This window comes from Camellia sinensis, chromosome 10 (assembly GCF_055761805.1).
Source record: "Camellia sinensis isolate YWXY chromosome 10, ASM5576180v1, whole genome shotgun sequence".
In the NCBI taxonomy this organism is placed as follows: Eukaryota; Viridiplantae; Streptophyta; class Magnoliopsida; order Ericales; family Theaceae; genus Camellia; species Camellia sinensis.
The window spans coordinates 99,342,698-99,414,786 of NC_138970.1; positions in this window are offsets into that span (position 1 = coordinate 99,342,698).

The window sequence follows — 72,089 nt, forward strand, 5'->3', positions numbered from 1 at the left end:
GATTCAAGGTTGGCACCGTTGGAAAGGTTACTTCTGAGGCTTCATTTTTCACTCAAGAATCTCCTAAACCCAAGTCCGGACGGGGGAGATATGGTTGATTGAAGTAGGGCATCACTCTGGTTGGACCGAATCTGCGCGGCTTCACCAAAACAGGCATAACTTTTTGCACAGGAGGAATTTTGATGCAAGGTTTACGCCATTGGAAAGATAACTTCTGGGGATTCAATTTGGATACCTGACCGACCACTTTTGGACTTCCCAATCACTGGCCGACCACCTTTCTTTCTGAAAAACCAATTTTTTGTCCTAAAAAACTAGAAAAAGTAACAGGCCGACCAGAAAAGGTGGTCGGCCGACCACCTAAACCTTTTGACCTGGTCGGCTGACCAGGGAAAGTGGTCAGCCGACCACCTGAACTGGTCGGCCAGATTTCTCCTTTTTTGTCTCAATGAGTTGAAGCCAGTTGTGCCAGCTGGAAGCCTTAGAATGTATCCTCCATACATGTATGGGGGATGTTTAAGCTAGCTTTTAAGCTTCTTGAAGAAGCTTTAGGCCCTCTCTTCTATAAAGAAAAAGCGCCTCTTCCATTACAAGGGTTCCAAGATTGGTGAAGGCTCATACATACACCTCTCCCTGTATCTCTCTATTCTAAGCTTCAAAACACCCTTGTTCTTACACCATTGCCCTACACCTCCTAGCACAACACCTCCACCATCACTCTAAGCAACTTGGGGCTGGTTTTCAGAGATTGAAGGTGTGTTATTTTGGTCCAGAAGCTGCTGGTCCCTTTGGCTACAAGGAAAAACCAGAGTCCAGGGGCAGAAAGTGGTCGGCCGACTAGGTTTTCTGGTAGGCCGACCACCTTTTTTGGTTTTCACGATGAGAGGTGGTTGGCAGGGGGTTTCTAAGCCAATACCTGGTCAGTGGCTTTCCCAAGGTGGAGTTTCAGCCTCCTGGAGCTTTGTGTAAGTTTCTGAAATCAGCTGCAAACAATGGCGAGACAAGGCATCGCGATGGAATTTACCAACAAAGCGCATCGAGCATGCATGCATCCATTATCATCCAAAACAGAGCCAGGGCAGTCCATTTGCATGCCAGTTTATAGCTTACTTAGCTAATTTGTTAATTAATTAGAATTGTGTAATAATTAGTTAATTTAGACAGTATTATTTATTCGAACTGTATTATTTATTCGGACCCTCCGAGCGAGGGAGCAATTGTAATAAGTGTGCGTGTGTGTGATGTATGTCTTCCAACCCCACGTCTTTCTCCCTTTTATTTACCAGCTTATGATGGTTAGATTAGGGCATGTTTTAATTAGCACACAGTATGATAGCATGTTTGCATTCATTCATCTGTCTTGCATGCACCGGGCTCGGTGCATCATACTAACTGCATTGTATTTCAATTCCGAGTTGAATACTTGTTAGTTGTAGCATTTTACATGCCATCCTTAGAATAACCGAGCCTTCTATAGTTACATTTTGCATGTGTTACATTAGGCATTTCTGTATAGTTAGGATCATGCATGGATTTCTAACATAGTTTTTGTTTTGGCTTGGAGTACTCAGTAAGTGTTTATGCTTTAGCTTCCTTGCATGTATGTGAGTGACTGCCATGATAGCATGCTTACCATGAGGCCATGTGCTTATATGATATAACTGCTTGAATGCCTGAGGGTGAAGGTTGGGTTATTTGAATTGGAACAATTCATTAATTGTGAGTTTTAAGCCCACTAGATAGTGGCAAAATCATGTTTTCTAAGCCCACCCGAGGGTGGCAAAATCCACGTCTTAGCCTACTTACGAGTAGCACCATCAAACCATTTTCAAATAAACAAACATGAGATGTTTTGCTCCAATTCAAGCGATCCAGTCTGTACTTGTATGCTGTGCGCATCACATAGTAAATCTAGGCTAATAACCGAAATAAGAACGCATAATGTTTTCAAAACTAGATATCATGGTTAGTAGAGGCCGATCTTTGATCGGGCGAGCGGGGGTGCTCACGAAGTGACCTTCCCCAATCCTACCCAAGTTCCCGAGCCGAGGCAACTTTGGTGATGACAGACACGTGGCCTTAGGCAACGAGTCAGGGTTTCCTAAATTCCCCCAAAGTAAATATTTAGGTGGCGACTCTGTATCTGGCAAAGCAGTCCATGTTTGGCACTTCTTTTTAAAAATTCTGTTTTCCAAAACGATTTGTCGGATTTGGACTTTGATGAGTCATCGGTCTTGCATTGCACTCTGCGAGATTAGATACAGGACCGTGACATCAAGTCCGAACTGTAGTGAGCCTAATGAACAAAACGGGATTTTCCCGGGACGTTCGGGCGCGTCTACAATCATATCCATGTTCTGCATCCATATTTCATGCATCTAGATTCGACTTATTTGCATCTATGGGTTTAATCCATTCCTATGTGATTTTGTGCGCTACCTCATGTCTTCAGAACATGTCATATATCAGAAGCCAAATCTGTATTTACATTTCATGAGTGAATTGCATTATGATTTTGTAAATAAGATCATGCATATTTCACTAACTTTGTTTTGTTGCTATTCGTGGGACATCGGAAAATATGTAAATTGTTATGCTTTAGCATCAGCGTTTGTGTGTTTTTCTTACTATATTTAGCATCCTATCATTTGGCTATTTGCTTATTTGATATATCTCTATGAATGCCAGTGGATAGAGGTTGTGTTGTTCAATTTGGAATAATGTTGATTTTTGTGTTTGTGAACTTAATTTATGTTGAGTTGAACATTATTCAAATTCTTTTAAAATACATGAAATCAAGTTGTTCCAAAATGAATGACATAGTCTATACTTGTTTTCTTTCACGTAGTAATTTTTAGGATTATTAATAATTGGAACGTGAACCTATAAAGTTACTAAAACTCATATCATGGTTTAGTAGCGGCCGATCTTTTGATCTGGTGAACGGAAGTGCTCAATTAATGTCCTTCTCCTCTTATACCTAAGGTTCTGAGCCAAGCATCATTGGTTACGATAAACAGTGGCCTTGTCGTGACTCATAAGTTTTCGACTTTTCTTAAAATATTAGGTGGCAACTCTGAGATCTGGTGATATAGTCCATTTCTGGCAAAGGTTTTGTAATAAAATGGATTTTCTACAAACGTTTCCAGATTTGGACTCTCATATTTCACATTGTACTCGCGAGACTATATCAAGGGTCTGAACTGTTCAACGCGCACGGGTACCCCCTGGTGATGTTACAGTGGGTTCCCTCATTTACACTCTGATTGGACCATGTGGTAACTCCCATTAAACTATCTATAGCTCCGTACGATGTTGTCTGCTCTCCAAGACCACGCTATTTCCAACCAGTCCAATTCCGGGGTGTCCAACTGATCAGCTCCAGCCTGGTCAAGCTATGTGAACCTATACAAGCCAAACCCGCTCGGCTTCAAAGCATGGCCAAAGTGATCAACCCAGTCGTAGACGGAGTCATCAACCTCAGCTATTCTTTAGTTTAGTTGAATCCTATTCACCCTTTAAGGAAAATTCTGCCTAGCTTCAGAGCTTGGCCGAAGTAATTGGCCGTCGACCCTTAGTCCAGCTGAAAGTAAGATTATCATTTGACCAAGCTCTACCCTTGGTCCAGGAAAACTAGACATCCCGACCTAACACCTGGGTATCTTTCTAGCTCGGTTGAGAGATCTAGGACAATGGCTCAAATCTGGATTTTGCTCAGCCCATTTGTTCGGCATAAAATTCCTTCTCAATTGCCTCTTAATTTCGTCCATGCTCGCATGACTGGAATTTCTTCACACAGCCGAGCTAAACTTTGTGATTGATCAATGATATTGCTCGGTTTAGAAGTAGTTCATCTTCTGTGGCACTTTCCCCAACGTCTGACATGACGTCTATTTGTGGACATGTAGCAGCTCCCCAATGGCTTCGTACAGACAATCGAGCCGTCAAGCACCTGTGCCCAAAATTTCAAATCATGGCACCTTTTTACCTCCTTCATATATAACCACTGCCTACACCCCTTCATCTATACTATTCATCATCTGCAATGAAAAACTCAATGATCCGGAGACCCATCCCCGTCTTCTCAGATCCTACCTAAATCGAAGCACTTTTCTTGTGGATTATGCATCGCCGTCGATGTTGGAGCATCTTCCACCAATCAGAGCGTCGATTAGAGCTCTAATCTGTAAGTTCTTCATACCTATTAGTATTTCTCATTGCTATTCATAAAGTTCTTCATGTTCGAATGCCCTAACTACGATATTCGCATCTGAAACACAATAATAGTATGTAAGGCCCCAAAAACCTCTGAATGAATAAAGGTTTTTGCCCATTTTAAGAACTAAATTGCCTCAAATTCTTGGCTCTCTATTGTACGATTCATCTTCTGAGATGAACATGAAAAGATATAGGCCAAACCGGGTAAAAAAATAATTTTTTAAATCCCAAATCATAACTCAGTTAGTTAAACTTCATGTTTATGATATTTGAGAAGAAGACCGAGCTATAACACAACCCAGTTGCCTAGGTAACCACACGGTCGAGTAATATCCAGTTCGTTCTTGCAACCGAGCTAGAATCAAGCCACCCGTGCGACCGACGTTAAGGCTCAGGTTATTCGTGCAACAAAGCTAAAACCTAGCTCACTCATGTGACCGAGCTAAAATTTTGCTTACCTGTGCAACCAAGCTAAAATCTAGCTCATCTTCGTGACCGCGCTGCCACTTGCACTTAATTTTGATTTTCCACTATGCAGAATCCTAGAAGACTACAAGCACTCTTAAAGGCCAAGCAGTCACTGCATAACTAGGCCAACACATTTTGCCTAGCAAATTACACCGAGCTCCATGGGGTGGTATCGCTTCTCGGTACACACACCGAGTGGACTGGCCGAGTTTTACAAAGATTATGGCATCCCAGCCGACGTACATTTTAAGCTCAGCAAGGAAGGGATCCTTTCTTAGGGCCGAAAGAATGCTTGTCCCTTCATCGTGTTGTCCATAGTTTAAGGGGGATTCCGCTTCCCGGTACAACCCTTGATCTCCAAGTTCTGAAGACGACTGGGTTGTGCCCTACACAAGTATACACCAACACATTTTAAAAAATAAACGGGGTTACCGAGTTGAACTACTAGCTTGATGCACATTTAATTTTGGCCTAGATATTACACCAATAACACTCAGCCATACAACAGATGGTTTTAATTGGTACTTGAAAATAAGACTAGGCCGCGAACGCTTGGTAACCGGCACACCAGACAAAGACTTGCATGGCGACAACTTCTTTTGGGTGACCAGCAACTATGAGATCGCTGATGTGCCTGGTTGGTACATAAGTAAAAATAAAAGCTCAACAAGTAAGCTGAACTCAACCGGTCAACTTGTTTGGGCTTGTTATTCCAAGCTAACAAATTTTCTTTCGCAGGTATTGTCGAGCTATAAACTTTATATCCTAACCCAAACGAGGAGGCAGTGAGAGCCATGTTAAGATACAAGAACTGCGGCTGCCACAATCTCCCTAGTCATGTGCTGAGCTATCGGTATTCGGTGAAGCGTAAAAGCAAAGTAGCCAACTTCCTAACAGAACCTTCCCCTATGCCAAATCCAACTCTTCTAGACGTTTCACTTATCCGCTTAACCGAGGAAGAAGAAATGGTGAAGAGAAACAGAATCAAGAACCTTATTGCTGCCACTTCTTCCGAGAAGACAACCAGCTCATCGCCGCCTATGCAAATGACCAGTCCAAGCTCAAAAACTATGCTGGACTTGGCTACAACTGCCATCTAATCCACCAACTCAAAGTCATGCTGGGCTAGTAAAAGGTCCTTCACAGCTAATCCTTCGATCGAGCTAGTGGTCGAGCTGAGCCCTAAACAATTGTTGAGGAGGTTAAACCAACGCAGACCTGGCAACCCAAGCTGAAGCACCGCGGAAAGGACATCTCGGCAAATGCTTTCATCAGTGAGGACATAGAGCACCTTCTTACCTTTGATCTGACGAAAGTGTTGCTGATGCCAACTGACGTGATGAGGAGTGACCACGTTCTAGACACCTGGATGGTGAAGTCCGCGGTGAAGTCCATGGCTAGGGTAAGTATACTTATGAAAATCATTTAACTGTTTGCTCGATTTTTCCTTCTAACATTTTCGTCTTGTAGGCAATTCAGAAGACCCATCTTGTGATGCACTGAGTTGTCAAGCTGCAGCAGAAAGTGGCTGATAGGACCGCGCAAGGGAAGTATTTTGAAATCGAACTAGGTTGAGCTAATGTCTCATTGGAGATTGCCAATGCTGACAATGTTAAGGTTCTCAGCCAATTCGCTAACGCCGAGAGTAGAAGGATGCGGCACGCGCCAAGCTGGAGAAGCCAATGAAAGAGAAGTCAAACACTGAGCAAGAGGCTAAAGACAAGGGCTTTAAATAAGCCAAATAAAGCAATACCAAATAAGTTGATGCCGACAAGGACATCTTTTTCTAGTCCGGTAGGAAGGCAGCATGTGAGAAACTTGGGCATGGGCTAGACGCCGAGATGTTCACCACTCCTCCCCCCTACTTCTTGCTGGATTACATGACCTCCTATGCTGAAAATGTTTTGAAAGCATTGCAAGATGAGGAAGTCAAGAAAGGGGAGAAAGTTGCGCAAGAAGATCTCGGTGGGAGCAATGAGGCTCCTGCTACTAAACAAGAGAGAGATGCAACCAGAGAGGATTTTACTGATGATTTGTCTCCGTTAGTTGACTTGTTTGTTTTGATTTTCTTTTCTTTTCTTTTCTTTTTTGAACCGTGTAACTAAGCTATTTCCCTTACTTATGTACTTGGACTATTCAGTCAATGAAAATTTCACAACTTTTTATTTTGTGATTTCAAATTGATGCACGCTTTTACTTTGAGTCGAGCAGCGACACCTCGACATGAAACTTTAAACAAAACAACTCAACTTGTTGAGCAAAATTAGATCAGTGAGAAGCTTGGAGGGACAAAGCATCAACTCGACTTGCTAAGCGTATAAAGCTCGGCAAGAAGCTCGGGATTGAACAAAACATCAACTCCACTTGTCAAGAAAAAATCAGGTCGACAAGAAGCTTGGAGTTGAACAAAACATCAACTCAACTTGTCAAGCAAAAATCAACTTGACTTGCCGAGCAAAAATCAGGTCAACAAGAAGCTTGGAGTTGAACAAAACATCAACTCAACTTGCTGAGCAAAAATCAACTTGACAAAAAGCTTGGAGTTGAACGAAACATCAACTCAACTTGATGAGCAAAGTCAACTCAGCAAGAAGCTTGGAGTTGAACAAAATATGAATTCAACTTGCCGAGCAAAGTTAGCCTGGCAAGAAGTTTGGAGTTAAACAAAACATCAACTCGACTTGTCGAGCAAAAATAAGGTCGGCAAGAAGCTTGGAGTTGAACAAAACATCAACTTAACTTGCTGAGCAAAGTTAACTAAGCAAGAAGCTTGGAGTTGAACAAAGCATCAACTCATCTTGCCAAACAAAATCAGCTCGGCAAGAAATGGTCCGGCAACTTATTGCCCCCCTCGACCGCAGTATTATATCAGACGAAAGGATGCCAAATACAACAGCATGCATGCAAAGCGAACTACTATTTCAAACAATTATGGAAAGTTAAAATTACAACATAAAATGAGAAATTACGTTAAGATTTGAACTAGAAGTAAAATAACTTTAGATTCGCTATGTTCCATGGCTGGAGTATTGCTTGGCCGTTCAAATCTTCCAAGTAGATACCCCCTTGCTTGCCAAACCGATAACCTTGTAAGGTCCCTCCTAGTTTGCCCCTAGTTTTCCTTCGTCCGACACTAGGATATTACCCATAACTTTGTGGAAGACCCAATCCCCAATCTTGAATTGTCTACGATGAACCATTTTGTTATACTTCTTGGATAACTCATGTTGATATGTCATGACGTGGATCAGCGCCTTTTCGCTCTGCTCTTTTGTGAGGTTGAACTCTAGAGCAATAGCTTTCGCATTTAAGTCCGGTTCAAAATTTTCGCTTTAGATGGTAGACATGCACATCTCAAGTGGGATGACTGGCTCCATGCCATAAGACAAGACAAAAGGCATCTCCTTGGTTGAATGTATTGCAATTGTACGGTAAGCCCAGAGGACATTAGAAAATTCCTTGGTACATTTTCCCTTTGCTTTCTCCAAACTTTTCTTGAATCCATCAAGAATAATTTTGTTCGATGCTTCAACTTGACCATTCGATTGAGGGTACGTCAGTGTTGAATTGTAGAATTTGAAATTTAACTCTTCACAGAATCCTCCAAAACATCTTTCCATCAAATTTGGTGTTGTTGTCAGAGATCAAGGCCTTGGGGACTCCAAAGTGCGTTATCATATTCTGCTAGAAAAATTTCTTCATATATTTTTCCTTGATGGTTGCCAAAGGTTCAGCATCTACCAACTTGGTGAAGTAATCAATCGCGGCAATGAAGAACTTGCGGTTGCCTAGCGCAGTCGGGAGTGGTCCCTCTCACTATGTCTAATCCCTACATTGTGAATGACCAAGGACTCATTAGAGGAAGGAGTTCTTTGGTTGGTTAATGTGTCGGGTGTGCAAATTTTTGGCACTTCTTGCATTTTGTCACGTATTTCTATGCATCGACCAGCATGCAAGAGCACCAATACCCTTGTGAAATGGCGGGGTAAACCAGAGATCTTCGTTCAATATGGCTTCCACACATGCCTTCATGGATCTCGAAGAGAAAGGCTTCGACTTTGCTTAGGTGAATGCATTTCATGTATGGCCTAGTGAAGGATTTCTTATACAAAGCGCCAAACTAGGAGAGCCAAAACTACTCAGACTTAGCCCAAATTTTGTTTGCTTCTTTCTTGTCAGTCGGCAGAACTCTATCCTTGATAAAGATTATGATGGAGTCCATCAAGGAGGGCCCTAACTAAGCACAAAGTACTTCTGCTGCTTTCAGTTCTTAAATGCTAGGCATTGGAAGGAATTCAATCAATAGAGGGCCATGTTGATGGTCTTATAGTTGAAGTAGACTCACCATTTTCCATTCTTCTTGGGTACCACTACTGTGTTGGAGATCCATCTAGGGAAATGCACATCTTGGATTGCTCCTGTTTCCAGAAAATTTTTAACTTCTTCCGCCACCACCTCGGTGTGACGAAGTTTTGATTGCCATGTGCTTTGTATGACTAGCTGGGCATCTGGGAAGACATTGAGTTAGTGGAAAATGAAGTTTGGATCGACACCAGGCATGTTGTAAGGCGTTCATGCAAACACTTCAATGTTAGCCACCAAGAAGCTCACAATCTCCAATCGTTCTTGGGTGGACAAAGATGATCCGAGCAAAAAGAACTTGCTCGAATTGTTTTTGTCGATTCTCACTTCTACCAAGTCTTCGAATGCCTTATCTTCAGTTGCTTCTCAACATCGTCTAGGACCTTCTAATCTTCCGATCCTTCGATCATTTGTATGAAGCCTTTGTCTACTCGGTTTTCGTTTATGGCCACAAAACATTGCTTGGCCATGACCTGATTACCCCATACTTCCTCTATCATCCTAGTCATAGAGGGAAACCTCATTACTTAGTCGTAAGTTGATGTCACTGCTTGCGTGGCGTGAAGCCATCCTCTACCTAGGATTAGGTTGTAAGTTGAGCGTACCTTCAATACCCAAAACTTCACTTTCTTAACGACATGCCCTACTTTGATCGGTAGGATAATCTTCCCAACTGGCCATTCTGGTTATGAGTTGAAGCCAACTAGTGGCAAGGTTGCTAGGGCTAAGTCTTTGTTTTCTAGCTTGAGCTGCTTGAAAGTGTCATAATACATTATCCCGACCAAGCTACCTTGGTCGATTAGAATGCGTTTGATGTCAAAGTGCTTGACGCACAGTGTGATGACTAGAGCATCATTGTATGGGGTTTGGATTCACTCCAAGTCTCTACTTGAGAAAGTTAGGACATTCTTTACTTCAGTCTTCCCTTTTTTCACGGCGGGCTGAACGGATAGAACCTTCCTCATGTGTTCAGCTTTCTTGATCATCCCTCTAAGTCGTAAACCCGCGTTGGCTAGATGATCCTATAGATTACATTGATGACCCTCTGAGGAGGGTGTCTAAGGTGGCTAGACTAATAGGCTCAGCATGGCCCTAAGGTGCGGCTTTGATGCTTACGTCGATGTAGTGGTCTACATGCCCGACCGCCACCAATTCTTCTAAGTGTTGCTCTAAAGGCACACAATCCTCTGTGTGGTGCCATCGTTCGTCATGATAGGTGTAGCAGTACCTTGGATTAAAACCTCGCTGGGTATCACCCAACTTAGTCAACCCCTGTACGTATGCCTCATCACGAATCTCGCTAAAGATGCGATAAATTGGGATTTTGAAGGCCGTGATGCTGCCAGTTTGGGCGTTCAACTTTCTCTTGGCATCATCCACGGCGTCATGGGGGTAGTTTTCCCGGTCAGAGTTGCGATCCTTGTTATTGCTATTGTTTCCATGGTTTTGCTCTCTTCTGCAGTTGTTTGGACAATTTTTCTCTTGTCCAACTGTGTGAACCATTCCCGCCACTCTCTTGTCCACCACTATCGGATTTGCCTTCACGGTAGCTGTGGCTGCATCGTCTTCAACTCGGATGTGCTCATTGATATGTTGCATGAGCAACTCCATGGTTGATGGTTGGTTCATGGTAAGCAAGTCTCTAAGTCTATGTTTGACTAGAAGACCACGCTTATATTGGGTGATTGCAAGGTTGGCTGCGCAATCAAGGATCTCGTTAAAAGTCTCCCAATACTTAGCATTATACGCCTTCAAAGAGTTGTCCGGTTCCATCTTGATTCCCAAGAGATGGTAAACTTCCTTGGGTGTTTTGGTGTTTGTCTTAAATCTGGTGATTAACGCCTCCGCCAACAGCTGCCACCTCTCGATACATTTCTCTGGCAGCCTCTCGAACTATTTTAAGCCTAATTCTCCTAAACTCGTCTCGAGTCCGATTGCTGTTTCCGGTCTGCTCGTCCAAAACTATTGGCAATACTAGGCCCTTATCCATCATCTTCTCCGTCAGTGGAGTAGACGCAGATAGGGGAATATCCTCAATTTCCATTGCTGAAATCAGATGTAGTACTTAAAGATGAAGAGTCCACGTTCACCGCACCAATTGTGCATATCGAATCCCACACTAGATGAAAATGGATCGGAGCTTCGCGACTAAATGGACTATCCGGGAATTGAGGACCTACAAACACAAAACACCTTCAGAGCTGCCCGGTCGGGGTTGGCCAAAAAACCCCTCTGATGTAGAAATTAGTGGTCGATGAAGATAAGGGACTCTCTTTAGGTCCAAAGAGAGGAAAGGAAATGGTGAATTTAGTTGTGTTTAAGTGAGTAGAGTTGCCATGAGATGTGATTGAATTAGATGAGTTTAGTTACCTTCAATGTGAAGAGAGTAAGGTTTATATAGAGCACTTTACTTGCTGCCAAAGATAGTTTCATGGAGCTTTGGTGCTTCAAGTCTTCCTCTAGCATTGCTCAAGGTAGAGGACCACAAGGTAGTTGATGATGGATCCATGTGCTCATTGTAACCATGTATATAACAGATCACATTCCCTTGGTTAAATGTTTCTGTGATTCTAGGGAGAAGAGACCAGCTGAGATGGCAGCCTTCATGTGCTTGCATTCATAACTTCCACATTTCTCTGAAAGGTTTTCTTAGCTTGGTGCCGTTGTGCCTCGACTTGGCCTTTCGTAAGACTGCTTATAGAGATGGGTAGACATCTTTGTATGGGCTCGACCCTGTTTGGTTCTGATGATGGGTTCGGCCCATCAGTTTGGTTCATGGGTTAAGTCTAGCAACTTGGCCCAGCCCAGCACCGTGGCCTGAATTGGCCTTTCCACTGCGAGTTGGGCCCAAGTACTTGAGGGCTTGGGAAGTCCTTTCTTTATGGAGATGGGCTTAACTGACTGGTCCACACATTCGCTTGACCCACTCGGGTTTGGGCTTAGCGGATTGGGCCAGCCCAAGACTTGGATCCGACTCGTTATATATTCTGCCCCTTCAATTAATTTTCATTTTTTTCCTCTTTCGGTGGCGCAGGCATCTTGTCTTCCCCCTTGGCGGCTACTGGCAGTGCAGATGATTGTTTGTGGTCATGAGCCAACCTTGTTGGGTAATGCTTCTCCAATATGATGCCTTTGCCCCCGTCCTGTTTTATTGATGTTTTGTGTGTAATCTCTTATATGCTTATCATAAATAAATAAATAAAATAATAATAAAAATAAATAAATAAATAAAATTGCCGATAAAAAAATACAATATGATAGTTTAACGTTATGTTTGATTAAAGAATTTGGAAAAAGGATTTGAAAACGAAAAGGAAAAAAGTGTGTGAAATTAAATGAAATATATGTATATTTTATTTATGTTTCACCTAATCTTTCTCTTTTCAAATCTCTTTTCAAATTTCTCAATTAAACACAACGTAAAAGTGCAAGCAAAACATTAAAATACAACATGTTACTGATAGAGAGAATCCAAATCCAACTCAAGTCGGCAGCTATAATGACTTCATTCATTTAAAATAAAAAATAAAAAATAAAAGTCTCTCTAATGTCATAAAAATACAACGTTTTAGTTTAACACTATGTTTGATTAAGGAATTTGGGAAATGATTTGAAAACGAAAAGGAAAAAAATGTGTGAAATTAAATAAAATATATGTATATTTTTTTTTATGTTTCACCTAACATTTCTTTTTCTAAATCCCTTTTCAAATTTCTCAATCAAATACAACGTAGAGTAATGATTCATCCCCCCTTTTCTCCCCACCCCCTTTGACCCCCTCTCTCTCTCATTGGTCACCTTTTCTTTTTCTTTTTCTTTTTTTTCCTGCTCCACCAATCACCCCCTGCCACGTGGCAAAGGGGGGTGAGGGGGTGACCCCCAAAAGGGGGTCCCAAGCATTATTCTACAACGTAAAGTTACAAGCAAAACATTAAAATACAACATTTTACTGATAGAGAGAAACCAAATCCAACTCAAGTCGGCAGCTATAATGACTTCATTCATTTAAAATAAAAAATAAAAAATAAAAATCTCTCTAATGTCATAAAAATGATAACGTTTGACTTGTGTCAATTCAGCTCACTCCCTATAGTTTGAATGTGAGATATTTAACAAATACTGTCAAAATTTAGCGTTTTGCAATCAAAAAAATCAGAGGTGCTAACTGGATTAAAAGTAAAAATTAAAGCTGATATCAAGGAGAGTATTATGGTAATGATTTTATCTTTCACATTATGGTGTGAAAAATATTAATAAAAGGTGAGAAGGGTGAGCTGTTAACAGGTTGAGGGTATTATTTTAAGGGTGGGGCACTTACCGACTCGTGTTTTTGGTTAAATTAAGGTTGTTCTAGTTTGGGACATCTATTTAGTACTCGGAGTGGTTTTTGGCTAGCTGCCCTATTCAACTTGATATTTTTAAGGTTTGAAAAATTATATTAACTATACGAATAGGTTGAAGAGATTTTGTACCTATTTAATATTCAGGTTAGGTATGAAATAAAGAATTTTAATCCAATCTAACTTGGCCTGCCCATTTATAAAATATTAGTTATATTTTATATTATTTAAGTTATAAAATAAAGTAGAAAAAATATACAAGGCAAAAAAAAAAAGTACATATAATTTTTTTTAGGGTTTAAATTAAAATATTTATTAAAAATTATATTTATTTTACCATTAAATTTCTTTAACGTTTTAAATTTGAATATTAAATAAATAATTTAAATAATTTAATATCTATTTTTCGTAGTGTAGTTGGATAACTCTTGTAGCTGTTGGTGGTTTCTTCTTGTACTTGATGTTAGAGGTGGCAATTATGGATAGAAAAATGCTTGGGAGCACTAATTAGTGCTCCCACTAATTAGGTGGCAGTGGGTCCCGTCATTAATGATGTGATGTTTTGGTCTTTGAGTTGTATTTTTTTTTTTTTTTTTTTACTTTTTTAATGCATTAGTGCTATTAGTGGTGATGTTTTTAGTGGGATGAATCATTGTTGTTATGGATATGAGGGGTGGGGTCGATGTACCCAAAAATTTAAAAATATCATATATTATATTACAAAAATTTAAATAATTAAAAATTATAAAGATTTGCACCGTCAAACATACTTTAGCATCTCTATAGTGATAATCCTATATCCGTCCTTTAGGGATGGACATCGATCAGTTAGCCCGCCCAACCCGCTTGGCCTATTCCCATTTTTTTAGGGTTTGGGAAGGTTGTTTTAGCTCATAGGGTCGGATTGAACCAACATTATTAGCCGAATATAATTAATTAATTATAATATATTAATTTTTTTTTGTGCTTAGGATCTAAATTTTATCTTTGTTAATTTTGTTGAAACTCATATTTGTGGTGATATTTGATTGAATTTATTTAAAAAATCATTCAATTTATACCCAAAATTCTTTAATTTATAATAATGTGAGTATATTTATTTAAGAAATATAATGTGTGATTGAATTTAATTATGAAAAACATAGCCCAATGGGTAGACTTGGGATTTAAATTATTTTTTGGGCCAGACTTAGGCAAATGTAATGGTTTGATGATAGGGTCGAGCCAAGTTTATGTAACTCCTCGCACTTTAGAACCGAGTCACATTGTTATATCCGTCAATATTTATCCAATTTCATATATGAACTCACGGAAGCTACATCATTACCATATCCATCTATTTTGGGTTCTTTTGTTTTGATCCACTATGGTTTGAGTTGTTTTTTCCTTAGTTAGTGTCTTGCTAACTAAGCTTTTGTAGTTGTGGAAGTGTGAAATTATTTTCATAGGGAAAATGAGATGATGTGTCCCCTCCTTCATCTCTGCAAAGAAAAACCAAATGTCAGTTATCACTCTCGACCAGAGTTGGTTGGGAGGATCCTTTGACAATTAAGTCAGTATACTAATCGGCCATTATGAAAAATATGTATTGACTATATTAAATAGGTTTCTTGGATTACCTCCATTTCCCTTTGTACTTTAATTGCTTATCTTTCTATCGTTATTTGGTTTAAATCTTGTTCATCCATTCATTTGTTGATCGAAGGGTCTTTCCTTTGTCAAATACAAGTTGAACTAATTGCCAACTTGCCTTTATCTTTGATCACTAGATCTAACCTCATTGGATGACTAGAATCATTTCAGGTGTTAGCGGCCAACTTACTACTTGTCATGACCGTAGAATGAAGTTAATTAGATGACTTTTCCTTTTATTAGGCCCAGCCTATACTCTTGCATTTTTTGACATGTGCTTTTATCTATTGGATCAAGGCTTAATCAACGTTTTCTCCTCATTTAAGAGATCTTTCTACTAGAAGGAAATCTCCATGCTTAGTTGTCTTTCATATGCTTACGTCTGTGCCTTATTAAGTTGATTCTCCTTATTGGCTCAATATGCTTTTCTTGAGCCTTTTTCTCCCTTCGAACTGGATTAAGTGTGTTAGGCTTGGACCTATATTTTTTCCCTCCACAATTGCCCCATTCGACTACTAAACTAGTAAGGTTGTCGAAGCGTCATTGCCAATCTGATGAGGTACTGAGGTCTTGATGCTGAACTTTTTTTTATTAATGACACGCGTCCTTTGGTTTCACATAGTAGGGCATTAATGATGACAACCGTCACATCATCCCTTGTGTGTTGTTTTACTTTTGACACGTTTAACATGGAAGCTTCCCTTACTCTCTATCACTTTATTTACACTTCTCCCAAAAGCTCAGACGCTCTTTCTATCATTCAATCGTTTGAAGTCTCTGCTTTATCTTCTATAAGTCTCTTTTCTCTCATCCTTTTCGAATTTCTTTTGTTTCTGTGATTTAACTGCTTTTACTATAACCCTTCTTCGTCGTGCACCATGAATCATCTTAGGCACCTACTAGATTCTGAAAAGAGTACTCAAGAGTTTAGAATTCTCTACAATATTTCAGATGATGTCGTTGTTCACCTCCCCGTTGGTAATGACGACATTGTGAAGGGTCAGAGGTGTAGATGCCTTAAACCCTTATCGCTATTGTTAAGGGAGGTGTTCAATTCCCTTTGCAACCTCTTTTCAGGGAGGCAATGCATTTCTATAACATCCCTTCTTCCTAACTTGCCCCCGGTTTCTTTAGGATAGTAATGGGAGTAATTGCTACAAATAATATTTTGGGAGTAAACCTAGGTCTTTCAAAAATTAGGTATTGCTATAATCTTGTTCCTACCTGTAGACGTCCCCGAACGCCCCGGGGGAGAACCCCCGTTCTGTTCAATTGGGCTCACTACAGTTCAAACTCAAATTGTCACGGTTCTTAATCCGATCTAACAATGTGCAATGTGAGATGGATAAATCACCAAAGAGTCCAAATCTGGCAAATCGTTTTGGAAAACAGATTTTTGTAAAGAAGTGCCAAACATGGACTGGTTTGCCAGATACAGAGTCGCCACCTAAATATTTATTTTGGGGGAATTTAGGAAACCCTGACTCATTGCCTAAGGCCACATGTCCGTCATCACCAAAGTTGCCTCGGCTCGGGAACTTGGGTACGATTGGGGAAGGTCAATTATGACCACCCCCGCTCACCCGATCAAAGATTGGCCTCTACTAACCATGATATCTAGTTTTGAAAACATTTTGCGTTCTTATTCTAGTTATTAGCCTAGATTTACTATGTGATGCGCACAGCATACAAGTATAGACTGGATTGCCTGAATTTGAACAAAATATTTCATGTTTGTTTTGAAAATGGTTTGCCACTCGCAAGTAGGCTAAAATGCAGGTTTTGCCACCCTCGAGTAGGCTTAGAAAAGATGGTTTTGCCACTATCTAGTGGGCTTTAAACTTATAGTTAATGCATTGTTCCAATTTAGATAATCCAACCTTCACCCACAGGCACTCAGGCAGATATATCACATAAGCACATAGCCTCATGGTAAGCATGCTATCATGGAAGTCACTCACACACATGCAAGGATACTAAAGCATAAACACTTACCGAGTACTCCGAGCCAAAACAGAAACTAGTTAGTAATCGATGCATGATCCTAGTTCATGTTAAGATGGCTAATGCAACACATGCAAAATGCGACTAGAAATAGGCTCGGCTATCCTAAGAATGGCATATGAGATGCTACAACTAACACGTATTTAACTTGGAATTGAAATACAATGCAGTTAGTATGATGCGCCGAGCCCGGTGTATGCAATACAGATGAATGATGCAAGCATGCGAGCATAAGTATGCTAATTGAAACATGCTCTAATCTAACCATCATAAGCTGGTAAATAAATGGGAGAAAGACGTGGGGTTGGAAGACATTCATCACGCACACGCACGCTTATTACAAATTCGCCCTCGCTCGGAGGGACCAAAAGAATAATACAATTTAATTAACCTACAAGCTAATTAAATAATTTACAGACCACCTAATTAATTAACAAGTCAATTAAGCTAAGGAAAGCGGTAAAAGGCCTCGAGAAGAGGGATGCACGCATGCTCGGATTGACTTCGCCCGGAAATCCAATGCCATGCACAAGCTACCTCTGTTTACCCTGCTCTGCTCCTCTAAGGACTGCACAAGTCCCAAGGTACACCTTATGAACACTGGGGAATGCCACCGGCCATGAGGAATGGTCACCGGCCAAAGGGAAATGGTCATCGACCATCTATGGAGCTATCGGCCATCCATCATTGGTCGATCGGCACTTGATGTAGTCGACCGGCCAAAGCTTCCTGCAGAACCTGTTTTGACAGTAGCAGAGGGAAAAACAAGGCATGACAATGCATTTCAAGCAAATGTGTGCACCAACACACCCCTTATCATGTTTATGATTCAAAGGGGGATGGTACTCGATTCTCAGACCACCAATCGCGCATTTCAATGTGTGACGGCCCAAGAAACCAAGTTGTGCATTTCAATGTCAAATGTAATGCACACAAACACATAAGGAACCCAACCTCAATCATGGTGATTCAAGAGGCAAGGCATGCATGCCAAATGCAACCTAAGCATGTGAGCTAAATATGCAATATGAGCATGCAAGCAAGTAATGTACATTAGGCACACAACCTAAGCAAACAAGCATGCAAGGCATGAAGCAATGTAACAACATTTGAGCAACATGCAAAAGGTGGACTTAGACTAATTTGGGCAGCTCTCAAATAAGCCCAAAACAGTGGCCAAATGCTATGGAAATGAGGGCAAATGTTCATACAAACATGCATGCACACATGGTCCAACACTTAAGTACAAAGAAGAAACTTTTAAATACATTTAAAAGAGACTATTATGGACAAATGGAAAGCACATTAAACTCTGAAAAATACATGATGGATGATGCCAAATCAAACTATCAATGCAAGAAAGGTATGCAACTATGTCCAAAACTCAAGGCAACCCAAGGGGCTTAAATCATGGCTATATAAAGCAAGTCCCAAAGGGCGAAGAGGACTCAAAACAGTCCCAATGTAGGTCGAGACAAGGCCCAAAACACACTTAGATGGCATCTAAATGGCCTACACAAGGGAGCATACACAAAGGTCCAAATATAGGGCATGAAACACGAACCTTTTAAAGCATTAAAGGGGCATCAAATGCAAGCATACAAGCATGGAGTAAGGACTGAAATATCATAACTAATGGTGCCAAATCACTGAAATGATGCAAATAGAGCATGGTAGAGAAGCCAACACTCAAAGCATACAAGTTAGATTGCATGGTAGCTATACAAAGCAAGTCATGGATGACCCAAACAACCAAAATCAGACCTAAATCATGCCAAAATATGCATAAAAGCTTCACAAAGCTAAGCCAAAATCATGCTAGAAACAAGGCTCAAAGCACAAAGCATGTTAAGGCAATTTCATGGCATTACAAGACAAGTATGCTAAGCATGCATGGTGTGTCTAAACCAACTTAAAACAGTGTTATATCATGGCAAAATAAGCACAAATAACACTTAAGACATGGCCAACATGAACTCAAGAATGCTACTCTCACATGAGGCTAAAATGGCACATTTTGAAGACAATAAGGAGAGGGGGGACCTTAAAGCACCATCCCCACCACTGAAATCCCTCAAGATTTCAGTGGTGAGGAGGCCCAAACAAGGTGGTCCCGGAGCTCACCAAAATAGCACAAAATGGGGGCCAAACAAGGCCTAAGAGGGGTCAAACAACTCCAAACAACAAAGTGACCTTAAACAACTATTTAAAGAACTAAAAAAAAAAAGACTTTTTTCAGTTTATGACAAAGCCCAAAATAGGATGCAAGATAGGATAAAAGCTTGTGCAAGAAAAGGGGATTTAAGGCTTAGAAACTCACCCTTGAAGACCTTCTTCAAAACCAGTACTCCGGCAGATTTTTCTAAGTCAAAACCAAGTCTTGAGTCCCCACAAGACCCTCCAAGAACCTTAGATGAGTGGTGGAGGTGTGTGCTTAGGAGTTGTGGTGCAAAGGGGTCAAGAACCAAGCACTTTGGAGGCTTGGATGTAGAGATATCAAGAGAGATATATGTTTTGTCTTAGACAAAAGTGTTGGAACCCTTGCAATGGAAGAGGAGCACTTCTTTTATAGAGGAAGAAGGGTCCAAGCTTCTCTTAGAAGCTTGGAGCAAAGAGGCCAAGCTTCTCTTAAAAGCTTGGAGCAAAAAGGGCCAAGAAGGCCAAGCTTCATGGAGAAGCTAGACAAAGGGTTCAAGCTTCTTGGAGAAGCTAGAACCAAGGGTTCAAAAGGTTCAAGCTTCCTCAAGAAGCTAAAACCAAGGGTTCAAAAGGTTCAAACCCCCTCAAGAAAAGGTTTCGGCCAGAAAAAGTGGCCGATTGACCAAAATTAGTGGCCGGCCGACCAAACACAATGCCGACCGACCATCAATAGTGCCGACCGGCCATCACCAATGGCCAGTGGCAAGGAAACAAGGCCGGTGGCCTCAAGCCATGGCCGGTGAGGTGTGGCGATGGCCTACAAGCTATTTCCCACCCTCAGAAGCAAAACAACAAGTGTTTGATGCAAAACCAAACACAAAACGAACAAGTCGAGAGGTCTTGAGGTAAGGCGCGTAGCCGAAACCTCCGAGAACTCAAGATGAACACAAACAAGGGTAAACATCGAGTGTTCAAACGATGTCTTAAGGACAGTCAAAAATGGGGTGTCTACAGTTGCCCCTTTTTGATAGAACTCGAAAGTCATAAAAATGACGGGAGTGAATGTCAAAGTCCAGAGACGACCCATTTTTTATAAGGCCGAAGACTTAGACAAAGCATACAAGCAGCAGACAAAGATATGTGCCCGAGGACAGGGGCAAAATGCAAGACGATGCACAAAGCCGAGCATAACTTATGATCATGCAAGAAACATAGCGACGTATCCCGGTGTTTCGGAAAGGTATAAGTATTAGAACGTATTCCAAATGCTCTTAACCAAAGAGGGAGAAACATAGGGACATATCCTGGTGTTTCGAAACGAAGGAGAAACATAGGGACGTATCCCAGTGTTTCAGAGTGGTTCAAGCACCAGAACGTATTCCAAATGCTCTTAACCAAAGAGGGAGAAACATAGGGACGTATCCCGGTGTTTCGAAAAGAGAGAGAAACATAGGGACGTCTCCCGGTGTTTCGAAATGAAAGAGAAACATAGGGACGTATCACAGTGTTTCAGAGTGGTTCAAGCACCGGAACGTATTGCAAATGCTCTTAACCAAAGAAGGAGAAACATAGGGACGTATCCCGGTGTTTCGAAACGAAAGAGAAACATAGGGACGTATCCCAGTGTTTCAGAGTGGTTCAAGCACCGGAACGTATTCCAAATGCTCTTAACCAAAGAGGGGGAAACATAGGGACGTATCCCGGTGTTTCGGAAAGAGAGAGAAACATAGGGGCGTATCTCGGTGTTTCAGAAAGGTAGAGAAACATAGGAACGTATCCTGGTGTTTCGGAATGAAACAGAAACATAGGGATGTATCCCGGTGTTTCGGAAAAAGAAGGAGAAACATAGGGACGTATCCCGGGTGTTTTGAAAAGGAGAAGAAACATAGGGACGTATCTCGGTGTTTCGGAATGAAGAAGAAACATAGGGACCTATCCCAGTGTTTCGAAATGAAGGAGAAACATAGGGACGTATCCCGATATTTCAGAAAGAAGGAGAAACATAGAGACGTATCCCGGTGTTTCGGAAAGAAGGAAGAAGAAACATAGGGACGTATCCCAGTATTTCGAAAAGGAATGAGAAACATAAGGACGTATCTTGGTGTTTCAGAGTGAGAGAGAAACATAGGGACGTATCCCGGTGTTTCGGAAGGAAGGAGAAACATAGGGACATATCCCGGTGTTTCGGAGGGAAGGAGAAACATAGGGACGTATCCCAGTGTTTCAGAGTGGTTCAAGCACCGGAACGTATTCCAAATGCTCTTAACCAAAGAGGGAGAAACATAGGGACGTATCGTGGTATTTCGGAAAGAGAGAGAAACATAGGGACGTATCCCAGTGTTTCAGAGTGGTTCAAGCACCGGACCGTATTCCAAATGCTCTTAACCAAAGAGGGAGAAACATAGGGACGTATCCTGGTGTTTCAAAAAGGGAGAGAAACATAGGGACGTATCCTAGTGTTTCATAGTGGTTCAAGCACCGGAACGTATTCCAAATGCTCTTAACCAAAGAGAGAGAAACATAGGGACATATCCCGGTGTTTCGGAAAGAGAGAGAAACATAGGGACGTATCCCATTGTTTCAGAGTGGTTTCAAGCAGCGGAACGTATTCCAAATGCTCTTAACCAAAGTGGGAGAAACATAGGGACGTATCTCGGTGTTTCGGAAAGAGAGAGAAACATAGGGACATATCCCGGTGTTTCAGAGGGAAGGAGAAACATAGGGACGTATCCCGGTGTTTCAGAGAGAGAGAAACATAGGGATGTATCCTGGTGTTTCGGAGGGAAGGAGAAACATAGGGACGTATCCCGGTGTTTCGGAAAGAGGGAAACATAGGGACGTATCCCGGTGTTTCGAAAAGGTAGGAGAAACATAGGGGCGTATCCCAGTGTTTCGGAACGGCGTGGGCATGGGAACGTATTCTGAATGCTTTTAACCGAAGAGGGAGAAACATAGGGACGTATCCCCGTGTTTCGGAATGAATGAGAAACATAAGGACGTATCCCAGTGTTTTGCAAGGAACGAGAAACATAGGGACGTATCTCGGTGTTTCGAAAAGAGAGAGAAACGTAGGGACGTATCCCGGTGTTTCACAAGGAATGAGAAACATAAGGACGTATCTCGGTGTTTCGCAAAGAAGGAGAAACATAGGGATGTATCCCGGTGTTTCGGAAAGGTATAAGCATTGGAACATATTCCAAATGCTCTTAACCAAAGGGGGAGAGGCAAAGGGACGTATGCCGGTGTTTAGGAAAGGTATAAGCATTGGAACGTATTCCAAATGCTCTTAACCAAAGGGGGAGAGGCAAAGGGACGTATCCCGGTGTTTAGGGACATATCCCGGTGTTTAGGGACGTATCCCAGTGTTTAGGAAAGGAGAAGAAACATAGGGACGTATCTCGGGTGTTTCCAAACAAAGAAGCAGAAACATAGGGATGTATCCTAGCGTTCCGCAAGGAATGAGAAACATAGGGATATATCCCGGTGTTTAGGAAAGGTATAAGCATTGGAACATGTTCCAAATGCTCTAAACCAAAGGAGGTCTAACCCATCGCACGCGCGAGGAGAAAGAACGACAATTTGCAAGTGAAAATGTGCATAACAATTCAACTAGAAAGTACATCCCAATGCAAGTAAAGAGGTGCATAACAATGCAATACAGGTGCACAAGGCAGTGCGATGTAGATTAAATGCACAAAACAGTGCGATGTAATGCACTAACAAGTACAGGTAAGGTGCGCAAGATAGCGCGAGTGAGGTGCACAAAAGAAGTGCGATAAAATGCATGTTCTATGCAAGTATGGGGGCACTAATCATGTACTCTGGTGCCTCCGATTTACCTCTCAGAGGACTTTGCAACACACTCTGCTCGAAAAGGGGACGCCCTATTTATATTGGCGAGAGATAACATCTGCTGCTGCTTTAATTGCCATTCTGACTTGAAGCAAGCTTAAGCTTGGAGTAGAGGCACACTCATTCTTTGGAGAAAGGCGAGGCTTGACAAGATGCACTTGGAATGCAGTCTCGGAATTTGCTGAAGGTGAAACATACTCAAATGCTCCAAATTTTCCCTCTTTTCTTTTGCTTTGCAGTCTAGAACCCATATAGCTTCAGATAGGTCTTGGTTTTACTGTTTTCACATGACCTAGGTTGAACCCTGCAGTTTTATGAAAGAACAAATCCTGTTTTGCACAAATGTGGAGAATGGCACAGGACTCTGAGCACAAAACGATTTATTTTTGAAATTAAGAAATAAGTTCTTAACCGGGTATTGAGCCGATGACTAGCCACAGCCAAAACGACTCGACAAAGGAAAAACAAAGGTAAACAACCTAAACACATCGAGTAACACTCGAAACGACTCAAAGCAAGAATTGAGACAAAACAAAAGACACGATACACAGACGCGTTACAAAGATGAGAGACCTCTTAGTTTGCGAGGAGCCAGTTTCTCCGGGTAGTGTTTCCCACCCTTTTCTCATTTGTGATTCTCATATCACTAGGTCCTCAAGCTCGGTTTTTCTGAAAAAGCCCTTTTCTCACTTTTTCTCTCAGCGTACATCTCTCTATTCTTCAATCTCTCATTTTTTTATCCCTCCCCTGGGTGGTTGGTGGATAAACAGAAAGTTGCGGTGTCTTGCCCCTAGCATTCCGCTAGAATCTTCTTCTTGTTCACAACAGTGAGTTTCTTTCATAGAGGGGCTGCGCTACAATTGGGTGTGTAGCAAATCTGCAGCTGACATCGGTTGACGATGCTCTGCTGGGGAGTTTGGACGTGATCAGATCCGTCCAAATGAGGGAGTGGAATATCTTGATCCATTCCAGTTCATGCTTCGCACTTGGCTTGATACCTCGTTGCTTGGAGGATGTTGAGGGCTTTCAGCCCTTTTCTAGTTAGCTTCAGTGGTGCCCTTTTCCGACAGGTATGGTGCCCTTTCTGGCAAGTGCGTTGATAAAGGGGAAAGAACATAAAACATGACTCAACTATGCCCCTATTTCATCATTTTGTCCATTTTTTTTTGTTTTTGCTTTCTACTAGAACAGTTTTGACCAACATGAGAGTTAGATTAACATGCTTGTTCGATTTTTGATTTGAAAATCATGCAAGTCAGGCTGTGAGCACTGAAAATTTTCCTTTTTTAGGTCCAAGAAATGGTCCAGTTTTGGAAAAGATGGAATAATTTTCGAGAAAATCAGTCAACCTCAGTAAAAATTCTCAAAAATTGTTTTTGCAAACGGCCACTGCTCAACTAGCTCGGAACCTACTCTTGAGATGCACAACCTCAGATCCGAAGGAAAATTGCCCCTTGCTCGAAGAGAGCTGCATGGCAACGGAAAGTTGCCCCTTATTTGAATGGCATCGTAGCGCATTGAATGGCAACAGAAAGTTGCCCCTTGTCTAAATGGCACCGCAGCGCATTGTAATCAGTCCTCAGAGCAATGAACACAACCAAATTCTCGGACATAGAGAAGGCTAAGATGATCAAAACCATTTCATGGACACAATCAATTTGGAAGTGTTTGTGGCTGGACTTCAGAATGAAGTTGCCTACGTATCCCAAACATAGGAATCAAGCCTTACGTAGTTCAGGGTTAAGGTACACTCGGGTATTAACCTCTCCTTTTGCGCACCAACTTTTGCCAAGGCCGCCCTTGCGAGTTTTCAACCTTGCGAGCTATGTTTTTCTTCTTTTCTTTTCAATTCTTTTTATCTTTTCTTTTTCATTCTTTGCATTTTTCTTCTCTTTTTTTTTTTGTTCTTTTTTTCTTCTTTTTCTTGCTCTAACTTTTGCCTGGGTTGCCCTTTCGGGTTTTCGGCCCAGCGAGCCTCTCAAGGGTAAAAGTGTAGCTTTGTCCATGTCAAACGGTTTTAGGATCCTGAAGTTTTCTGAATCCAGGAGAATGGCTGTTGTTCGCTAACGATGCAGGAGTCCATCCAACGGGGGGCTGATTTTGCCCCTAGTGTTGCGGATAGGAACTCAGTTGTTCTTCAGCAGAAACTATCTTCTTTCCTCCCTTTTGGGATTTGGCATTCTTGCCGACCTCCTTTGATTTGTGGAATGATCCATCTTCGGCTCTTCGAGCACATTTGAAATTCTTTGCCCCTAGTTCCAAGGGTGCTTCTGATCTAGCTTTGCAAGCTTCTTTTGATGACATCTGATCTTCTTGATCTGACTTTCTTGTCTCTTGTTCGAGGGCTGCTTTGAATCTGGCTACACAGGCCTCACATTGTAGTTGACCATTGAACATTTTGAATTTAAGTCCAAGGTTTGATAATGAGGGATCGAGTCTTGAGGCTGAGAGCGATCCTAGGCTGCACAATCTCAAGAGTGATTCCACACAGGTCTTCGCAAGATTGCGCAAAATAGTTTTTGAAATCTTTTAAGAAAGCGACAAATCGCTCGTGCTGAAGACAATGTAGAACCAATCTAGATCAAGTCAGGATCCTTCTCAGTACTCACATTAACAAGCATGATCTCGATCATTAAGGGCTTAGCATGCCTCTCTTTCTCTCAATTTGATCAAAGTTTTGCAAATCCCGAGGAATTCATTCCTCTTTGTTTTCATCACAATATTCAAAAAGTTTTAGAAAACTTAAGTCGATGCAATGAATTCAAGGCACAGAAAAGACACAGCTTCTAGTCAGATACTGCCATCTCATTTAGAATTTCTGGCACAACTGGCACACGGCAGAAGCAAACACGAGTGTGAAAATCACTGCTGTTCCATTCAGATCTATTGGCATAACTGGCTCCAAGGCAGAAACAGACTCAAAGGAAAGCAAAAAGACAAACACAAAACAAGATAGTGCTGTCCGAGGTAATACCCCCGGAATCACCAGACCTTCGTACAACGGGACTGACTCGATACAACAAGACAGACCCTAACTGACTCAGTATGAAAAGGCTGACTGAAAACAAAGCGACAGACTCAAAACAAAACAACAGAACTGACTCAATACCCAAGCCAGAACATACAAAAACCAGCATTCACAAATGCTCAAAACAGTGCATGCCATACACAACATCTGAAATAAACTGAACGCCGCCGGCAGGTAGTTCATCCCCCGATCACACAGTCACATTATCCCCCACAAGTTCACTGATCAAGTGCCGATAGACTTTGCAGAGCTTGGTGCAACGATAACCTCATGGTCAATCAGATTTTGTATCTCGTGACGAAGGCGGACGCAACTATCAGTGTCATGACCGGTTTGTTGATGGAAAGCACAGTACTTAGCCGGGTCATGCTTTTGAGGGAGAGGATCGGGTAGAGGCCATTGTTCTAACGGTTTCAGATGTCCTTTCCTGAGTAAGACCCCTAGGGCTTTAGACAAAGGCATATAGAGTGGGGTGAAAACCCTCTTGCCTCGGGGTAGATAGTCCGAAGTTCGGGGGTTTGGATTGGATGCACCAACAAAGGTGGTAGCTGTTCTTGGTGTGGTGGTGGCGACCATGCCTACTTTGAAAGATCTTGCAGCTGCATCACCACTGGTGGTCGCATTCGAACTGCGGGAAAATGCCCTCCTGGGCTGCTCTCTGTCATTGTCAATCAGACCCTGTTTCAAAGCATCCTCAATCTGTACTCCCATCTCATGCAGATCTGAAAAGGTAGGGAAGGGGAGCACGATCATTTTCTGCATCAGTTTGTGTTGGAGGTTGCGCACAACCATCTGTATTTGATCCTTATCCATCGGCCTTATGGTCATCATTGAGGCCTTGGCCCTCCAGCGGGTTACGAATTCAGAGAAACTCTCCTTAGGCTCCTGCCTTGTTGTCTCGAGATCACGGGTTGTAATCTCGATTTGCACGTTATAGGAGTACTGTGCAACAAAGGCCTCGACCATCTCCTCCTAGTTTCTTTTGACGGAGTCTTCCTGTTTTGCGTACCAGATGGCCGCTATACCCGACAGGGTCCGGCCGAACAAAGAAAGCTTCTATAACCTGGTGAGGCCCATCGGCCTTAGTATATCTGAGAACAACCGTAGATGCACCATGGGATCCCCAGATCCGTCAAAACGATCAATTTGTGGCATCTTAAACCGATCTGGCAGCGTCACGGCTGAGTCGGTGTATCCGTCCTCAATGTCTGGAATGGACTTTACTCCCTGAGATTTCTTGAACAACTTTTCCAGCTTGCTCACCTTCAGCGTTGTAGGGTCTAATTCGAACTCAAAGGGTGAATGCGGCGGGTTGATCGGTGCTTTAGATAGCTGGGGTAGGATCGGGGGCGGAGGTGCCCCTGTCGGAATGTTCGTATCTTCCTGGACATTAGCTGTCTCCCCGAGTGTTGGAACTCTGGGTGGAGGAGGAGCCTAATGTGAAGCAGATGCTCCTATTTGCTGCTGCAGCCGGGCAATTAAGGCTGCCTGTTGAGCCATGATCTCAGCCTGCTGTTTGGCAAATTCTGCTTGATGAGTAGCATCCTACTGCATGGTTTTCATGCTCTCTTAGAGTTGACGCATCATTTCCTCCATCCCTGCCATGTTCTGCTGTTCCGACTGACTGACTGGTATACCTATCTCTGTGATAAAAACTGAGGCCTCAGCCTGACTGTTCACTGGTGGGGTGGATAAGGGCCACTGATCTGGTAACCGCTGAACTGATGATCTGTGCTTGACTGACCCTTTTACCCTGCCTCTGGCAATGGAACACTGATTGCCCTTGAACTGAATCTCTGACCTGACACAGTCTATCAGCACAAGTCCAATGAACCTCGGGGGATATCGGACCCTTCTGAAGCTATGGTTCCAGGACTACCTAGCAAAAGAGAAAACAGACAGCACCTCAGCCTGATTTCACCAAAACAGATATGAGCATACTAGGATGACTGTGCCCTCTACTGAATTCTGCTCCAAAATTCTGTCTGTAAACTGATACCCTCAAGTAAAATTGATTCCCCAAATACTGATCCTGATGCCCACAGGCCTGATACTCAAACTTGCAAACTGATACATGCATTCCCTGTAGAGACGCACTCTAAAAGCACATAACAAGCAAGTGAGAGCCAAAACACCTCTATGTTGGGGTAGGGTTTCCCTGTCCTATTTTGTCAGGAGCTAGGGTTTCACTACGCACGCAGTGGTTTCAAACAACCTATCGGGTAAGCAACCTGTCCTAATTTGGAATGGTTACTATGGATTCCGAATATGCACTAGGTCGAATGGTCAAAAAGGGTGCCCCGGTAAAATCGGGGTTGGTGCTCCCATACTGGCAGAGCCCATAACCGGTCAGCCTTATGGCATGCTTTGACAAAGCAAGCCTCCAGCAAACCGTTCAGGTATAGCAGATGGCAAACACGGTGTCCTAGGCGCACCAATGCACATGCAATGCAAAGAAACACATAAGTGCAATCAAAACAGGATATCATGCGTTCGAGTCAAGTTCTCTTTCTCCCCAGCAGAGTCGCCAGAACCTGTAGACGTCCCCGAACGCCCCGGGGGAGAACCCCCGTTCTGTTCAATTGGGCTCACTACAGCTCGGACTCAAATTGTCACGGTTCTTAATCTGATCTCACAATATGCAATGTGAGATTGATAAATCACCAAAGAGTCCAAATCTGGCAAATCGTTTTGGAAAATAGATTTTTGTAAAGAAGTGCCAAACATGGACTGCTTTGCCAGATACAGAGTCGCCACCTAAATATTTATTTTAGGGGAATTTAGGAGACCCTGACTCGTTGCCTAAGACCACGTGTCCGTCATCACCAAAGTTTCCTCGGCTCGGGAACTTGGGTACGATTGGGGAAGGTCAGCTATGAGAACCCCCGCTCGCTCGATCAAAGATCGGCCTCTACTAACCATGATATCTAGTTTTGAAAACATTATGCGTTCTTATTCAGGTTATTAGCCTAGATTTACTATGTGATGCGTACAGCATACAAGTATAGACTGGATCGCCTGAATTGGAAGAAAATATTTCATGTTTGTTTTGAAAATGGTTTGCCACTCGCAAGTAGGCTAAAATGCAGGTTTTGCCACCCTCGAGTGGGCTTAGAAAAGATGGTTTTGCCACTATCTAGTGGGCTTAAAACTCATAGTTAATGCATTGTTCCAATTTAGATAATCCAACCTTCACCCACAGGCACTCAGGTAGATATATCACATAAGCACATAGCCTCATGGTAAGCATGCTATCATGGAAGTCACTCACACACATGCAAGGATGCTAAAGCATAAACACTTACCGAGTACTCCGAGCCAAAACAAAAACTAGTTAGTAATCGATGCATGATCCTAGTTCATATTAAGATGGCTAATGCAACACATGCAAAATGTGACTAGAAATAGGCTCGGCTATCCTAAGAATGGCATATGAGATACTACAACTAACACGTATTCAACTTGGAATTAAAGTATAATACATCTAGTATGATGCGCCGAGCCCGGTGCATGCAATACAGATGAATGATACAAACATGCGAGCATAAGTATGCTAATTGAAACATGCCCTAATCTAACCATCATAAGCTGGTAAATAAAAGGGAGAAAGACGTGGGGTTGGAAGACATGCATCACACGCACGCACGCTTATTACAAATTCGCCCTCGCTCGGAGGGACCAAAAGAATAATACAATTTAATTAACCTACAAGCTAATTAAATAATTTACAGACCACCTAATTAATTAACAAGTCAATTAAGCTAAGGAAAAGCAGTAAAAGGCCTCGGGAAGAGGGATGCACGCATGCTCGGATTGACTTCGCCCGAAAATCCAATGCCATGCACAAGTTGCCTCTGTTTACCCTGCTCTGCTCCTCTGAGGACTGCACAAGTCCCAAGGTACACCTTATGAACACTGGAGAATGCCACCGGCCATGAGGAATGGTCACCGGCCAAAGGGAAGTGGTCATCGACCATCTATGGAGCTATCAGCCATCCATCATTGGTCGATCGGCACTTCATGTAGTCGACCGGCCAAAGCTTCCTACAGAACCTGTTTTGACAGCAACAGAGGGCAAAACAAGGCATGGCAATGCATTTCAAGCAAATGTGTGCACCAACACACCCCTTATCATGTTTATGACTCAAAGGGGGATGGTACTCGATTCTCGGACCACCAATAATCCGGCATTTCAATGCGTGACGGCCCAAGAAACCAAGTTGTGCATTTTAATGTCAAATATAATGCACACAAACACATAAGGAACCCAACCTCAATCATGGAGATTCAAGAGGCAAGGCATGCATGCCATATGCAACCTAAGCATGTGAGCTAAATATGCAATATGAGTATGCAAGCAAGTAATGTACATTAGGCACACAACCTAAGCAAACAAGCATGCATGGCGTGAAGCAATGTAACAACATTTGAGCAACATGCAAAAGGTGGACTTAGACTAATTTGGGCAGCTCTCAAGGAAGCCCAAAATAGTGGCCAAATGCTATGGAAATGAGGGCGAATGTTCATACAAACATGCATGCACACATGGTCCAACACTTAAGCACAAAGAAGAAACTTTTAAACACATTTAAAAGAGACTATTATGGACAAATGGCAAGCACATTAAACTCTGAAAAATACATGAGGGATGATGCCAAATCAGCCTATCAATGCAAGGAAGGTATGCAACTATGTCCAAAACTCAAGGCAAGCCAAGGGGCTTAAATCATGGCTATATGAAGCAAGTCCCAAAGGGCCGAGGGGACTCAAAACAATCCCAATGTAGGTCGAGACAAGGCCCAAAACACACTTAGATGGCATCTAAATGGCCTACACAAGGGAGCATACACAAAGGTCCAAATATGGGACATGAAACACCAACCTTTTAAAGCATTAAAGGGGCATCAAATGCAAGCATACAAGCATGGAGCAAGGACTGAAATATCATAACTAATGGTGCCAAATCACTGAAATGATGCAAATAGAGCATGGTAGAGGAGCCAACACTGAAAGCATCCAAGCTAGATTGCATGGTAGCTATACAAACCAAGTCATGGATGACCCAGACAACCAAAATCAGACCTAAATCATGCCAAAATATGCATAAAATCTTCACAAATCTAAGCCAAAATCATGCTAGAAACAAGGCTCAAAGCACAAAGCATGTTAAGGCAATTTCATGGCATTACAAGACAAGTATGCTAAGCATGCATGGTGTGCCTAAACCAACTTAAAATAGTGCTATATCATGGCAAAATAAGTACAAATAACACTTAAGGCATGGCCAACACTAACTCAAGAATGCTGCTCACACATGAAGCTAAAATGGCACATTTTGAAGACAATAAGGAGAGGGGATGGCCCTCTCCTTTTTAGGACCTTAAAGCACCATCCCCACCACTAAAATCCCTCAAGATTTCAGTGGTGAGGAGGCCCAAACAAGGTGGTCCCAGAGCTCACCAAAATAGCACAAAATGGGGGCCAAACAAGTCCTAAGAGGGGTCAAACAACCCCAAACCACAAAGTGACCTGAAACAACTATTTAAAGTACTCAAAAATAAGACTTTTTTCAGTTTATGACAAAGCCCAAAATGGCATGCAAGATAGGCTAAAATCTTGTGCAAGAAAGGGGGATTTAAGGCTTAGAAACTCACCCTTGAAGACCTTCTTCAAAACCAGCACTCCAGCAGATTTTTCTGAGTCAAAACCAAGTCTTGAGTCCCCACAAGACCCTCCAAGAACCTTAGATGAGTGGTGGAGGCGTGTGCTTAGGAGTTGTGGTGCAAAGGGGTCAAGAACTAAGCACTTTGGAGGCTTGGATGTAGAGCTATCAAGAGAGATATATGTTTTGTCTTAGACAAAAGTGTTGGAACCCTTGCAATGGAAGAGGAGCTCTTCTTTTATAAAGGAAGAAGGGTCCAAGCTTCTCTTAGAAACTTGGAGCAAAGGGGCCAAGCTTCTCTTAGAAGCTTGGAGCAAAAATGGCTAAGAAGGCCAAGCTTCTTGGAGAAGCTAGACAAAAAGGCCAAGCTTCTTGGAGAAGCTAGACAAAGGGTTCAAGCTTCTTGGAGAAACTAGAACAAAGATTCAAAAGGTTCAAGCTTCCTCAAGAAGCTAAAACCAAGGGTTCAAAAGGTTCAAGCTTCCTCAAGAAGCTAAAACCAAGGATTCAAAAGGTTCAAACCCCCTCAAGAAAAGGTCTCGGCCAGAAAAAGTGGTCGATTGACCAAAATCAGTGGCCGGTCGACCAAGCACAATGCCGACCGACCATCAATAGTGCCGACCGACCATCACCAATGGCCGGTGGCAAGGAAACAAGGCCGGTGGCCTCAAGCCATGGCCAGTAAGGTGTGGGGATGGCCTACAAGCTATTTCCTACCCTCAGAAGCAAAACAACAAGTTTTTGATGCAAAACCAAACACAAAACAAACAAGTCGAGAGGTCTTGAGGTAAGGCGCGTAGCCGAAACCTCCGAGAACTCAAGACGAACACAAACAAGGGTAATCATCAAGTGTTCAAACGATGACGTCCAAGTCTTAAAGACGGTCAAAAATGGGGTGTCTACACTACCATGAGGGAAAGAGTGAACTTTTACTTCAAGCCAAGATCAGCGAAGCGTCAATTGGTCCAGATGCTTCCTAACTCCGACAAGCGTGTCAATGACGGGTTCATCATAATGGAGGAGAATTAGGAATTCACTTCTAGTGTCAATAGGACATGGCCTATTTACAAACGCATTGCTTGACCATGTCCTTGTTTTACAATTCTCTAAGATTTATACTTATTATTTATTGTATTCTAAATTGCCTCATAATTGTTTTTACTATTCTTTTTATAGCTCCTGTGGTTTTCTCTCACCCTAGCGAGTGGGAGGACCAAGTTAACATTCATTTTCTTCAAAAGTTTGGGTGTACAGGGTTCCTTATGAGCAGTTGGGTCAAGGTCGAGTGGCTCACGTCTTTCTTTCATATATCCTCCATTACAGCTTGGTGGTTACTACTAACGGCATTCCCCTTCACGCTGACGACAACATTTTCTATTACATCCCTCCACATCTCAGGAAGGATGAAGATGAGGAGCAACTAGTCGAAGAAGATCAATCCCAGTCCCAGAGTCAATCATCTGATTCTAAAGCCACCACTTCTGGCCAACACCCTGACGATATGCTGCCGAATTTTTTTTTGGATATTGTTGTTGACAGGAAGCCCCAGTGGGAGAGGGAATATGCTAGCTCTACTTCTGATGCTTTTGGCTCCATTACCCTTGATCGGCCTCAGCAACTGCAGCTCGTGGTGGTTGACGACGTTCCCCCCTCTACCACCGTCGTCATTGCTAGGGATCCAACTTTCCTTTCTTCGCCGGAATAGAGACCCAGCAAATGCCACGCCAATCAATCAGCGAAGGTTCGCAAGAAGGGCTAGTATGATCCTTCTGCAACTACTGTTGTTATTGCTACCACTACTATAGTTGCCACTATAGCTGATATGGCTGCCATCACTTCCCCCATCATCCTCACCTTGTCTTTAAAAGATCGGTCGGTGATAAATGCTTATACAGCATAGGGAGTGCGGCTGTGGTCACCGCCGTTTTAACCGAGTTATCAGATTTGGCCATTTTTCACAAGCCCTACTGCAAGCGCCCCATTTTGACCGGCCTTAAGATTTAGTCGCTTTATTTCAAACACCTGATTATGAAAGTCGCAATGTGCAATCTTTTGAATTATTTAGCAGGAAAGCCAAAGTTCAAGTTTTAATCCCAACTATCCTAACCTAATGCCCGTTTTGGCCAAGCTACTTTTTGCCCTTTTAAAACACTTTTTCAAAATGTTTTGATTGCGTGGTTCCAAACATTTCTTCAATGTTTCGAGGCTTGCGTTTTTCGAACTCCAAATATTATTTTTTTCAATAGATCGAGTGAAAAATAGAATAAGAGTGAATGGAAGGGATGGAATTCTCTAAAAATACCTATTTTCCTTTCAAAATTATGCTATCCTTACAGTATTGATCTAATTGTACATTTTTCTCACTGACTGTATAACAACTTATAGCTGGATAAAAAATGTGGACGGTCGGATGAATAATTATACGGCCAGCTGAATTGTCCGAGTGTAGAGCATTTTCGGGAAATTCAGCTTCCTCTGCAAGTTTTACACAAATATCTTAGATATTTTATCCAAAATTCTATATATGCACGCCTCAGACCTTATTTTGAAGGGTTACCAAAATTTCCAAGAGCTAAAAACTTGTAAGAGGCATAGAGTACTCCCACACCTCCTCAATCATTTTCAACCTTCAACTCTTTTACCAATGCCACCTAAAACACCATTGAAGCTTGATCGTTTAGGCTCCTTGCTAGGTGTTCAAACCATCTCCAAGGACCTTGAGGGCGTTAGGAAGGAGTTTGACAACTAAAAGCTGTTCATTTCTTTGAAAGGTAACCTTTAAAGGACTTTACTCATCCTTTTCTCCTTTGTTTCTCTTTGTCCTATAGCTTTTTGTTGTTCTAGCATGTGATCCTCCTTGGGATGTGGATGGCTCGACCCCTATAAAGTTATAGTATGATTTCTCTTTGTTTCAATATAATCTTTTAGTTTGGGTTGTGGATGGCTAAGCCAACCCCCTCCCCCAATATAATCTTTTAGCTTTGGGTTGTGTTTGGTGGACTTTTGGTCTCCTTTGATTTTGCCAAAACCATTTTCAATTGGGATTTGAATGACTTGGTGAAAAGTGGATGGGACCGCCTTCGTTTTATGGAGCCATGATCTTCCCATTATCACATTGTAGGGGGAAGGCACATCCACCACCTGGAATTCTACTTGTTGTGTTACTACAACCGCCTTTACTGGCAAAAAGATTTGCCCAAGGGGTACACCAAACTAGAGTTGAAGCCGATCAAAGAGGAGTCAATAGCCTGAAGGTCATTGTATGACAACCCTAATCTCTTAAATAATCCATGGTATATGATTTTGGAGGAATTGCCTTGGTCTATCAATATCCTCTTCACAATATATTCACCAATTTGCAATGTCACCACTAGGGTGTCACTATATGGGTGTTGGACCTATGCTAGGTCTTCATTAAAGAATGAGATTTCTAGTTTAGGCAATCGTCTCGTCTTCAAGAGATTATCGAATAGAGCCATCACTTCTTTTAGGTATGCCAACCTTCTCATTTCTTATACGACTTCGTTTATTTGCCTCTTTGGCTGGATCAAGTAGCTTATGTTGATGGTTGCCATCGGTTGGGCATTTCTTCCTTGTGATACGAGCATCGCAACCTTCAATTCTTGAGGGAAGGATTTCTGATCATTTCAGGGTGGCCATAAGAATAAGGCTTGTCCTGGATCTTAGTAAAGACGTGATATATAGGCTCTGTGAATGTAGTGATGACTACTTTTATAGGCCTCCTTTCTTATTTCAGTTGTTCGACAATTGCATTTGACTCTTTCACTTAGGAGTTGAGGCCTTCATTTCCGTCTTCCTTGGCTGAGCAATGAAGGTTGAACTTGTATATACTACACACCCCTTCTTCGATCATCTTTAATATTACAGTGATGGTCCATGTGATTCATCAAACTACCTACGTCGATAGGGGGCTTCTTCGTCAGGGACTATCGAAGCTTATTGGTCAGTTGTAGGCCAAGCTTGAAAGATGCAACTACCAATTCCGTTGTTGATCTCATTGTAGATTGCCTAGTACCTACTAGGATAGTCTCTAAAACTCTCCACTTCTTCCTTCTTCATCGTGAGGAGCACGTCCACATCTTTGGGTGGTCGGCTATTAGTGATAAAGTATGAGATGAATGCACACTGCAACTGTTTCCAATCACTAATGGACCTGGCCTCCAATTTGTAATACTATCTAAGGGCCATTTCTTCCAAGCTTATGGAGAACATCTGGTACATGATCAGCTCATTGTTACTCCATAAGGTCATGATCAGCGTGTAAGGCTATATATGGCTATTTAGATCTCTTTTTCCATCATACAGGTTGTATTTTGGAGGAGTGAATCTCTTCGGGGTTTAGCACTATCAATTGCCTTAGAGAAATGGGATGTAATTTCTTCAGCAAAGAGCTTTGCTAAACTTTCTAAGGTTTCCCTTAGTTCACTGATCAAGCCAACTCCACCGATCACTCTTTGGGTTGTTTGGAGAGTTGTCTCGTTTTGTGGCCTGAGCTTTTTCTCTTAGGTGTGGCCGCAGTGACTACTAGCAGTCTAGCTCACTTTTCCTGAGAAGCATTCTTTTATGTCCGGATACTTTGCCCTCCGACCATGTTAGTTCTTGTGGGATCAGGTTGCCTACTTCGAGCTTCCTAATTCCTTTGGGCTATTCGCAATTCTCCTTTTAGTGCTTCTACTTGGAAAGTAAGTCAATCAATGAGTCGATTTCACTAGTTTCCTTTTTTCCATCTGGGTAAGAATTCCTCCTGAATTCGCTAACCCATCCAACTCTCTTTCTGAATCTTGACCAAAGTTTTGTCTAAGTGTCTTGTCGATCAAGGTACGTTGATGATCATTTGGTATTTCTTCTAGAGAAGGATGGGGCACCCATCTTCTCATTCTTCCCACAAATGGCACCAAATGTGGGAGATGAAACTATTTCCATAAGGAAAGCGAGATGACGTGTCCCTTCCTTGATCTGTGCAAAGAGAAACCAAATGCCAGTGATCACCCCCAACCAGGGTTGGTCAGGACGATCCTCTAACGATCAAATTAGTATACTTATTGGCCATTAAGAGAAATATGTACTGATTGTATTAAATGGGTTTCTTGGGTTACCCCCCTTTCTCTTCGTGTTTTTCTTGCTTATTGTAAGCATCCCATTTTGACTGACCCTAAGACTTTGGGCAATTGTAATCCTCCCCATAATATGATTGTAAATTGCTTTATCTTTAAAATGTTTAAGAATGTTCAGAGTTACTATGTAAACCTTTTTTGGGCAAAAATTAACTTTTTGAAAAATTGACCATTTTACCTTTGAACCCATTTTTAGCCAAAAAATAACTTTTTAACCCTGAGAAAGAGTGATAAGCCTGATTCTACTTTAATCAAACATATTTCTAAAATTTGTGACTAGTTTTTATCAAAAACATTGATCAGAAGACAATTCAGACTTACTTGGGCCACAAAAAAGCCAAGAACATGGAATACATGCAGGGATAACATGTGTACCATCGTAAAGGATGGTGCGCACCTTATTTGTGTGCGCACATCCAAGCGCGACAAAGCCAGGTGTAGAAACTCAATCTTGGTTCATTTTTTATGGGAAACAGAGGAAAAAAGCGATGAAACCCTACAAAGGGTTCCAGAACCCTCTCCTTTGGCCATAAATAAAGCCATTCCCCCTCCCTTTCAAGGGGTAGAGATTTTCAGAGCCATTTTGTAAGTATGAGAGCAAAAACACCCTTTTCTCTCCCTCCTTGGCCTTAGCCACAAAATTTCTCCACCCATAGAAACTCTAAAACACTGAAAATCATCCTAAGAAGTGAAGAACCCGAACTACTTCAGAAACCTAAGCTTGGGGGAAGCTTACAAGCAAGAAACTTGAGTTTCTTTACGTTTTTCTTTGTATTTTCTTTAGTTTAATCAAACCAGCCAGTAAAACTCCTTTACCTTTTGTATTTCAGTACCATTTTGCTTCATTTTTTAGTATTTATCCATGCTAGGTTGTTAGTTCATCATTCCATCATGCAATTTATTCATCTTACTAGCTTGTTTGCCTTCTTCTTGCATGTTATACTTATTTTATTAGAACATGATGTTTTAGGCTTCATTTAGTCATATAATAATCATGCATAGTCTAGTTTGAATCATCATGTAGTTTAGTTTGTATTTATGCTTTTTACTTGTTAGTTCTATTCTATGCATAGCCATTATGTTAGTAGCCTTAAACCGACTTAGGATCATATGTTGTATGGTTAGTGGTATATTTAGGACATGTTTATTTATGTTCTTGCATGTAAGACACATAAGTGGGCATACGGGTAAGTATTCTTATCCCACTTGGCATATGTGTGCTATTTGCATTGTCTTTGAAATTATGCAAGTTAGATGCTCTTATGTATAAAATTGTGTGTTTTGTATGTTTTTCATGAATATTGTGTATTTTAGTTTGTGTTTAAGGCCATGGATTGTTAAGGATCCACTTTTAATATATATATATATATATATAGATAAATAAAATTACTTTTCATGAAAAATATGGCTTTATTCATTCAATCTACAATATATGATATTCATTGTTTACTAAAATCACATAGTTTTAAGTTAGTTAAAGGATTTAGGGTAAATTGCACTTTGCACCCCTACACTTTTGGTCAAGTGTCACTTTGGCCCTTCTGTTAGCCTCATTGTTAATAGAGGTTAGTCACATGAAAAACATGTGAGGATAAATTACACTTTGTACCCCTACACTTTACACAAAATCCCACTTTAGTCCCTATACATCAAAATTGTGACACTTAGCTCCCTAAAGGATAACTTATGTTAGCCTCACTGTTAACAGAAGGGCCAATGTGACACTTGACCAAAAGTGCAGGGGGTTAAGTGTCACAATTTGATGTGTAGGGACTAAAGTGAGATTTTGTGTAAAATGCAGGGGTGCAAAGTATAATTTACCCAAGGATTTAGGGCTTAAAATGAATTAATGTGAATAATTAACCACAAAAATCATAAAATAGAAAGTGAATAAAGGCCAATATTCAGATTGGGCAAAATGGGGCACTTTCATTCAATGACCTTCCTATTTTGTACCTAAGCGCCCGAACCTAGAATTTTATTGGATGTGATGGAATGGTCCTTAACTTAGTTTTCATTGTTAAAATGTTATTAATTCCCTTTAAAAATTAAGTGGCGCCTCTTTGTTAGTCAAAGCAAGTTGGTGTGGAAAACGAGGCCTTGGACTTAGAAAAGGCACAACGCTCACAATTAGCGACTCTGCTGGGGAATTAAGTTAACTTGAGTTGAAAATTTCTATTTTATAAAATTAGTGGTTAATTGTTAATTGCATTGCATCATTTTAGACTAAGGAAACTTGCTTTGTTACATAATGTCCCCGACACTATTCGTGGGCTACGTTATGTCAATATGGCAAGCATCAGATTATGTTATTAGTATTGTTTGATCATTCCCTTATGGGATGAGAGGTATATTGATAGTAATAACTGATGTACCCTTTTGTGACCGAACCTACCTTTTGCATATAGAGAGCATTCGCACCTTCCAAACTAGAATATGATACCCTCATTTCTAGGATTGTACTTTTGCCTTTTTGTATGATTTAGTGAATCACAGATCTCATTTCCAAATTAGGACAGGGTAACCCTTCCCCAAATAGCCATGAATGCAAATTATGTGCTTATATAATATTTCGAAAATGATTTGATTCTAGGAACAACAATTAGAAAGGCAATGAGTACATTCCACACAAAAAAAAATAAATAAATAAATAAAAAATACAAAGAAACCAAAAAAAAAAAAAATCTAGGGAGTTTGATATGGCAGTGATTTGATTCTAGGACAATTTGAGTTATTTGGGACAGTGATCCAATTACAAAATTTGAGTGTTCAATTTAGGTAGTGATTCAAATTTTGATTATGGTTTGAGCAATTAGAGGGAAATTAGGGGGTAGTTTCCTAATTTAAAGGGTTTGAGTTTGAATTTGAATTTTTACCTTAGTGATCATTTGAGAATGATTGCCTTTCCAAATTTTAAATCCCCAACAAAACATGTGATCAAAGAGTAACTTCTAAAAAAAAAAAAATCAACTTAAGTACAGCCTTGGAGCTTGCATGCCTCCTGATCATAAAATGATAAATTACTTCATCTTTAGAATGTTTAAGGATGTTTGGAGTTGCTGTGTAAACCCGTTTTGGCCAAAAACTAACTTTTTTGCAAAATGACCATTTTGCCCTTGAACCCGTTTTTAGCCCCCCCCCCCCCCAAAAAAAAAAAAAAGAAGCTAACTTCATAACCCCGAGAAAGAGAGATAAGCCTAATTGTGCTTTGATCAAACATATTTTCCAAAATTAGTGACCAGCTTTATCAAAAACATTGATCAGAAAACAATTCGGACTTACTTGGGCCACAAGCAAGCCAAGAACATAGAATGCGACGTGTACCATAGCAAAGGATGCGTATGTACCGTATTTGTGTGTGCGCATATCCAAGTGTAGCAGAGCCAGGTATGGAAACTCAATCTTGGTGCATTTTTGGTGGAAGACAGAGGAAGAAAGCTATGGAACCCTAGAAAGGATTCCAGAACCTTTCCCCTTTAGCTTACAAGCAAGAAACTTGAGGTTTTTTTTTTTATGTTTTTCTTTGTGTTTTCTTCGATTTAATCAAACCAATAGGTAGAACTCTTTTACCTTTTATATTTCAGTACCTTCTTGCTTCATTTTTCAATATCTATCCATGCAAGGTTATTGGTTCATCATTCCATCATGTAGTTTATTCATCTTACTAGCTTTTTCGCCTTTTTTCTCATATGTTTTATTTATTTTATTAGAACAACATGTTTTAGGCTTCATTTAGTCACATAATAATCATGCATGGCCCGGTTTGAATCATTATGTAGTTTAGTTTGTATTTATGCTTTTTGCTTGTTAGTTGTATTCTATGTATAATCATCATGTTAGTAGCCTCAAACCAGACTTAGGATCATATGTTGTATGTTTAGTTGTATATTTAGGACATGTTTATTTATGTTCTTGTATGTAAGACACGTAAGTGGGTATTTAGACAAGTTTTCTTGTCCCCTTTGGCATATGTGTGCTATTTGCATTGTCTTTTAAATTATGCAAGTTAGATGCTCTTTATGTGCAAAATTGTGTGTTTTGTATGTTTTTCATGAATATTTTGTACTTTAGTTTGTGTTTAAAGCCATTGATTGTTAAGAATCCAATTTTAATATTAAAAAAAAAGAAATTATGAAAAAAAATGACTATATTCATTTAATCTAAAATATATGATATTCATTTTTTATTCAAATAACATAGTTTTAGGTTAATTAATGGTTTTAGGGTTATTCACTACTAAAATCATAAAATAGAAAGTGAGTAGAGGCCAATATTCGGATTGGGCAAAAAGAGGTGCTTTCATTCAATGACCTTCCTATTTTGTACTTAAGCTCTGGAACCCAAAATTTTCTTGGCTGTGACGAATTGGTCCTTAACTTAGTTTTCATTGTTAAAGGTTTTTTTTAATCCCCTTTAAAATTTTAATGGTGACTCTTTGATAGTCAAAGCAAGTCGGTGTGAAAAATGGGCCTTACACTCGAAAAAGGTACGACACCCACACTTATCCTTTTATAGTTATCTGGTTAAAATCCTGTTTTTCCATTCATCTATTGATCGGAGGGTCCTGCCTTTGTTAGATACAAGTTGAGCCAATTGCCAACTTGCCTTTATCTTTGATCATTGGATCTAACCTTATTGGACAGCTAGAATCATGTCAGGTGTTAGTGGCTAACTTCTACTTGTTATGACCGTAGAATGGAGTTGATTGGACGGCTTCCCCTTGTATTAGGCCCAGCTTATACTCCTGTGTTTTCTGACATGTGTGTTTATTCGTTGGATAAAGGCTAGATCAATGGTTTCTCCTCATTTGAGATACCCTTCTTCTAGAAGGAAATCTTCACGCTTAGCTGTCCTTCATGCGCCTTAGTCTAGATCATATTAAGTTGATTCTCCTTATAGGCTCAATATGCTTTTATTGGGCCTTTTTCTTCCTTTAGACTAGATTAAGTGGGTTGGGTCTAGACCCATATTTTTTCCCTCCACAGTAGTGTTTTTCATGGGGGTTACATATGATTGTGTTGTCTTCAAAGTGCCAACCTCGTTGGGACGTTCTTTTTCAACTATGATGCAACTATTTCCCTATGCTTTTTATTGATGTGTAATCCTTTGTTTTGATTATTATTAATAAAAAATTTCCCTTTGTCGATCCAAAAAAAAAAAGATGATGCATAAGAAATCAGATATAAGTGCCCTTAGGCTTACATTTATATAAATAAAAATAGTTTAACCCTTAATACATAACAATAGCATTATGCCTACATATAGAATGCCTTGTGGTCGAAAACACATAGGAGCATCTCAACTCAAATAAAATCTTCCATGTCTGCACTTGAAAATATTGCACAATATAGGATGAACATATATTCTAGTAGTGATCCCAATAATTCTAATTAATATAGTCTTGTACATGTATATGATCATAAATGCTCCATATACTACATATATAAATAATCTCCCCTCCCTTTTTTTTAGTCCAAAATGCATATATATATAATTATACTTTTCCTCAAAAGTCATTATTTAACATTTCAAAAATGGTCATTACTTTATCATTATTCACTTCTTTGAATGGTTTTAAAAGAATTCATTAACTTCGAATGGTTTTAAAATATAACATTATTCAATAAACATTCACAAATCCACTATGATAGATGACCTAAAACAATCTCAACAACTACATTACAATTCACTAACTACATTGCCATGTAAACTGTGAATAATCCCAAAAGTCTATAATATCATATAATCCACTAGTATCGCAACAAGATATAAACAACTCATAACGTTTCCAAAAACATTCCCCCACATTTTCTAGCCATAAACACAGGGGGGCAATTAGGTACCCTTCACCACAAACGCATATACATATCTAAATGAAATAATATTCGCACATAACACAATTCGACCTTTGTCAAGTCACTACCCCCAATTTACCAGAAGCTAGTTGGAAGGAACTTGGGACCTATTATTAAAGTGGAATCCACTTTACCAAGTGCTAGCTGGAGGGAAATTGGAACCTACTATTCGAAATGCAACCCACTTTACTAGGCACGAGTTAGAAGGAAATTGGTATCTATCATTCAAAGCGCAATCCACTTTATCGAGTGCTAACCAAAAGGACATTGGAACCTCTTTATAGCACTTTTATCATATATCTCAATACAAACAACATCAATTCTATTTGTGTAATTAATCGACCAAATTACATAACAATAAAAGTTTTAATTCCACCTAGTTCCACATTGATTCTATGACAAACAATGCAATCATCCACCCATTGTCAAAACAGATATCTCTAAACAATATATATTATGATATGAACGATATATATGACGTGTAATTCACAATATCACCCATAATTTTCCTTACTTCTGACATATTCGAGTTTCACAATTACATCCTTATATTCTCAATTTTGTTTAATTAAGCTAATAATGGTTATCTATATTCAAATAATCCAATTTGACAATATTAGGGCATAACTAACAAAAATGTATACATGATAATCTCAATGAATTCAATAAAGCATGAAATGAATAATTTTTTAGTTATTATCAATCCAAATCGATTTCTCAATTTCTTGATATTTCATTTAATCGCAAACTTCAACTCAAATTCTTCAAAATGACTATCAAATTCTAATTTCCCTAAATCATACCATTTCTTGCTTTTCATAAAAAGACATTTGATTAATGTTCAACAATTTCCATGAGTTCAAATTAATAACTTTTCTCATCAATTTCATATATGTGCATGCAATTTCCTGACTTTTTTGTAATTTCACAAAGCAACGTAATTTAGGGCTTCTCAATTTCAATGAAATCATATGCTCTAAAGCTTCTAAAATTTCATACTTGGTAAAGAAAGGTTGATATATGTGCATATAAACAACACATACCAAACCCTAAATTCACATAATATATCCCTTAAAAACTTCTACAATGCTTCTAAAAATTGTATAATAAAATACCACATATACATGTATACAAACTACATTAAGAATTTTTTTTTTTTAAAAAAAAAAAAATCCCTACCTTTTGAAAAGAAGAGGAGAACCAAGAAGAGAAGCCCCAAATTTCAACATCGTTGGATTTTGATCTGCACTGTAGCTCTCAGAATGCTTGTTGATTTGTCCTTGAGAACTAGTACCAAAATCTTCTTTGATTTTATTGGATTGAAGGATTTGTAAATTTCTAGGTCATGGTCTAGAGAGAAGAGGGAGACAAAAGAGTTTAGAGATAAAGAAAAAGAATGGAGAAAATTGAGGGAAGAGAAGGTAGGATTAGATTTGAGGAGATTGAGCACGAAAATCGAAGCAGAAACACGTTTTGTCTTATGCACAGAGCCTCAACCGGCACATGCGGTGGTTCCTTCTGTGAGACCCCTAACTTCCTAGTAAGGCCCTCACTTTCAAATTATTATAATGAAAGTCCTCATTTCCTCGTTTACTTGCAATTTTAACCCTATAATCGAAAACGCATCCCAAATGAAAACGTGCAAGCCCTAATCGACCCTGGTTGTTTAATAATCATTTCTAACACCTAAAACTAATTAATTAACCCCCTAATTATAGATTGATTGCTCAAAACCCTAATTTATGATTTTCATCATATCGTTCAATAATTTGTCTTTCGATTCAGAGCATAATGGTTTATACAAAATTGTTTTCCCAAGCTCTAATTCAATTAATTCTACACTTAAAATAGGAATTCTAGTTCATAAATTTAGCCAAAACCATCACACTTTATTAGAATTATACTTTGACCCCAAATCAAGTACCTTTACACGCATATATACATATAGACATATATATATATTTGTACCATTTTCCTTATTAAATCTTTTTGTACACAAAATATCTACATTATTATAGACACCCCATTTTCGACCGCCCGTAAGACTTGGGCGCCTTAGATTGATCACCTAATGATGAAAATTATGATGTACAAACATTTGTTTTCCTTAGCGGGAAGCCTCGGTTTTGAGTCTCAAAAGCCTGCAAACCTTGCACCATTTTTGGACCAAAACAATTTTTGCTTTTCAAGCCTGACCACCCAAAGGCCTGCAGGCCAAAAGGTGCCCGGCTGGCCAGATTAGTGGCCGGCTGTCCTCCACTTGGCCGGCCTGGTAGAATAGATATTTGTTACCAGCTGTCCCTCTATGTGCATGCACTGCACCAGCTGACTCAATACAAATATTTTTGAGATATCAACCAGTGGTTGTATATATAGAGAGCCATACCTTATGTTTTTAGGTTAGAAAAAATTCCAAGAGCTCAAATTTTTGAAAATATATATCTCTCTATCTTGCAACCTATATACACCCTACCTATACTCCCTAAACCAAATTTTTAGGGCTCTTTGTTGAGGTTATTGAGCTTAAATTTTAGCACTTGAGGGTGAGAATTTGTTGGTTTATGAATCAAAGTGTTACTCCTCTCCAAGACGTATAACTTCTAGCTTCTTTACACCACTTCTTCCCTATCTTTACTTGCTATTTTTACACTATTTTTCCACTATTTTTATGGGTTGAAACTTGTAGCTTAAAGCTATCAAAGGTAGAGGGGTAAACCACCATTCTTTGAACCTTATTTTCCAAGCTTCTGCCCTTGTGTTTCCCATTTATTTTCCAACTTTTTCCTACTATTTTTTTAGAGTTTTTCAGAGGCTAAAAAAGTAGTTTTGAGGTTCAAAAAGTGAAGGGGTTAGCCACCTGTAGACACTCCATTTTTTACATCCCTTACGACTTGGGTGCCAATGCTTGCGCACCCAATGATGAATTTGTACATGCTTGTTAAGTGCTCGAAGTCCTCAGCAGACTGCCGCAACCTTGAGCCTTTGAAACCCTGTGACCAAAATAGTAGCTTTTCAAGCCTATCAACCCTGGGACTTGTCGGCCCCTTTCTTTAGGCTGCCGGCCACTGCTATTGGCTGTCGGCCACTGATCTTGGATGCCGGTCATGTGTGTGGCCTGCCGGCCAAAATTAGTGTCTGGCGAGCCAACATTAGTGGTTTGCCAGCCATAAGTATGTTTTGGTAGATATTTTGGCTAGTTGTGCCAACTATTTCCACTGATGCTTGCACCTACCTATACATGTATGTAATGATTTTTCTGAGGGATTTTGATGCTTTTCTATATATAGGAGACCTCCCCTTCCATTTTTTAGGGTTGAACATTTTGGAGCAAAATTATCTCTATCTCTCTCTACAATTCTCTCTATTTCTTGCAAACTCCTAAGCTTTTGCAAGCTTTTTCATATACACTCTAAACCAAACCTTGTGGTATTTGAGTTGAGGAATTTTTTAGCCTACTTTGAGCTCTTGAGGGTGTGGAAGTGTTGGTTTAACACTTGGAAAAGGTTATCCTCTTCAAGAGATATAAGTCTTGGCCTATTGCTTTGCTTTATTTGCTATTTTGTCTACAATTTTTAGGTTGTTTTTGGGATGTTTATAATTTTTATTTTTGGGCTAAAACTTGTGGTTTAAGGCCATTAGGGGTGAAGGGGTGGATCACCCTTCTTTATACGTCATTTCTTAGGCCTTTGCCCTTGTGTTTCCCACCTCTTTGTCCACTTTTTTTGAGCTTTTTAATACTAAATCTCAAAGGTTTTTTAATGGCTAAAACCATATTTTGAAGTCCCAAAAATGGAGGGGGTAGCCTCCCCTCCTTGTGCTTGCTTGCTAGCTTAACATGCTCCATGTTTTAGCTTTTTGTTCTAGCTATTTTTGTCTTAATTCCAGCATGTTTTAGGACCGATTTAGCACTATTTTAGGATTGTTACTAAGTGTTCATTACATTTGAGCTTTGTATAGCATGCTTGTAGTGTAATTGTTCTTATAGGCTTGGTGGTTTAGGCCTTAGCCACCAACCTATTTGAGTTGATAGCATTTATTTCTTTCTTTCCATACTTGTGATCACCTCTGCAACCTCCCTCCTTTCTTCGCTTTGTGCTTTGCTTTGAAAGTTGTTTCAAGCTACTTGTTTGTTTAAGCTTGAGGTTGAGGTGTTGTGCTTAATGGTTTAATCCCTTTGGGGGTTCATTACCAACGGCATGACACTTCTTTCATGCCTAAAACAATACTTGGTTTGGTACTCCTTTCCATTAAAGGTTAAAGCTCACTTTTGGACTTAATTGACTAAGGAATGGTTGGTAATTAAAATGGAGTATTAAAATGAGGACTAAAAATGATGCAAGATAATAACTTGGTTAGGGTTCAATCAGATGTTAATTGAGCCCTTGAGTCTTGAATCGTTTCATACTTGTTCGTGATGAAAACGGTTTGAGAGTCATTGTCAACTACTTCCCTTGATCAAGCCATGATAGGGAGGAGGTTTGAGAGTCATTATTTGCACATTTATTGAAATTGTACCCTTTGGTTCATAGGCCATCATGCAATGAAATTGCATCAATTGATGTTTTGTGAATCAAATTTACCACTCCTTTGAGCTGTTTGATGATAAGGAGGGGTAAGTTGTACAAACATACCTTGAGAATACCATGTTTTGTGCTCTGTATGCTTTTTGTTGTAACAGAAGGAACCAAGCATCTGTGGCCGGCAGGGTACCATTTGTGGTCGGCCGGCCACCACTTCTGGCCTGTCGGCCACTTTTGTCAAATTAAGCAACAGTGTTTTTGGAATAGAACAGAGCAGTGGCTGAGGTAAAAAGATGTTCTACCATGCAACAGAAACATTCTGGTAGCAAAATAGTGTACTTTTTGGGTGAAAGTCTGCACATGCATGAGCATCCCTCGCTTCTTGAGGCAAATTAGTTAATTTAGTTACTTTATTTCATGTTGTATTTATGTTGTAATTAATTAGTTAGCTAATTAGAATTTTGTAATTAATTAATTAGTGTAATTAATTAGTTAATTCTAATTTGTAATAATTAGCTAGAATAGTTAATTAGTTGTGATGTTGTAATAACTAGCTAGCATAGTTAGTTATTTCGTTTTGCAATAGCTAGTTAATTGGTTTAGCTAGTTAGTTTATTCGGATCCTCCTGCGCGAGGGTGCAATTGTAATAATGTGTATATCTTCCAACCCCACGTCTTTCTCCTTTTTATTTAACTGCTTATGATGGTTAGTTTTAGGGCATCATGTTTTGTTTGGCATCATGTTTTGTTTAGCATCACTCATGCCTTGCATCCATTGTCTTGCATGCATTAAGTCGGTTCATCATTCTAACAATGCATTGTTAGTTAGCACTTCATTGAATACGTGCTTAGACCACATGCTATCAAATTGATTCATATGCCATGTTAAGTAGCCCAGGTTAGTAATTGCACATCGTATGCGTTGCATTAGTCATAATGCATAGTTAGGATCACTCATTTTCCCTAACTCTTTTATTTTTTTTGGCTTGGAGTACGAGGTGAGCTTTTACTCGCTTTAGCATATTGCATTGTATGTTAGTGTTGCCATGTCAAAGCATGTTCACCATGAGGCTAAGTGCTTAAGTGATAAACTGTTTGAATGCCTGTGGATGACGACTATTTGCTTGAATTGAAATAATTTGAGTAATGTTCATATGCGATTACTTTTTCGAGTGGTACATATTCGAAACAATTTTCAAAATCAAACATGAAATCAAGTGCTCTAATTCTTGCAAATTAGTCTATACTTGTGTGTGCGCATCACATAATATAAATGTAAATAAGATTCACATCATGATTAGTAGAGGCCGGTCTTTGATTGGGCGAGCATGGGTGCTCAATTCATGACCTTCCCCTTTCGTACCTGAGTTTCCGAGTCGAGACAATCTTGGTGATGACGGACACATGACCTTTGGCGTGAGTCATGGGTTTCCTAAATTTTCTAAAAATATTTAGGTGGCGACTCTATATCTGGCATAGCAATCCATTTTTGGCAATTTGATTCAAAATCAATTTTTCAAAAGATTTGTCGGATTTAGACTCTTTGGTGTTTATCTATTTCACATTGCACTTATGAGTTTAGATTCAGAACCGCGGGAGTATGATACTGTAGGGCTTATTCGTCTTTCGAAAGGAGCATGAAAAGTCGAGCTACAACTTCTGGTGACTCTGCTGGTGACATTAGAGAACTTGACTCGAATTTCATAATGTGAAATTTTATCTAAACTTATATGTTTCTTTGCATTGCATTTTCATTGGTGTGCTTAAGTTATTGTGTTTGCTATCTACTATTCCTGGACGGTTTGCCGGAGGCTTGCCTAAAAGCTTGCCAAAAGGCTGACCGGTCGTGGGCTCTGCCATGATGGGAACAGAACCCTTGGATCTGGACTACCGTTGTACCGTTTGATCCTCATTTCACTTCTCAGTGTTAGGTGCAAGAGGTATATTAGGTAGTCATGCTGAGGTACTCTTTTTGACCATTTAGCCTAGTTACATATCGAAAAGCCTTAGAGTCTATTCTAAACTAGGACAGGATGCTCACCCGAAATGCTGGCTTACGTGAAACCACTTTGTTTGATTAGTGAAACCCTAGTTCCAGACGAAACTAGGACAGGGTAACCCTACCCCCTCATAGGGGTGTTTTGGCTCTCACTTAACTGGTATGTGCTTTATAGTGAAACTGTACAAGGATGTGCATAGCAGTTGCAAATTTGGTATCTATTTTGGGGGAAAGGGGTAGAATTTAGTGTGGAGTACAGTCTTACAGCTGTGATCATGTCTGTGTTGATAACATAATTAGCTGAGGTGCTATATGGTTTCTGATTACTATTATTTTTGCTTTATTTCTTTTGCTAGGTAGTTTAACACCATAGCTTCAGAAAGTTCGAATATCCCCCAAGTACTCCAGACCTAAGTCAGAAGACTTTGAAAAGTCGGGGATTTTGTTCGGGGACAGCCCGTGTTTACCTCACTCCCACCGATTACAAGACGGAGGAGAACCATGCAGAGCTCACCGGTTCAGTTTTAAAGCAGTCACTCCTTAATTCACTTGTATCCGGTCAGGTTCGGGAATGATCATCTACTTCTAGTCCAGCACGAGATCACTTGCCTATTCCGATGACACAGTATCCCTTTGTTGTCACAGGCCCTATATGTTGTGTGGAAGCTGGTTGTGACATCCGTACGGTGGTTTGGGGGCTGTTTTGCATTTTCTCCCCTTTAATGCCCTTTTTTGGTTAAGTTAAGGGCGTTTTTTACTCTAACTCCCAACCTACACGTGCTAATTACATTTTGTCTATTGTCACAGGTCCTATTTGTCATAGGGAAGCTGGTTGTGATATCCATACAGTGGTTCAGGGACTGTTTTGCATTTTCGTCTCCTTAACACCCTTGTTTGAATAAATTTTAACAAAGAAAGCTACATAGGTTTGTCTCTAGGCATCCGATTCCTTTAATTTAACTTGATATCCAAGTACATTACAAAATATTCCTATTTCTTAACCAATTTCATTTATTTTCTAGAATAGAATGGTGTGCACAATATGCCATAAAGCATTTTATTCATATTTTTTGTATAGTTTTAGGATTAACTCGAATTGGTAAGTATGTTTGTAGGTGAATGTCTAATTACACATATTGGCTACATATCTCATACTCATATCCTTATTCAAGTATAATGTCTGACAAAGATACTCTATACATTTAGAAAAGGATAAATTACATTGACCTCTCCTAAAGTTTACAAAAAATACAAGCATTAATTTCGGTACATTTAGTAAGACTAAATGTACCGAAATTAATACAAATAGTGCAAAGATAGAAAGAGAAATAAGGTAAAATAAACATTTCAATGTAAAAGAGTTGATAATATCATTTTTTCATAAATATGAATAAATTATTGATGAAAAAGGGCTTAAGTGTTATGTAAATTAAAATTCAGTAATGATTTAGACCCCCACAAAACATCACCCCCACAGCCCCCACTCACTTGTGATTGGTCCAAGTAAATACAAACACATCATTGGTCCATATCACTGTGGGGGTGGTGGGAGTCTCCCCAAAAGAGGGTTCCAAACATTATTCATTAAAATTTTTAGAGATCCCAATGTAATTATGCCAAACTTGTGGAGTTCACGGTATTTTTTTTTTTTTCAAATCTTATGGGAGGTCAGTGAAATTTACCCTTAGGAAAGGATGTAACATATAGATAATGAGATCCATATTAATAAATACATATGAAATCCATCGTCTTTGAGTTTAGAAGTAATAAATTGAAAATTGGGTAAGAAATAATACTCAACTAAATTATAGCATTTCACAAAACCATGGAAAATAGAATAATGTCACCAAAAAGAGATTAAAACAATTTCGCAATAACAGTAAGTATCTGCCCTCAAGTTTAATTGACGGAAATTTTGTTTCTCTTTGCTACCAAAAAGCATCCAAAGCATGAACAAACACAACTTGACCAAAAAAATAACAATAAGTCAAGGAACATAAACATTATATACAGAACTTGACAAAAAATACATTGACGAAACATGATTTTTCAGAAGTGAGACCGTCAACTAATTTTGTAGAAATCATGTTCATTCATGTGTTTCTAGGTTCGGTTCTGTGTTTGGTTTACATATTCCTAAACTTACTGAAAAACTATTAACAAAAGTAGATAAAATGAGGAAGGGCACGAGAACAACTACTCTTGGGGAGCTAAGCTAATCTCACCTTCATTGAGCGAGTCATAGAATCCCGTGGTTCTTTCCTTCATGTTCCACTGTTTCTTCTTCCACACGGTGGCAACAAACAGACTAATTATAACCCCCAAACAAATCTCCTTGATCACCCCTGGACCTTTCAAGGTGACCTGATGACCAGCCATTTTCACTTTAGTTGTAAAGAAGAAATCTATGCAGTTTAGAGAAGGATCATGAAGGGCATATCGTAAGTTAATTGTTAATTAATGTAACATGATAATTGGTTCAATTTTCTCCCCATAAAAAAGAAAAGAAGATATAAGATCAACCAATTATTGGCCACCAAAGTATGACAACCTAGTACACGAGTCTTTTTTCTAAAGCGAGTTTTGAGGAATGCAAGATGTATGCAATCTTAGTCTCAATTTTGAAGACGCTGGCCACCAAAGTATCGGATTGAATTTATTTAAAAAAATCTTCGATCTTATTAGTGACATGAATGTTCAGAGTGTTTTCCCTTGCTCAACTTTTCTTTCTTTTTTATTTTTATTTTTATTTGTTATTAGTTTTTTTTCTAGTGCCCACAACTTTAGGCAAGGAATTTAAGGTCCCCTAGATCTTTTAAAGTCTTTCAAACTTTATCTACTGATTAAACTCAATTTTCTTAATATAACTATTATAATTGCCACTTGTTCTAGCATTGTTAGCATGTATGAGGCCAAAGAGAAACACATCGGTGTACAAACTTAATCAAAATATAATAAAAAATACAAAAGTCCCCATTAGACCGATGATGGAATTGGTGTTCATGGAAATTTCTTAAGAGAAGTGTCCTATAAGCAATCATGACTTGAAAAAATAGGAGCTTCACAACACACTATTGCATATCATAGAGTCAGACAAACCAAATTACAATGAACAAAGTCGTGCCTTAGGAATTTACATAATATAAAGGGGAGATGAAGGAAGTAGTTATACAATACCTAATTGATTAGATGATCATCTTTTTCATTACTTATCGTGAATGTCATTGTAAGTTTAGCAAAAAGCCTCATATAGCATAACCCCCAAGTGTTAATACAAGTATAAGAGTGATGCAATGTTATATTAGCAAGGTGCCATGCACGATGTGCGTGAAGTTTATTTATTTTTCTTTCTATCTGATCAAGTTTCACACTTCTCACTTTGCATTTGCAACAAAATAGAATGTTGAATTTAAAATTTAAAATAGTTGCAAGCTAAAAAACTATTATATCGCTTGCATAAGCTAGAACGTAGAGATATTTATGAAAAACAAATGGTGTTCTAGGATAACTAAATATTGACATGGTTTAAAAAACAAGTAAGGGTGTTCTCTCTTTGGAATTTCATAGATATGGATTATAGATAGGTATATGGTGTCCAAGTTTGGAGCCAATTTATTACTATTTTTCCTGAAAGACATCTTGAGTTGAGAATCCCTAATAAAATTGCAAATAGGGGCCTTCAAAGTTTCTAAAAGCATCATAACAGTTCCATTTTCCTTCTTTTTGTCAACAAAACTAGAGAATGAAGACAAACAAAAATACACACATACACACACACACACACATATATATATATATGATGTCACGGATTCATGGATCTGAAACAGGAATTAATGGAAAGCAAATGACACAATTCATAAGTACAGAACCGCAATACAATGCTTGAAGCTAGGGATCGAATCATAGGAAAGCAAAATGAATGCCAAAGTTCTACATTTTGGTTTAAAGGTCGTAATCCATCTAGGTTTTCAACATTCGCTTTAATTTTCTTACCATCTTGACTGAAAGTGGACAATACATTCTGTACAAATTCATTACTGTTACTAAATAGTTTAGAATTAGAATACTTCAGTCATATCCCAAATTCTTGCTCAACCCAGCTTGAATTTGGGATTTCTGTGTAAAAATCAACACAAACTCTATGCCAAGTGTAGGAAATCGACACAACATTAACTGAAATTCAACACAAAATTAAACAACAAAAATCATATAAAACTCTAGGGCAAGTGTGAGAAATGGGGAAATAGAGGAAGGGGAAGAGAGAGAGAGAGAGAGAGAGAGAGAGAGGGGGGGAGAGGGAAAGAGAGGGAGATCGAATTCATAGAGAGGGAGTGAGAGCGCCATCGACAGATAAAGATAGAGACTGAGAGCGACAGGGAGGGAGAGAGACCGAGAGCGACAGAGCGAGAGAAACATACTTGTGATTAAGTGGCGTTGGTGCTTTGCAGGTGGCGGTGGTGATGTGCGACAGTCTCTTTCGTCGGTGGTCAACGACGGTGGTGAACGGGGTGAGGCTTGGTAGTGTCAAAAGAAAGCGAAATTTGTTTGAGACAGTGTATATCGTGTTTGTGTGTGTGAGTAAGAGACAGACATATTGGGCGCCAAATTATATTGGTTTCCCTCTAAAAAAAAATTTCAGCTTTTAGTGACTATTTCACATTTTAGTTGCCAAATAGTACTGAATAACGACAACCTATTTTGCACCCAAAAGATTACGTATTAGCTACTAATAGATTGGTAGCCAAAAGTATCTTTTGGCTACTAATTTTATTTTTCGTCGGCAAAAAGTAATATAAACCGACTAAATTGTTTAGTCACCAAAAAGTGTAAACAATGTCCATTATATTTGGCGACTAAACTATATTTTTGTCGGCAAATCAGCTTGTTCTATGACTAAACTTAGAATTAGTAGCGTAAAATATTAACTTTTGGCTACTAATTGCTTTTTAGTCGCCTATAACTATATGTTTTGCGACTAAATGTTTTTTAGTTGCCAAAAAACAATTATGTCAACTAAATTAAAATGGTAGCCAAAATTTAAACTTTTCGCGACTAAAAAAAAAATTAGTCGCCAAAAGGACTATTTTTGGCAACTGAAATTGTTTTGGTCCCTAATTTTGGTCACCAAATGTGTAAATTCTTGTAGTGATAACTCTCTCACATAATATACGTATTATATTTGGGAGAGTAAGAATTTAACCGTATGAGTAATCAATCTCTCTCTCTCTCCCCCTAGACTCTCTATTCTTTCTCTCTTCATAGAAACACAGATTAGTCTTTGTATTGTGAATAGTGTGGATAGTTCTTTAGTAGTTCTACTCTACTGTTGGGAATTATTCGAAGACATCATTGGAGGCACATGATTCACCCACATGATCCATGGATTCAGTTTGAGCGTAAAGAGTATGTCCGAATCCGTTTATTCCGTTGTGTACTAGTTCTTATTTTTTCGACAAACATAAACAAATAATCCATAGTTGCAAACACCTGCCAAGCTCATCATATCTTCTCCATTTAACCAACACCCATCACCTTCCCCTCTTACGACACCTATAGTGGTAGCCACCACTACAATTTGGATCTTGACTTAGTTAATTGGGTATGCCTATGTATATAATGTATGTGTGTCTATAGTGATAAAGAGAAGATGAAGAATGATGGTGGTTGCCATGGTAGAGAATGATAAACATAGATGTTAATTTCTGGGTTAATTTTATTTGAGTTAAGAGAATAATATAAATAGATTTTAGTAGAATAATAAAACAAAAACGAAAGGGGAAGATGGAGAAATGATTAAGATAAGGTAGAAAAAGAGGGAAGCATTTAGAAAGAGAATCAACGTCTTTGGTTTTCAAAATCTTGGAAAGAAGAAGGGGGTAATGAATTATCTAGTGTGGTTGAGGAGGGAAAATTTTGGTTTTATGGTCGTGCAACACATACTCTATTGAAACAAACGGTTGCGTTCGAAATTGCACTTTGGTATGAAGTTCAAGTGGTTTAACTGTTAAGAATGAAATTATAGGTGGCTCCGTGTCTTTGAGGTAAATCACATGGAGTTAAATTGTAATTTACCCTTTAAAATATTATATATATATATATATATATATTTATATAATACTCACTTTCATTTCATAAAATATAATTTTTATAAGGATAAATTACACTTTGGCCTTTTTTTGTTTGGTTACTTTTTTCAGTTTAACTTTTAAAATTTATTTTTTCTCACTTTGATTCTTCATGTTTTGAGTTTTTTCAGTTTATTATTAAAGATAATTTTTATTCAAAATTAGACAAAATATGCCCCGATAACTCTCACAGGACATAAAAATATAGAAAAATGATGTACAAATCTACTTTTTAAACCCACTTTCTAGACCTAGTGATGTGTGAAGAAGATGATTGGCTGATAATTAAAAAATATCTAATTATCAACCAATCATCTTTTTGATACACCACTAGGTCTAAAAAGTGGGTCTAATTTTTGAGTCTGAATAGCAATACTCAAAAAAAATTATTATATTAAGTTTGAGTTTGGGTCAGAGGTGTGAATTAGATATAATAAAATATGTTTTTGCATGTAATGTTTTCTTCATCAATAAAGTTTCATTTTGTTGATTAAAAAAATAATAAAATATTTTTATATTATGTGACAGTTATTATGACATTTTTTGTCTAATGAATCTAAATTAGTTTTAAAAGTAAGTTGAAAAAAACTTAAAATATGAAAGATCAAAAGTTAAAAAAAATAAAAAATATAAAGAGGGTTGATGTGGACGCGCCCTCGGGCCCCCGATGCCACAGTTCGGACTCGTTTTGTTGTCGGTTCTTAATCTGATCTCACGATATGCAATATGAGGCTGATAAATCACCAAAGAGTCCAAATCTGGCAAATCGTTTTGAAAAATAGATTTTTGAGAAAGAAGTGCCAAACATGGACTGCTTTTCCAGATACAGAGTCGCCACCTAAATATTTTTTATGGGGGAATTTAGGAAACCCTGACTCGTTTGCCTAAGGCCACGTGTCCGTCATCACCAAAGTTGCCTCGGCTCGGGAACTTGGGTACAATTGGGGAAGGTCAGCTATGAGCACCCCTGCTCGCCCGATCCGAAGATCGGCCTCTACTAACCATGATATCTGGTTTTGAAAACGTTATGTGTTCTTATTCCGGTTAATTAGCTAATCTTACTATGTGATGCGCACAACACAAAAGTATAGACTAGATCGCCTAATTTGGAACAAAGCATCGCATATCCGTTTGTTTGGAAATCGGTTTGAAATTTGCTACTTGCAGGTAGGCTAAAACACGAATTTCAAGGAGTTGTTCCAACTCAAACAATCCAACCTTCAACCATAGGCATTCCGGCAGATATATCACATAAGCACATAGCCACATGGTAAGCATGATGTCATGTCATCATTCACACTCATACGAGATGCTAAAGCATAAATACTTACATCGTACTCCAAGCCAAAACAAGGAACTTGTTAGCAATCAAATGTATGATCCAAGTCCATGTTAAATGACTAATGCATCGCATACAAAATGCAACTAGAATAGGCTCGGCTAATCTAGGGATGGCATGTGAAATGCAACTAATAGCATGTATTCAAGTTTGGGTTTGAAATACTTATGCAGTTAGTATGATGCACCGAGCCCGGTGCATGCAATACAAATGAATGATGCACACATGCATAGCATAAGGTATGCTAAATGAAACGTGCCCTAATACTAACCATCAAAAGCAGGTAAGTAAAAGGGAGAAAGAAGTGGGGGTTGGAAGATATGCACACACGCACCCACACTTATTACACAATTATGCTCTCTCTCGGAGAGACCGAATAAATAATACAAACCCGAATAAATAATCAACTATTCTAGCTAATTAAATATTACAGACCACTTAACTAGTTAAGAAAAATAACTAAGCTAAGAAAGCAATAAAACAGCCTCGGGAAGAGGGTCCAATGCATGCGTGCTCGGGTTCGCTCGGAAATCCGTTGCCATGCACAAGCTGCCTCTGTTTACACTGCTCTGCATCTCTGAGATTTGCACAAATCCCAAGGATGCTTCAGCATCACTCCCTGAAGGTTGTGGGATGTCACCGGCCAAGGGGGAACACCACTGGCTATAGGGAATTGGTCATCGACCACTGATATGGCTCTCGACCTCAAATGTTTGGTCGGTCGGCAATAGAGATGGTCGGTCGACCATGTATGCCTGCAAAATCCTGTTTTGACAGCAGCAGAGGACAAACATGGCATGGCAATACATTTCAAGCAAATGTGTGCACCAACACCCTCCTTATCATGTTCATGACTCAAAGGAGGATGGTCCTCGACCCTCGGACCAAAAATCGCGCATTTCAATGCGTGATGGTCCAAGAAGCCAAGTATGCATTTTGATGTCAAAAGTAATGCAAACCAAATAAACAAATGGACCCAACCTCTATTATAATCGATTCAAGAGGCAAGGCATGCATGCCAAATGCAACCTAAGCATATAGGCTAGTATGCAACATGAACATGGAGGTAAGTATGCAAACATGTAACAAGTATGCAAGCTAACAAGCATGCAAAATGTAATGCCAACAAACAAACATGCAAGACATGTGACATGTTAAGCAACCAAAGCAAAAGAAATGCATGCCAAATGCACTACCACCTAAGCATGCAACAACATACAAAGGGGTCAAGTGTGTGACAACATGCAAGGCAAATGTACACATAAAAATTCATGCACGCGAGGTCCAACACTTATGCATCAAAGAACAACTTTTAAGCACGCTTAAAAAAAGGATGAAAAGCATGTAAATGTGACAATGTTGCAAGCTCTGAAATGGTGGTAAGAGTGATGCCAAATCACATAAACAAACCAAGCATAGCATGCAATAGAGCTTAAAGCCCAAAAATAGCAAGAGGGCTTGAACCAAAACCATGCAAAACAGAGGGAATATGGCAAATGTGAGCCAAGACAGTCCTAAAGCATGGCAAAGTAAGCTTAACACATGAGATGACCAAAGCCAACAAGCTAAAAACAAAAGGGGCAAATGCATGAGGCATGCAAGGCCACTAAAGAGGCATTACACCACACTTAATGCAACCAAGCATGGCATGAATTAAGCGACCAAAACAAAGATATGACATGCTAAAATGAGCCCCAAAACCCACCTAGATGGCATCTAAATGGCCTAGACCTAAAGACATGCAAAATGACCCAAGCATGAGACATAAGGCATCAACCTTTTAAAGTATTAAAGGAGCATCAAAGGCAAGCATACAAGCATACCACAAGGACTGAAATGATGCTATAAGTGGTGCCAAACCACTGAAACAAGCCAAGCAATGCATGCTCAACACTCACACACCCAAGACTAACAAGCCAAAATGCAAGGTGGCTATACAAAGCATGTCATGGATGGCCAAAACAACCATGAACAGACCTTAGGCATACTAAAACATGCATAAAACCTTCACAAAGCTAGGCCAAAACAAGTAAGCATAGTGGTCTAGATGCTAAATACATGTTAAGGCAATTTCATGGCATTACAAGACAAGTATGCAAAGCAAGCATGGTGTGTCTAAACTAACTTAAAATAGTGCTATATCATGGCAAAATCAGCACAAATGACACTTAAGACATGGCCAACATGAACTCAAGAAAGGTGCTCACACATGAGGCTAAAATGGCCAATATTGAAGGCAACAAGAAGAGGAGATGGCCCTCTCCTTCTTAAGACCTTAAAGCACCATCCCCACCACTGAAATCCCACTGGATTTTAGTGGTGAGGAGGCCCAAACAAGGTGGTCCCGGAGCTCACCAAAATACCACAAAATGGGGGCCAAACAAGGCCTAAGAGGGGTCAAATAACCCCAAACACCAAAACAACCTTAAACAACTATTTTAAGCACTTAAAATCATAACTTTTATATGTCATAAGTTAAGCTTAAAAATAGATGCAAGGATGGCTAAAAGCCTATGCAAAAATGGGGAACAAAGAGCAAAGTTCTTACCCTTGAAGACCCCCTTCAAGAGCTGAGCTCCAGCTGCTTCCTCAAGTTTGAATCCACTCAAGAACTTCAAGAACACGCCTTTGGCTCCTCAGCAACCAAGGTAAGGTGTGATACTAGGTGTCCTAGTGCAAAACTAAGAACAAAACACCTTTGAACACACACAAAAAACAAAAGAGAGAGAGATATAGAGATAGATAGATACACAAGACCTAACCCTAATTCAGACCTCTGGAACTCTTTTTTTTGTAACCCTCAAGGAGGGAGGAGGAGACCTCTCTTTATAGAGGATCACTCTTACAAAGCTTACAAAATAAGCTAAGCAAGAGTGAAATCCCTCCATACACGTGTATGGAGGGGGTGTAAAGTGGGTGCCAGCTATCCCAACTGGCATAAAATATCTGCCAAAAGCAGATGCACAGTGATCGGCCATCCAAAAATGACAAATTGACCAAATAAATGGTCATCCGACCAAACAGAGTGCCGATCGGCCAAACATTTGGCCGATGGCAACAAAACACAGCCGGTGGCCTCAAGCCATGGCTGGTGAGGTGTGGGGATGGCCAAAAAGCCATTCCCTGCCCCTCAAAAGCAAAACACAAGTGTTTGGTGCAAAACCAAACACAAAACAGGCAAGTCGAGAGGTCTTGAGGCAAGGCGCGTAACCGAGACCTCCGAGGACTCAAGACGAACACGAACATGGATGATCACCGAGTGTTCAAACGGTGACGTCCAAGTCTTGAGGGTGGTCAAAAATGGGGTGTCTACAGTAGAGTGTAATTTATCCTTTTTATAAAGGGTTAACTTTTTAACATGTACTTGAACACACATTAAGGATGGAGTTCTGTTGTTGGTCATAGAGCTAGTACTGAGTTTTGGCATCTAGCCAACAAGCTTTCATTTTTGGAGAAGCATGCTGCTTTATTGTGCTTCTTCCTCCTTTCTTCTGTAATGTTTTATTGATACTAATAAAATATTTTTCTTTTGTCTGTTGATAAAAAAAAATTAAATTTGTCAAATCATAATAATTATACTAATATTAATGATTACTTGGGCCAACCCTATTGAGAAAATTAGGAAAAATTTGTAAAAAGTCCAATTTAAAGTACAAAACATTAAATTCAAGGTGAAATTTTATTTGGTAATAAAGATATGCCAAAAAATTCGTTGGCTGCCGGTGGCAGTGACTAGCAGCAGCAATTGGTTGTGATGAGGTGGAAAAATGTGTAATATTTAACAAATGGGGTGGTAAATGAGTGACATGTGTTACATTTTAACAGATAGGTAGTTTGATGACACTATAACAAAACAAACTATTCACGGCATCATATTTACGACATGCATTAAATGCATGTCGTAGTTAGTACATTTTACGACATTTTTTTTTTTGCAAGCTGTAAATGTTTTTTCAATAACTGCATACATACTATGTAAGTCGTTGATTCATATATTTATAGCATGCAAAAATATGCCGTAAAAAATGTATGTTTTTACGACTTACAAAAATTTGTCGTAAAATATTTGCACTTAAGATGACATACACTTCATGTTATAAAATATTATAACTTTACACGGCATGCATTAACATGTCGTGAAAACTTCTGCAAAAAAAAAAAAAAAAAAAAAAAATCAATCCAAAATTTTTTTATGGCATGCAAAAGCATGCCGTAAAAAACGTATATTTTCACGGCATACAAAAATATGTCAAAAAATATTTAAACTTAAGACAACATACATTTCATGTCGTAAAAATATTATAACTTTACACGGCATGCATTAGCATGCTGTGAAAACTTTTATTAAAAAAAATTTCAATCTGATTTTTTTTTTTTTTTGTTGATTTAAAAAAGCTAACAATTTCCAACCAAGCTTCTCACTTTAAATTTTCCTAATTGAGGACAATGTAAAAAATAATTTATACATTATTTTATAATTTAGTGTCTTCTTTTAAGGGATAATTGCACCTAGTGGGATTTTGAAAAAAATTACATATCACTGCAGCATTTTTTTTAAACTTTTTATAATATTTAACGACGTTTTATAAGTGTCGCATTTTGTATTAATTAAAACGGTACCATTTAGCTAATATAAACGCCTCCAAATGTGTTACAATCTCTGCTGGGCTCCCTCAAATCTCTCGCTCACTCTCTTCACTTCAACTCGGTGATTTTGATTTCGTAGAGCAGCTTCCTTTTCATAAATCAATACCTTGTCCCCTTCTCATAAATCAATATGTAGCTCGATGATTTCAATTTTGAAGTTCTCTCTCCCAATTTCAAAGCTCCACCGTCACCGCCATCGCCATTTGCATCGTCTACTAAGGTGAGCCATCGTCATCGATTTTGATTCAATCTCAATTTTTTACTCTCTCTCTCTCTCTCTCTCTCTCTCTCTCTCTCAAGCTCTTCATTTCGTCGATTCTTCTCCTCCTAGGGTTTACAATCTTGAATCTCCTCCTAGGGTTTGCCCCTTCTATTTCAAGCGGTAAATTCTCTCTCTGATCTAGAAGTTCATATTTAATTATAAATTTGTTATGAGAGATTTGAATTTGAATCCATGTGTTAATTTGATTTGAATTTGAATATGAATATGAATTTATAGTTGTCAAATCGTGAAATTCAATCTGTGATGCTATGATATTCACGAGAGAGAATGTGACAGTTTTAGAGAGAGAGAGAGAGAGGTTTGAGTGGGTGGGTTGCTTGCTTGGTGGTTTGTGTGATCATCATCAGCTTAAAGGAGAGATTGCATTCAAAAAGCAATCAATGTCAGTTCTTTAATCCCTCTTTAGCCTCTCTCTCAAGCAATCAATATTCTTATCTCACATTTATCTTTCTTTCTTTCTTTATTCATTCTAGATCCAAATTCCAATTCATTCATTTCGATTTCCTTTAATTTTCTTTTGCGTCTCGAGGAAATCCGCTAATTAATGTCTCGAAAAATTTTATTTATTTAATTATTATTATTATTATTTTTCTTTCTGTTTCTTTAGAATTGTTGAAGTTTGAGGAGTGAGTTAATCAATGGAAGTAATGTGATTGAAGGTAGTATTCATTTTGATGTGTAATGTGGATTCTTTTTCCCTATTTAGTTGCTCAGAAAATGTAGGCCCTAGGGAAATAGATTACATATGGACTCCTTGAGATTCTTAATTTTAGAAACCGAACAGAGTAGTTTAATTTTTAGTGAAGTTTTCCGGAGAAATCATGTTGAAATTAGCTGTAATTTGTCAAATGTTGTGTTGGCTTAGGTTCTTCTATATTTTCCTGTTGTTTTCTTCAGGTTGTTCTTGAAAAAATATATATATATATATATATATTTAGTGTGAATCTCTCTTGAGAATTTATTCATCTTTGATAAGTAATCTCTATGGGAAAATTTACTATGTCTTGTATCAACTTTGAGGAGAGATGCCCAATAATTGTTCATAATTCTAACACATAGACTTTTGCTAATTGAAGATTTGTACAAAATTGAAGACAGTAGTTAATGCAGTCATGCTGAATTTAGATCATTAGCTGGTTTTATATTGTGGGATGGATTTTATTTGAAGTTCTAAAAATTTGTTTCTGAATTCGCATTATAACTTATTTCTCCTGTAGTTGTTTTTGCATCAGGATTTGCAGAAAGATATGAAATTGAACAGAAAACTATAATGAGCTGCTGCTTTTCAGTTGTTAGTTGTTATTAATAGATATCAATCTAAGAGAGATAGCATTTCTAGGGTGGCAATTTTGTAACAAAAGGATCTGAAGAGTTAATGGAGTATCAATATTCTATCCTAAGTTCCTAACATTCCGAAGTTGAGTTACAACTATCTTTTTTTAGAATAATGAGAAATAGATATCCCAATTATTATAATTTTGCTGAGCTGAGTTATAATGACGCTTATTTTATTTTTAGAATACTAATTGATTTGTATACTCCAGGCATCCAACTCAACACCATCTCGATTCAGGGGAGCAGTTTTACTGTTTTAATTTTGTTTCTCTGAAGTCAAAAAAATTCAATTGAATGCCATGGAGTTATAGTGACAGACACCAAATTCCCTACGTCTTTTACATTTATAGGGAATATCTACAATAAGAGGAAACTCTCAGCTTGATGAAATCATCAAATCATAGATGGAAATGATGATTCTGCAGTTTTACATACCTCAGACATTATAACCCAAGGAACCACGCCCATTCCTACTGAAAATTCTCCTATGTATACCTGACCAAGAAAAAAAGTTATCATATAGAATAAATTGATATTGGTGGAAATTTTGGTTTTAGAGAGTTGATAGTATTACCAGTATGCCAGTTACAACAAGTATTGGTGATGCATTGATTGCTATTTTGTGGACCTAGTCCACACAATGATCATTGTAGATCAAAATTAAAACCAAAAAAAAAAAAAAAAACATGAGCGAAGCTCTTACTATTAATTGTTTAGAAATTACCTCTAGATAGAATGAAATAGTTGTTAGTGCACAACCTATGACCAATCCTGATCCAGAAACCTAGAATGAAAAAAAAAAAATCTGACCTTACTTGAATATTTGAAGCTAATAGTACTTCATACTAGGATTTACCAATGAAAAGGGGTTTTCTTCCAGCTTTGTCTATTAAGGTTGCACCTAGAGCAGTAATAGGTACCTAAAAGAAGAACACTAGAACCAATTCATTGTAAGAAGAGATATCTAGATCTCGAGAAAACTAAGGGTGTGAACGTTGATAACCTGAATACATGCGTAGATTATAGTTCCAGTGCTGGAAGGAAATCTTGTGAGATTAGATATGCAATTATTGAGGTTATTGACTATAAAATTAAACTAATGTTAACTTAATATTTAGAGTTGAGCAGTCAAATTTGCCTTGTGTTGACTTATTCTGAATGAATAGAAACTAGATATGTCCATTTATCATCCTCATCTATGAATATTGTTTCATTAGCCTTTGTGATTTATGGTTTTTCTGATAGGATTTGTGAACAATGGAAATATGTCCAGGATAACCTCTTTCACAGGAAGGAAACTTAATGTTTAACAAACCTCTGCTAGTGATAGATCGAGATCGTCCGTGATGGCCGATTGAGTAGGTAATGAATAACCTGCTGTAGACGTCCCCGAACGTCCCAGGAGGATGAGTCCCGTTCTGTTCATTTGGGCTCACTACATGTTCGGACTCTCAAATTGTCACGGTTCTAAATCTGAACCAAAGAGTCCAAATCCGGCAAATCGTTTTGAGAAAACAAATTTTGAAAGAAGTGCCAAACATGGACTGCTTTACCAGATACAGAGTCGCCACCTAAATGTTTTATTTTGGGGAAATTTAGGAAACCCTGATTCGCTTGCCTAAGGCCACGTGTCCGTCATCACCAAAGTTGCCTCGGCTCGGGAACTTGGGTACGATTGGGGAAGGTCACTTCGTGAGCACCCCCGCTCGCCCGATCAAAGATCAGCCTCTACTAACCATGATATCTATTTTTGAAAACATTATGCGTTCTTATTCCGGTTATTAGCCTAGATTTACTATGTGATGCGCACAGCATACAAGTATAGACTGGGTCGCCTGAATTGGAACAAAACATTTCATGTTTGTTTATTTGAAAATGGTTTGATGGTGCTACCCGCAAGTAGGCTAAGACGTGGATTTGCCACCCTCGGATGGGCTTAGAAAACATGATTTTGCCACTATCTAGTGGGCTTAAAACTCACAGTCAACAAATTGTTCCAATTCAAATAACCCAGCCTTCACCCACAGGCATTCAGGCAGTTTATATCACATAAGCACATAGCCTCATGGTAAGCATGCTATCATGACAGTCACTCACACGCATGCAAGGATGCTAAAGCATAAAACTTACCGAGTATTCCAAGCCAAAACAGAAGCTGATTAGAAACCCATGCATGATCGTAACTATACAGAAATGCCTAATGCAACACATGCAAGATGCAACTAAGATAGGCTCGGTTATTCTAAAGATGGCATGCGAAATGCTACAACTAACAAGTATTCAACTCGGAATTGAAATGCAATGTAGTTAGTATGATGCGTCGAGCCCAGTGCATGCAAAACAGATGAATAAATGCAAACATGCTATCATACTGTATATTAATTGAAACATGCCCTAATCTATCCATCATAAGCGGGTAAATAAAAGGGAGAAAGATGTGGGATTGGAAGACATACATCACACACACGCACACTTATTACAGTTGTGCCCTCACTCGGAGGGTCCGAATAAATAATATACAGTCCCGAATAAATAGTACAGTCCGAATAAGTATAAAATCCTAATTAATTAGCAAATTAATCTAGGAAAGCAGTAAATTGCACGCAAATCTGTGGACCGCCTCAGCTCCGTTCCGAATGATGGATGATGCATGCTCAAGTTGCCTTGCGCGGAAATCTATTGCGATGCCCCGGTTCGCCTCTGTTTGCAATTGTTCTCGGGATGCGTGCCAAGCTCCGGAAGGCTGTCGATTTTTTATTTACTGCAACAGAGAGCAACACAGGGGCATGGCAAAGTATTTTCACATATGTATGCATGACTACTCTTCAGGGAGTGTAGTCCTCGATCCTCGTGCCACCAATCACGCATCTCGATGCATGATGGCCGAGGAGTCGATTTGCACGACTCAATATGAAATGAATGCACATATGGACACAACAAGGCCCAAACTCCATCATGGGTAATCCGGAATGTCGACGACAGGGAATTGAGACACGTTCCGTCACTCGGAGTACGAAACGTCCCTCGTTTCCCGTGCTTAGACTAACTCCTATCCCAAGCACTATGCAATATGTATGACATGCATGAATGCGATCCTAACATGCATCCTAGCATACACAATGCTATGAAATGGCATACACAATGCTCTAACATACAACCTAGCATACACAATGCTGCGAAATGAAATGGCATACACAATGCATGATGGACTTACATCAACATGAGTGGACCTCAGCCACACTCACATCAGTAGCCATTAGGTGAAAATGGGACTATCGAAATGCGTGCACACATGCACGCAAATCGAGGACTAATCCTAGGCATAACATGCGACTCTAACAAGGCATGACAAGGGATGCAAGATGGCATACAAACTCACAAATTCCAGCACTGAAATATGATGCTAAACAGCCCCGAAACATGGAAAAATGGCACCCGATGCATGAGATAAACCCCGAAACTCGAAACTAGGCACATGGAATGACTTATAGCTATACAAAGCATGCATTATTTGATCATGAAGTCTAAAGACAGAGCCAAGGCAGTCCCAAAACATGAACATTTCCAGTTCAAAGCATGGCCAAAAGATGCTAGCAAAATGGACTAAAATAGCATGCAACTTTGACTAGCAAACATGAGTTATATGGCAAGTATAGGATGCACATGGAATCTTACCAAACCAGAAAAAATCAGTGAATAAAACATGTGAAAATATTCCCAAATAACCATGGAGATGCAACCAATACATGCAAAAATGATGAGCTCCTTTAGAGGGCCATGCAATGGATTATTAAGCACATACAAGGTGGACACTTAGCATGGCATAATCAACTATGAAAATCAAATATGGTAGTCTTAGAACTCACCAAATTGACCCTGGAAAGTGACTTCAAAGCATGCAAGATAGGGTCTCTTTGGAAGTCCAAGAATGACCACCAAACAAGTCAAGGTGAGAGGGGGTCACCCCCCTCTGATTTGGAGGCTCAAAATAGTGTGCTAGCCACTAAAAATCCACTGGATTTCAGTGGCTAGAAGGCCAAACCAAGCATGCAACAAGAGCTTAGGTGTAAGGCTCAAAATAAGGGACAATCAAGCATACAAGGAAGCATATGACCTCAAACAAGAAAATTCCCTTAATCAAACATGAAGATGATGTCAAAAGGAGACTTTTTCCAGTTTATAACAAATCTCAAAAGTGAACACAAATAGGGCTAATCTATTATGCAAAAATGGCCCTAAAAGAGAGATTAGAGACAAGGGACAGCAGCTGGCCCCAAATAGCAAAGAGACCTTCAACAAAGTTTAAGAGAGGCTCAAAAAAAGGAACTTTACAGTTTATATCAAGTCTCGAAAATAAACACAAGTGAGGCTAAAACAACATGCAAGAAAAAGGCCTAAGAGAGGGATAAAGAGACAAGTGGTAGCATCTGGCCTTAAACAGAGGAGAGCCCTTCAACAAAGTTGAAGAGGGGCTCAAAAAAAGACATTTTACAGTTTATGACCAAGTCCAAAACAGCTCACAAATAAGACTAAAATACCATGCAAAAATAGGCCTAAAAGAGAGATTAAACACAAAGGGTAAGGAGAAGATCTCAAACAGCAAAAAGTCCTTGATCAAACATGAAGAGGAGCTCAAAATATAACTATTTACAGTTCATGTTAGAGCTCAAAAATGTAAGAAAAATGGGCTAAGATATAGAACAAAATAAGGCAAGAAAGAGGGAGAAGAGGACTCACCCTTGTAGCACAAGTCTTCAGCAGCTTTTGGACCAAGGAAAGGTGCTCCTAACCTCTAAAAAACTGCCTCAAGTTGCTGGAATGGAGTGTGGAGGTTGTAGGCTTGGAGGTGGTGTGTAAAGGGTGCATGAACCGTAGGGTTTGGAGGGTTGAATGAGAGATATAGAGGGTGTATGTATCAATGCCTCAGCTGGTTTTTGTAACCCTTAGAAATGAGGTAGGGTGCTAGTTATATAGAGGGAGAGAGGTTAAGGAAAGGGGGGGAAAAACAAATTCAAATTTCCCCCCCAAAAGGCAGCCCCTCGAATACAGAATCTGGGGGAAAACAGCTGGCACAGTTGGAATACACTTGGAGAGAGGATCATGGCCGGCTAGGTTCAAAAGGTTCAAGTGGCCGGCCGGCCACCCCCCCGACCGGCCGGCCACCCCCCCGGCCGGCCGGCCAGGGGTCAAAAGGGTCAATCAAAATTGTTGGCTGGCCACCCCAAAAAGGTGGCCTCCTATGTGTGCACAACACAAATATGTGGTCAAAACCCAAAAAATGTGAACCAAGAGAGAGAAAACCAACTTTTTAGAGGGGTTCAAAAGGGTCAGAGACAATTACTGGCCAGCCTATTCATATTGGTGGCCTCCCAGGTGTGTACAACACAAATATGGGGTTTAGGGATAAAGAAAGTGGCCCGGGAGTGGTCAACATTAGCTTTCTAGTGAGGAAAACGGGCGATGGAGAGTGATGAAGAAATAAAGCTAGCTTTTCAGAAAAATTGCTGGCCTCCCACCCTCCTACAAGCTTTCTAACAGTGAAAATAAGGTCTCCACCAAAAATGAACCAAAACGGATGTAAAACGGAGGTTCGGGGACTGAAACGCGCGGCCCGGGGCCCCGAAAATGGGCTGTTAAGCACCGGAGGTGGCATTCGACCACGAAGTTGGTCTCTTGGGCCACAGTGTTCCTCAAAAGGGAAGAAATAAGGTGTATACCAAAACCGGAGCAAACGGAGGTGGTTAGGCGGTCCCGAACCGAGGCACACGGCCGTCGGCTCCAAAAAACCGAAAACCGGGCTCCAAACGGAAAAAATGGCCTACGACCACGAAATGTAGCCTACGGCCACTGAGAGATGATCTACAAGACCTCTCCCTCCCTTTGGGAAGAGAAAACAGAGAAAACAGAGCCTGGTTCGCAAACCGAGACAAGGCACGAAAGAGTCCGGAAGTCCGGAGGCAAGGCTAGCAGCCGGGATTCTAAAACTTCTGAACGAGCACAATATGCAATATCACCGAGCGCTCAATCAGTGATGTCTGAGTCTTAAGGTCGGTCAAAAATGTGGTGTCTATAGTTGCCCCTCTTTGATAGAACTCAGAAGTCATAAGTGATGGGAGTGAATGTCAAAGCCCAGAGACGACCCATTTTTGACAAGGCCGAAGACTTAGACAAACAGGCGAGATAAACAGAGATGCGCCCGCAGGCGTGCCCGCAGGCAAGGGGCAAGATGCGAAATGATATGCACAAAGCCAGACGTAACTTATGATTATGCAAAGGCAGCCGTAGCGAAGTAATCATACACAATGAATGCGACAGTTTAAGCAGGCGAATGATATCAAACCAAACTACATTACATGCAGAAAGGATGCAAGAGAATTATGCAATTCTCACCACGTCTCACACGGAGAATACAATACCGTCCGGTTCGTCTGGTCGCACCAGCTTCAAATGAACCGTACATACAATATCGTGCCTCATGCTGTTGGGGATCTTTTGCTTCTTCTCGGTTGAACTGCGGGTACTACTTTTCTCCCTGGCTATGGTTGCAGCTTTCCCTATTCTCCAACAGGGTGACAAACTAGGTTGGTTCAGTATCCAGAATTGAGGTGCATACACATGCTATCTCAATCTATGGGGCTGCCATACAGATTTCAAGCCGAGGATATACCCCTGGGTATTTAAACCAGACTTTAGTCTCGGAAATCCCGAACCTTTGCGTTCTAGGCGTGAGCCATTCGAACTCTAGTTTCCACCGTCTCAGTTGGTCTCCTAGGAACTCACCGTAAACACAGGCAGGTGGCTATACCAGACCGTCGAAAGCCGTTCGGACACGACAAACACCAAAGGAATTACACCTTTAGAGGATTTAAGGTCTCCTAGACCAGAGGATTTAAGATCTCCTAGACCAGAAAGTGCACAAGACAGTGCGAATGATACAAAAAAACAATGTGCACAAGACAGTGCGATGCAGAGCGAATGCACAAAACAGTGCTAAACAGATGTACAAAATAGTGCGATGCTAAAGGTGTACAAACCAGTACGAGCAGGGTGAATGCACAAAACAGTGCGATACAGATAAAGTGCGCAAGATAGCGCGATGCTATGCACTAACAAGTGCAGGTAAGGTGCGCAAGATAGCGCGATGCGATACGCAAAGCACAAGACAGTGCGATGCGTGAAATAGCGCGATGAATGCAATGCACAAAACAGTGCGAATGAGGTGTGCAAGATAGCGCGATAAAATGCATGCACAACGCAAGACTTGGCACACGGCTTACGACATAGCAGTCCATTCATTTGGCACACGGCTCACAACACAATATTCTGTTCATTTGGCACGCAGCTCAAAACACAGCACTCTGTTTATCTGGACACACGGCTCTTTTGGGCACACAGCTCATTCAGGCACACAGCTCATTTCGGGCACACGGCTCATTTTCGGGCACACAGCTCATAACACTGCTCAATCTGAACACTCAGTCCATAACGCAGCATTTGGTTTGCATTTTGAACACACAGCTCAAGCACTTGAATTTCTGAACACACAGCTCAAACTTTTGGCGTGAACACGTATCCCGCCTTTTTGAAACCTGAACACACAGCTCAAACTTTTGTCGTGAACACACAGCCCACATTTTCTTGAAATCTGAACACACGGCTCAAACTTGTCGTCGTGAACACACAGCTCACAGTTTTTGGAAGTTGAACACGCAGCTCGAACTTTTGAATTTCTGAACACGCGGCCCATCTTTTATTGTGAACACGCAGCACACACTTGTTGAAAGTTGAACACGCAGCTCAAGCTTTTGAACTTCTGAACACGCAACCCATTTTTTTTTATTGTGAACGCACGGCGCACACTTGTTGAAAGTCGAACACGCAGCCCACACTTTTGAATTTCTGAACACGCAGCCCATTTTTTGATTGTGAACACGCAGCACACATTTGTTGAAAGTTGAACACGCAGCTCAAACTATTGAACTTCTGAACACGCAGCCCATTTTTTGATTGTGAACACGCAGCACACACTTATTGAAAGTTGAACACACAGCTCAAACTTTTGAATTTCTGAACACGCAGCCCATTTTTTGATTGTTAACACGCAGCACACATTTGTTGAAAGTTGAACACGCAGCTCAAACTTTTGAACTTCTGAACACGCAGCCCATATTTTGAATGTGAACACGCAGCACACTCTTGTTGAAAGTTGAACACGCAGCTCAAACTTTTGAACTTCTGAACATGCAGCCCATTTTTGAAAGTTGAACACGCAGTCCATTTTTTGATTGTGAACACGCAGCACACACTTGTTGAAAGTTAAACACGCAGCTCAAACTTTTGAACTTCTGAAAACACAGCCCATTTTTTGATTGTGAACACGCAGCACACTCTTGTTGAAAGTTGAACACGCAGCTCAAACTTTTGAACTTCTAAACACGCAGCCCATTTTTGAAAGTTGAACACGCAGTCCGAACTCTTGATGGTGAACACACAGCCCACAGTTTTTAAAAGTTGAACGCGCAGCTCATTCATTTCATTTGCACGCAGCTTATACATCCCACTTTGAACACACAGCTCACACATTTCACTTGTGAACACGCAGCCCACACATTTCTCTTCTGAACACGCAACTCATTCATTTCATTTGCACGCCGCTTATACTGAATACACAGTTCATACACTTCACTTCTGAACACACAGCTCATTCACTTCAGTTTGAACACTCAGCTCGCATATTTCAATTCTGAACGCGCAGCTCATCCATTTTCATTTGCACGCAGCTCATTCTTAATTCTGAACACGCAGCTCATAAATTTTCACTTCTGAACTCACAGCTCATTCACTTCATGTTGAACACGCAGCTCACATACTTCAATTCTGAACACATAGCTCATATACTTCATGTTGAACACGCAGCTCACATACTTCAATTCTGAACACACAGCTCACATACTTCAATTCTGAACACACAGCTCATATACTTTATGTTGAACGCGCAGCTCATGTACTGCAATTCTGAACACACCGCTCATATACTTCAATTTTTGAACACGCAGCTCATAACATAACACTGCTCAATTTGAACACACGGCTCATAACTCAGTAGTCTTTTAATTTTAAACACACAGCTCATTCTGAACATACAG